This window comes from Pinus tabuliformis, chromosome 6, assembly GCF_031772625.1.
Source record: "Pinus tabuliformis cultivar Carrire ecotype Pingquan chromosome 6, CPIR1, whole genome shotgun sequence".
Taxonomy (NCBI): Eukaryota; Viridiplantae; Streptophyta; class Pinopsida; order Pinales; family Pinaceae; genus Pinus; species Pinus tabuliformis.
In genome coordinates, this window is record NC_142292.1 from 1,765,242,153 (window position 1) to 1,765,304,707 (window position 62,555).

The window sequence follows — 62,555 nt, forward strand, 5'->3', positions numbered from 1 at the left end:
AACACAATTTTGAGGCAACTGTAAATGAGAAAATGAGAAAAATATCAAATGCACTCAACATTTACATTTGTTTGGCGATGTGGATGAACGCTATGAGATGGTTCCTCTTCACTTCTAACATCAGTGGATGTAACATCTACGAAGTTAATTTGTATTGCTCTATTGAAATTTCTTCTATCCTATTCAAAGAAAATAAAATATGCCATAAAATTCAATGTTTAAGAAATTAGAAATTTAAAAAATGAAAAGAAAATCAACATTGAAAATTTACATTAGTCTGGAATGTAGTAGAACAACCACTATTACAGTGAAAGCCAAAATAGAATTGTGTTACCTCAATTGTGCCACGCGAAATGTTATCAGGGATGACTGATTCTCTTGGTGGGACCACATTACTTTGAGAAGAGAGATTTGAAGGTCTTTTGTTTTGAGCAGTTGGATCCAAATTATCAAACAAATTGCCAAGTAAACTACCATCGAAATCATCACACAAAATTTCATCGTTACCTCCACCATGGATGTTTCGTAACCTTTGGCCATCAGAACATGCAATTGGACACACGTAAGGGTTAGGGTGGACATTTGCATGCACAATATTGATATGGCATTCTTCCCAATTGCAAGATGTTTCCCCAATGTTATGAACATTTTCAGAAGAGCATCGAACAACAAGATTATGCTGAGGAGGAGGAGCATATCCTAATATTGAACTATCAACACAAAATGTTCTTTCCATTATATCGTCCATACTACGATACTTACAAGGAACTAAAAAATCATTTTGAAGAGTGGCTTCACTCGTTTTTCTCTTATATGTAGCTCTCCTATGCTCATTTATGGCATCCTTATTTTGTTGATACCGTAAACGACGACTTTCATTAGACCTCTCACATGATTGTGATGACAAAGTTCTTTTTCTTGTACGCATGCTTGTGCCTTCAGATGACATGTCTACAATGAATAATAATTATTCATTATGGAATCATAAACATGGAACATAAAAAGTGTATATGTTATTTTTTTTCCAACCATATAAACTTATCAAAATGTATAACGCTTTTTCCAAATGCCTAAAAACAAAAACAAAAAATTTCAAAATGGCAAAAAAAAGAAATGAATTCTTCCAAATGGCTTAAACAAAAAAAGAAGTCTAAATTTCCATGTATCATATTATAATCAAAATGGAACCCATACTATTGCGACAGATCAATCTAAAAATCTGAAACTATATATACTATCAAAATATAAATATAAATATTAAAATGAACATAAACATATAACACTGTTTGAGAATCAATGACAAAAACCAATACAAATATAATGTATAACATAAATCATAGAAATTATAATTATACAAACAAAGAAAAAAATCATAACATTGAGAAACATATACATGTAAATAAGAAAACTTTAGTGGAAACAATATTAAATATTTTACATCACAAAGATCGATACAAACATAATTTTAAAGTATTACCATAAAGACACATAGTATGTATAGAGGCAAAAATGGAAATATTTTCCACAACCACAGAGAGTATATAAAATGGAAATATTTATAAGAACTCCTAAGAATACTAATATCCTAAGAATCCATCACCATATCCAATGGTGGAATCTCATCAACAGAATCCATATGGGCAGCAATTGCAAAAACATATCCATACTCAATCAGATCATTGCAGTCCTCTTGTGCTGGGTACCAAAACCGAGACATTTGCTCATTAGTTGAATTATCAATATCTATTGGAAAACAGATGCGAGTTACCATGTCATATAATAGGAAAGGAACTTCATTGCAGTTGCACATAAGAACCAGACCATGGACTGTTCGGAATGGAAGATAGCCAGGACATTTGCTATTTATATCTGCAGAAATTTCTTCCAACAACTTCCATCTGAAACCCCAATCATCTTCAAAGTAGTCAATTCTTCGTTCAACACACGGTTGACCAAATTGGAAATGATCTAATTATTCAATTGACCATACAAAAGTGGACCCATCATTGACAAGGCATATCAACTGATTCATGTATATTGCTAACGATATACAACGTATGTCACTGATTGGAACAAATGAAAAACCCCACTCATTTTTTATTATGTCAAACTAGTAGATTGTATACCCATACCGAGGATAATCTTCATACTCCTTGTCGAGATACAGCCAAAACAATTTACTTTTATAAAACACTACATTCTTGGGGGGTGAAGTGCCACCAAATGGAACAGCAGCCCTTTTCCATACCCTATGAAGACTACTACAAACATAAAATTCAGAATGCATTCCGTCATAGATATGTTTTAGAACAACCTAGTCATATTTTATGCTGCTTACATTTTCCAATAATGAAAAGAACCCCAAGTCTCCAATTTGTATTGGCCCTATGTTTTTAAATGACTTGTAAATGGATTCGTTACAAAATAGTTGTGTGTTTGGGAGCATTTTGTTGGTAAGGATAAAACCACCATTGGTCCAAAAATACACTCTACTATGTATCTTGAATCTATGAATCCCAAATGAAATTGATATATGTGGCCATTCTGATTAAGGTATTGGGCAACAAAACAATTGTCTTCACTATTGAGGAAACGAACAAGAAATCCAAATTGGTTCTTGGATACATTCATGCAACATGAAAAGAAAGAAGGGTTCTACAAAGAATTCTTCCATTTTTTACATACAATTCCAAAATTTATCACAACCGATAAAGGGAGCCACAACAAGACAAGTTCAAGAACTTAGAATGGAAGAGAACTCCAAATAGCAAAACAGTGAAATCACCTAACAGTAAAAAAAAAGGCATTTGATATCAACGAAACAATTTAATGTTGAATCAAATTAAAAGTAACATAAATACATAATTTACCACACATAATTTTCCATTTTGTTGAGACTATGTTAACTGAAAACATAGTAAAGGATCATGAATCCACCATGATGATAGACACAGTGGAAATAGCCATGGAAGTTGTTGAGACAGTCACTAAGAAGGAAGGACATCTACTGAAAGATGTTAAGAAGGAAGAAACCTATGCAGAGGATTTAACCTTGGGAGAAGGAACACTAACAGAGGAGTGTTTTACAGAGGATGACCAATCTTTTGAAGTTGTCAGAAGTATGGAGAAGTATCTTTCAGAAGATAAAAACTTTCAAGTAAAGGAGGATGGAGAATGTCTCTTAAATGAGAGAAGCAGTGATTTATTGCAGCAAAAAGAATTTGATAATACATTGATATTTGAAACTGTGACAACACAGGAACAAGTTCTTGTGCAAGAAGGAGATGAAGTTTAGTTTGAAGAGTTGATATGTGAAGCAACAGTTGAGACTGTTGAACCTTATGATTTCCAAACTAATAATTTGTGTATAAATGCAGGAAACATAAGTAATGATGAAATACTTATAAAGTGTCACAGAGAAATTGCATTTCTTACACTTACTTTGTAATTATGTATTGATTTATATATATGTCCAGAGATTTAATCCCAAATTGAATAAGTGTAAGCATCAAATGGTGGAAGATGAGCGAACTATATCATTCTATATATATATATATATCTATTTGTATATGTATATGTATATGTATGTATATATATGTGTGTGTGTGTGTGTAGGTGAAGTGCAGCGATCACACAGAGAATACATAAAGAGGAGGATCGAGATGGGGTGTTGAATCCATTAGAAGGACCAATCAAAGCTCAGGAGGAAGAGTGCGCGACAAAATAACAGCGGGACGAAACCTTTAAAGAAGAGCAAAAATGAAGACTTAGCATAAATTCTAAGTAAAAGGAATGAGTGGAGGAGCGAAGATTGATGCTCAGGAACTGTTAGATCTGGGAAGATCAATGGTTGAGATCGAATCAGGAAGGCGAAATATTGCATCGGCGGGGTCATTATACAGTTTAATTCCCGCAAGCGGAAAACCCAATTACACTAAGAAACGGTGAAAAACACAGTTAGAATCAAGTGCCGAACTTGAAATATTATAGGGAATGGTTTATATCCCTATCGGGTCCGTAAAGATATCGGATCGATGTATGGAAGTGGAAGGAGTCTGGCATTGAGGTTGAGTGATATGCGATCGCGTGACTTAATCTAAACCGTTGGATTGTAGATTGGATCGACGGTCAAGATCTGATCGCAAATTGCAATCGGAGGAAGCAGAGATTGGAGTGTGTAATGGAAAGGCTTGGAGAGCTAGAACCAATGAGCATATAGTGGAGAATGTATAAAATTTGAGATCCGCTATATATGATTCAGAGCAGGTTCTTGTGTAATCCATATAATTGCGTTAAAGTGGTTTAATGCTAAAACATACGTTAACATTCTGATATCGCATATAGGAGTGGAAGGGGCGATGAAGATATATATATCTATATATATATATATATATATATACAGATGACCATGGAAGGAGTGATGGCCGATTGTGATGAGGTTAAACCTCGAGAAACATGACAAGGCTGTACAGAAGGGCGGAAAGGTATGTTTATGTGGGAATTTTCCTTTGTAAATGGTTTATAAGGAAATATGCGCTGATAAGAGATTTATGTGTTAAAAACATATGTAACCAAAGGTTTTGTAAAGGTTGTGAAGTGGTTTTAAGTCCTGATAGAGGAGAAATAATGGAAGGCTTTAGGAAAAGGGTGTATAAAGGTAAACGAAGGATTATGAGAGTTTAAAAGTCCCGATAGGAAGGATTTGGCCTAAGGGTTAGGCTATGTGGGTATAAAGTTCTGATAGAAGGTTTTAAAGCGGGGTGATTGAGTTTTGATTCAAAGGAACTGTAGGTAATAGGGCCTTAACCATTCATGTCTAAAAATTTGACTCCTTAGAGAGTTAAATCCCCGGGTCAATGTATTTATGCATCTGTATGCATACTGTGGGTATTTGCAGGGGTAACCCTGCGTCATATGTTTTAATTATGTAGTTATTTTAGTGAATTAATTATGTAGTTATTTTAGTTATTATGTTTTAATTATGAATGTAATGTTTTAATCCAAAATTGAAAAGATTTGTCTCAGGGATTACGAATCATTATGAATCCAAAAATATCATTATTCTCTTATATAATTATATTATTCTATTTCTTTCAAAAAAAAATGTTTAAACCATTCTCAATAGTGAACAATTATAGTGAACAATTAATTAGGTTAATTATGAGTAATTTAAATATATTTACAAATAATATAGACTTATTCATAAAGTAATATGAATACAAAGACAATATTGATATGCAAATAATAGTCATAATAACTTGCGAATTATGACTGAGTAATGTACTCTGCATATCATAGATGCAGGCGGAGTGCACAATAATTAACCGAAGGAGCAGAACCTGAAGAAAACCCCAAAAACATGTCGGAGTGGTTTTAAACAGTGTAAGCGGATTATTGGGCGGAGGAAGAATGGTAAGTGGTATCGGAGGGTGAGCACCTAATTCCACTTAGTGTTTGACACGTAGCAGTGAGCGGAGTGGGGAAACCACTTTATCGAGCTGTTAAACCCTGTGTGTGTTGGCAACCCAAAACCAATGTAAAGCGTTGGATCTGTGGGAGCAGATCAACAGCGGAGGATAATGTGAAGGCCCATGAGTGGACCCGACCATATTTAACCTGAAACCAATGTAAAGCGTTGGATCTGCGGGAGTAGATCAACAGTAGAGGATAATGTGAAGGGTGGTTTTTAAACAGTGTAAGCGGATTATCGGGTGGATGAAGAATGGTAAGTGGTATCGGAGGGAGAGCACCCGATTCCACTCAGTGTTTGACACGTAGCATGGAGCGGAGTGGGGAAACCACTTTATCGGGTGGTTAAACTCTGCGCGTGTTGGCAACTCGAAACCAATGTAAAGTGTTGGATCTACGGAAGCAAATCAATGGTGGAGGATAATGTGAAGGCCCATGAGTGGACCCGACCATATTTAACCCAAAACTAATGTAAAGCGTTGGATCTGCAGGAGCATATCAATGGCGGAGGATAATGCGAAGGGTGTTTTTTAAACAGTGTAAGCGGATTATCAAGTGGATGAAGAATGGTAAGTGGTATCGGAGGGCGAGCACCCAATTCCACTTAGTGTTTGACACGTAGTAGTGAGCGGAGTGGGGAAACGGCTTTATCGGGCAGTTAAACCCCGTGCGTGTTGGCAACCCGAAACTAATGTAAAACATTGGATCTGCGGGAGTAAATCAACGACGGAGGATAATGTGAAGGCCCATGAGTGGACCAGATGATATTTATAAATGCGAATGTATAAATTTTGAGATCCGCTTATATGGTTCGGAGCAGAAATTTAATGTATTTCCTTTGTATTTCTATAAAGTGTTGTGCCGAGGCCTTTTATGCAAAAGTGTTATTGAAACGTTCGCTAATTTATAACCTCGAGCAGTATTTCGGGCGACAAAGTAGTGGTAAGTGGTATTGAGAGTTTTGGCTTCGATTCCACAAATCGGAGGACACGTAGCAGCGGAGGAGTGTGGGGAAACCACTCTATCGGGCGGTTAACCCCCGTGTGCCTTGTCAACCCGAAATCTACCATGAACCACTGGATCTTTCGGGAGAAGATCAATGGTAGAGAAGTAATAAATTTTGGGAGAGCGTTTAAAAAAAAGACCAGAACCTTCTTTTTTCTATGGGCTAGTGATATCATGGAGATTTTATACACAATCGATTCCCTTCTTTTTTTCTACGGGCTAGTCATCTCATTTGAATTAAAGTGGAAAAATATCACAAAAGGAAAATCTGTACATACCTGTAAGATCGATTTCTGAATGCCTTTGAAACCTGAAAAAATAGTAAGGAATAATTGAATCACACACAAACTACACCAAATTATCAGAGATAGCCGCGAGAGCATGGAAACAATTAAAAACACAATCATTGAGAAAGCGTTTCTCCAATGCTGAAACCTGAAAAAATAGTAGGGAATAATTCAATCAGACACAAACTACACCAAATTATCAGAGACAACCACGAGAGCTTGGAAACAATTAAGGAATTTAGACTTCTGTGATCCATAACATTGTTTAGAAAATCTTCGGCAAAATCACATAACCAATCTTTTGTCGACGCGTTTCGAACCAACCAGTGTAGTTCAAATTAGTCGTTGGCATTATAGCTGTTGGAGTCTCTGCACACTCTATTTAATCAAGCTAGGCCGGATTGGTTCTTCAACTTGTCCTGACGATGAACCACACTGGTTGGTTCGAAACGCGTCGACAAAAGATTGGTTATGTGATTTTGCCGAAGATTTTCTAAGCTTGGAAACAATTAAAAACGCAATCACAGAGAAAGCATTTCTCCAATGCTGAAACCTAAAAAATAGTAGGTAGAGAAAAGGAAGGCTATGAAATATTTGTCACCTTTTTTACCAGATAGAAGCCGAGAGAAGCCAACATTCCAGTTATCCTTCAACAATTCCAACAACCTTAAGTGCTAACAAAAAAATGCATGCATCCACGGAGCGTTTGATTATAATATATGGAATGGGCTTAATGACAATTTGAAACGCTCAAGATCGAGTGGCATTGTTATTATATCGAGCATGGAGTGGGAGAGTTATTTCCATTGCGGATTAATGGAATAATGGGTGGAATGGTGAAATTGATGGACACCTATTCTTTGGAAAAAATAGTTGGAAAATGGTTGAAGATGCTTAAGTTTAAGAATATGAATAGACATACGTTTCAGAATTGGGTTTGAATATATGTTTTATAATTTGTTTTAAATATATTTCCCAGAGCTGAAAAAACACTTGGCAAATGGTTGAAGATGCATAAGTTAAATAATGTAAACAGACATACGTTTTAGAATCAATGCCGCTTGGAATATATATTTTATAATTTTTTTTATATACATTTCTCACTAATCAATATACATGGTTATCAACAAGAGGCACAATAAATTTTTAATCATGCTTTGTAAAAAATTAATTTAAGTATGGTTTAAACATGTGATCTAAACATGCAAGAAAGTTACTGTTGCGAATTTCATTCATTGATTTAGTGATGACTACGAGAATATACTAGCATCTTTCAATTCATGCCATCCAATCAAAAAGATTAATTAAGAAAATGATTAAGGTGTTGATTCCGATAGGGGGATGCCTATCGGTGTAAATATTAAAATATACCATGGTTTTAATTTGACATGCTCTTCATTTTTTTTGTTTTGCTATCCCTATCACACTCTCTCACTCCAAAAATCACAGACCACAACCTCTTGATTTTGCTTTCTTTTACATATGTGAAATATTCCTTCAATGATTGGCGCAACTGCTCTAATACTCTTCCCGCTCCATTACAGTCTGGGACAGTACCATACACTAAGTCTTTCCACACCTCGCAGCTCTTCTATCTCATGGCATTCTGCGACATATAATTCTAGAAGCTTTTTGAGCTTCTCCAACTCTTGCACGCACTTGAACTTGGGACATTGAAGAACCGCCAACAACCATAAAGTTTCCAAAGCTGGCAACTCTTCTATCTCAGCGAGATCAACAACATATAGAAAATTTTCCAAAGCTGGCAACTCTTCTATCTTCAGTTTACTACATCCATCAACTATCAACGACCACAAATATGTCTAATGTTCCAGAGATGGAAACAGTTATATCTCATCACAATTACTAACATTTAGTGTTCTAAGCTTTGGGAGGTGTTCCAACGCTTGTATGCTCTTGAGTTTGCTACATCCATTGACATGCAACCCCTACAAATATGTCCATGTTTCAAGACTGGTAAGCTCATCTACTTTTTCACCATCATAGATACAACAAAGCCTTCCTACTTGCCTCAATTCCTTACAGCCACACAAGTAAAGTTCCTGAAGGTTTTGGCAAACTCGTTCAAGAAAGGTTACCTGCCTTATCTGTACTCTACACAGATATAGTATCTAGAGCCTATCGAAGCCAAATATAGGTTCGTCATTGCAGTCGTCCAATTCCTTCAATGTTGCTACTATTTCTCTTTCTCGTTCGAGTGTTTTAAATGGAAGTTCGCCCAATGGACAATCTTCTATGAGAAAGTATTCGAGATTGTTTAGCAAGAGAACATCCTGTCGTAACTTTTGTATCCCACAGGAAATCAACCTCAACTCTATGAGTTGAGTCAGTCGTCCAAAAGTATCCAGTAAACATTTCAATCCCGGGCAATTTCTCACCCACAAATACTTCAGGCTATTGAGGTAACCAAGGGAAGATGGTAGCACTTCCAACAAATGGTCCCCTAACTCCAGAACCTCCAACTTGCATAGATCTCCAATATCTCTTGGCAGTTCTTTTAACTCGGCATCGAACAAATATAATTTTTCCAGGAATCATTGATGTGCGACCTGGGGAGGCAATTCTTTCGCCTTGGAACAACATGAAAGATCCAAGAATTCTAGCGTGGTAATATTTCCAAGTGTCTCTTTGGAAATGGTCACATTCCTACGTTCATTCAAAGAGAGACATTTTAGTCGAGTCAAATTCCCAAAAGAATTTGGCAGCATCGCCAAGCAGGAACAATAAGACAAATCGATGGACTAGAGGTTTGGTAGCTTTCCGATGGAATCGGGCAGCATCTTCAAACTGGTAGCATAAGACAAATTGATGTACTGAAGATTTGTTAGCTTTCCCAGGCAATTAGGCAACGATCTCATTCTTGTGAAATTTATTAAGACCAAGTATGTCAAAGAGCGCATATAACAAAATTCCTCTCGCAAAGTTTTGAGTTGGATAGTCTTGTAATAATCCACAACAATCTTTTCAAGGTACTTTAGTTGTCCTATGGACTTTGGAAAATCTAAAACGAGAGAGTAGATGTTTAACTCTCACAACTGGAGAGGCGGCTCCAATGTACACATTTCCACTGTAAGAAAGATTTCAAGATGATTTTCATCTACAAACTGAGATTGAAATAAAAGAAGTATAAACACCCAAAATTGCGTACCTGAGATTCCTGTTGCCACAAGGTTATCAATCTGCTTCCTCTCACTTCTAAAACACTTAAATTTTCATGGGAACCCTAGAATGCAGGGAAGAATAGGGGCATTTATACCAGCAGAGCCATATGAGATGTGGTGACCGCACCCTCCTCAATATAGATTATACATAATAATCTGATTTTCGTTGTCCAGTTCCAGAAGAAACTTTCTCTCTAAATTTGAAAAACCCACCGCTCCCCATATTCTTTTTGTTGTATCCATTGTTGGAGGTACTACACACCTAGGACCTTCATTACTAGTGGTGAGCACCAGTGTTGCAGCAATAATGTTGCAACTCCTGGGGCTTCCTACTTTACTTTTATCAACCCGGTAGTTCGTAACAAACTTGGAAGCGACGGTGCTGTATGCACAAGTACTTGCTCTTACTGCAGCCTGTCACTTGGTTAGCTGGCACAAGATCACTAGGAGCTCAAGCCAGCTTCTATGAATTTCCAAAAGAAGATTTTAACTGTGATGAAAGAAATCTAACACTACAAAGGCTATTCTACTTGTAGAACGAGAAGGAAGATTGAAATGTAACGAAAACCCTAGCAAACCCTAACTTTTTCAACCAACCCTACTTTTGCAGGAAAAAAGATGAAAACTGATGAAATGAGTGCCATTGACTACTGAAAATGTAAATTACATCTATTCAAGCTACTTCTGAAAGGAAATAAGAAGAAAACATATTTTTGTGCTTTTGAGTGTTTTTATGTGAAATTATTATGCTTGTAATTTATCTGATTGTGATTGTGCAAAGGTTTGGTGGCGAAGGAAGATGGATTTGGTTTTTGTAGAGGTGGAGGAAGGTGTGGAGAGGTCCTAAGAAGCCCCTAGTACCCTTTTGAAGACTTCCCTTGCAATCAAACTTCGAAAAATCACTCACAGGAAATTCTACAGGAGGCTGCAGGGGATCTACAGGAGGAGGTCAAGACCTATTTTTGGAGGTTTTGAAGGTGGAAAAATGATGGGAAAGGGTAACTGAAGGCTAGATGAAGGTGTTGAGGTGTCTAGAGCTTGTCAAGGAAGATCAAGAGGGAACATGATGGTTGGATTTGTTCAAATGGCAAGAGGGAAGCTTATGGAGAAAAATGCAGAAATTAGGGCAGATTGGTGAAATGTTGCGAATGACTTGGGAAATCTATGAGAAGTGAGCTGATGCTGGCTACTTTATGGATGTATGGTGAGTTGAGGTGCCCTGCAAGATATCTGCACATCTACTTATGAAAACTGATCAAAGAAAGGACTAACTATACCATGAAAACAAAACTTTTTCTAGCTTGACCTAATTTCTGACCTACAAACAGAAAATGTTGAATAGTAACCTTTGAATAGAAAAGAATGCAGAGAGATCTATTGTAAAAGAACAGGAAATGATCTAGGCAACTGAATCTGAATCAATACATTAATCTTTCCAAATCAAGTCATCACACTAGAAATTGCATGGGAGAGCAAAATTGTGCTTTTGGTGGCAGCAATAGTGCCTTGACCTCGAATCATAGTCCCAGAAAGAGAGAAGGAGATTAGGGCCTGTTGTTGGCTGTTTTGAATCTTATCCTATTAATGCTTTAACCTATTTGAGCAACTGAAACAAAAACAGCTATGCAAACCATCAAAAGCAACCTATTCTAAACAAGGTAAAATGAATCTATGTAACAGAAATTAACTCATGAACTAAAGCAAAAAACATATAAGTACAAAGCTAGAGGTGTTGGGCAGCTTGGGTTGAGCCCTAACCCAAGAGCTTCAACCCTCCGAGAGAGATCAGTGCTGGCTCAAAAGCTATTTCATCTCCATTATCAAAAATAAAAGTCACATTACATACACTGTTCTCAAAAAGGAAGCTCGAAAAGAAGTTGAACAAGTGCTGCACAAAAGTACGAAAATTCTACTAATGACTAGCTAAAATCCAACTAAAAAAACTAGCATCTAAGCCCTGCTATTTGTACAACTCAAGCCTCCAACAGATCTCCTAAAATCAAGGAGCTCAGCTTCCCAAAATTGCAGATAAACAACAGTCCTTCTTTACTTGTTCGGTTTCCCCTTGGATGCACTAATGTGGTTGCTTGTGCTCTGAGTTTCTGATGGAGAATTTGAGGTAAGGGTTCATAAATGAAGGGGATACCCCCCTACAAATGCTCTTCCCTATTTTCCTCGAATATTGGCAGCCAAATGCTCGTAAATTCTTTGACTTTGTCCAAAATTGACCAAAAAATCTGCATAAAGCACACATTAGACTTCATAGCATAATGACTAACCCAATTCACTCTATTAGCATAAATATAATAAAAAAAACATGCAATAAACTAATGAGAATGGTGGATTAAATCAAATTAAGAGGCAAAATGAGCCCATATAATTACCCATTTCTGGGGCTCATCGACTAACACATGCGAACACTTAGTTAGAGCATGGGACTACATGCAAGATCCTTTCTACATGATTTACTCCCTGATTTGCTCCTCCTTTCACTCTGCAACTGGCTAGTTCTCTCTGGAATTTTTTGTAGGTGTTGAGTCCTTTCATTGATCACCACTATGGCACATTACCTTGGGATCTTCACCCAGTAATGCTATATCATGAGCATTGTAACCTATTTTCTGAATCAATCATTCTTTTTTGTTCTTTCGATTCTTTTAGTGTTTTTTCTTTGCAAAGCTGTGTGTTCAACCTTTACTAGCTAGATTCATCTATGCAAGTTTTCTAACACATTTACATGGTATCAGAGCCCACATGTTGTTAGATAAAAGGTGCACCAGTACTTTATTTTGCAGGTATTATAGCTTGGAGATCGAAGATTGACAGAAAAATGGAGTTTCCCAAGCATCAATCCTAACACTGTACAACTATCACGAACGGAAGGATGAAATGGCTCGATACCTTCGTCAAAAAGGATTGTACAGGATTACCATGGCTACAAAAGTGGAACCCACTTTAGCCATAGAGAAATCCAAGTACCTCAACCGCATGGATGAGGCCCACAGATCCATATACATGTGCATCTCCCTAGAGTTGCAGTTTCATCTATCTGCCTACAGTACTCCCAGTGAGATTTGGAAAAAGGTTGAAGAACTCTATGGGAAATAGGATGAGATGAAAGGACATCTTCTTGAAGTGGAGCTGCTCTCATTGGATCCACAGAACTATGACAAAATTCAAGACTTCTTCACCAAATATAATGATCTTTTGCTGCAACTCAAGGGTTGTGGAATTGACAAATCCAAGGAGGAGAGTCGCCAAGTTCTCTCTATTATGTCAAAGCTTAGATGAGAATACTTTGTCTTTGTGTCAACAATTCATTAATTAAGGCTCGCAACAGGTAAATCCTACACTATGCCTTCTCTAAAAGAGTTCATGGAGTCCCTCACTTTTGAGCAAGATAAACTCATTGGCATGGGGAAAATCAAACCTCCAAAAGCACATGCACTTTCTGTGCATGATGGCAGCCATAATAAAAATCACAGATCTTATTCAAATCAGAAAAATCAGCAGCAAAAATACAAGGGAAATTGCATTCCCATCCAAAGAAGGAAAGGTACATCAAGCCCTTCAATGACTCCTCCGGCTCCAGAAATGAGAAAGGGAAGAAAGGAGACAAATGCACCTATTGTCACCAAGGATTCCATCTGGAATCCTCCAGGATGAAGAAAAAAATTGGCCAAATGGAAAAAATCCTTCAGAAGCACAACCTTGGGGACCACATCACTCAGGGCGCTAAGAAGAAAACTAAGGAACCGCCACACGAGAAAGGTAACAATTTTCATGCTTTAGTTGCAATTAACTCTTCCCCTGATGCATGGATTATAGATTATGGTGCATCACATCATATGGCTGCTGCAAAGGAAGTCTATTCCTCTTTGGATACATGCAAAGGACCTCCCATCCTCATGGGAGATGACTCGCCTATTGAGGTCGCTAAAAAGGTAGAGTGGAACTTTTTCATGGAAGCTTTGAAGATGTGCTTCATGATCCAAAAATTTCAGTAAACCTGCTTTCAGTTTATCAAATCACTCATTCTGGCACCGGAAAGAGAGTGGAATTCATTCTCGATGCAGTGAACATATATGACCTACATAGCAACTCCAAAATTGCAACCGGTGAGGCAAACAATGGAGCTAGATTGTATACATTTTCTGAATTTATTGAATCTGAATCCTCCTTATCTCTTACACATGTTGATGATAGTGGTAGGCTTTGGCACGAGAGGTTTGGTCACTTAAATTACAAGTATATGCAGCAGCTAAGCAAGCATGAGATGGTGGAAGGCTTGCCAAATATCAGTTTCTCCAAAGGAGTTTGTGAAGGGTGTGTCCTTGGCAAACATCCTAGAGAAAAGTTGGACACCGACAAAACTCACAGAGCATCCTCTCCTCTAGATCTGATCCATAGTGATCTCATAGGGCCTTTTCCTCATCCTTTCATCAACAAAGCAAGGTATGCGCTTACATTTATTGATGATTTATCATGGTATACTTGGGTGTATCTTCTCAGGGCCAAATCTGAAGTTTTTGCGCACTTTGAAGATTTCAAAGCACTAGTTGAGACACAGTCAGAGAGAAAGATCAAAGCCCTCCTTACAAACAATGACGGGGGGAATATGTTAACACAACACTTCAAAACCTTTGCCTTGAGTCTGCATACAGTTGCAACACACAGTTCCATACACTCCGTAGTAGAACAAAGTTGTTGAGAGAAAGAACTGATCTCTCAAAGAGATGGCTTCCTGCATGCTGCATGCTACGTCACTACCTCATAAGATATGGGCTAAAGCACTTAATTTTGCTAACTACATCCAAAACAAATCTCCTCGTAGACATGTCAAGGATCAGACCCCCTTTGAGGTTTGGAGCAGCACTAAACTAGAGGTCACCCACTTCCTTGTTTTTAGCTCCTGAGCATGGGCTAGGAGCCCCTATGAAAAGAGGAAAGCTCTTGATCCATAAACCATTGAGTGCATATTTGTTGGATACCTTGATGGTGTGAAGGGATATCGACTCCTAATTTTCTCTATGGACAAGCTCATCATTGAGTGAAGTGTCAAACTTGAGGAAAGTCTCTCGCATGCACCTCAATTGCCACATGCAGATATCTTTTATCTACCTCATGTCCGAGATGATGACTCAGTACACTTAGATGTAGATACAAAGCATGCAGATGCCGAGGTAGAGCATGCATATGGAGAGACAGAGTCTTCAGATACAAATCCAGTGCATGCATATGATGATCCACGTCCAAGCCCAGATCGGGCTTCCAACAATGAATCAACTTCCCCTATCATAAATGAGAGAACAAGGAGCTTAAGTAATATATATGCACAAGACCACCCAGCTGCTAGAAATGGTCTTGTGGGGGATAATTCTGATCCGCAGTGGACTAGCTTAAAGTTTATTGAGCCTCTTCTTCCCCTCACTACCACTGAACCAACACAATCCCGACATTTTCATTTGGTTCAGTCTTCTGATCTGTAGTCTTATGTTGAGGCTTATGGGCATCCCTCTTGGGAGTCCGTCATGGAGGAGGAGTAAAACTCCCTCCTCGAGAACCAGACCTGGGATCTGGTCCCCCTTCCTTCAGGAAGGAAACTTGTCTGATGCAAATGGGTTTACAGGACCAAGAGTGCTGCAGATGGGAAAATCACCAGACAAAAATCCAGGCTAGTAGCCAAAGGCTTCTAGCAAGTGCATGGCATTGATTATGATGAGACCTTTGCTCCAGTAGCAAAGATGGATTCCATACGCCTTGAACTTGCCATTGCGGCTGCCCAGTGGTGGGAAGTACATCAGATGGATGTGAAGAATGCCTTTCTTCACGGAGACCTATCTGAGGAGATCTACATGGAGCAGCCACATGTTTTCATTCAGGATTCATCTTTGGTCTGCAGAATGAAGAAGTCTCTCTACAGCCTTAAACAGACCCCGAGAGCTTGGTATGCAAAGATGGATTCTTTTCTCTTATCACAAAACTTCAAAAGATGTAATTCTGATCAGAATGTTTACATGCTCACGACACATGATTCTCTTCTTATCTTATTTTTGTATGTGGATGATCTCCTGATCACCGGCAGCTCGGCTTCAGCCATTGATGTAGTCAAGAGGACCTTGCATGATAAGTTCTTGATGACAGACATGGGTCCATTACACTTCTTTCATGGTCTTGAGATCAGCCAAGATGCCACAGGCATCAAACTATCTTAGGCTAAGTATGCACGGGATCTCCTCGAGAGATTTCACATGACTAACTGCAAGCCAGCACTGACTCCTTTTCTGTCTAGGGTCCGCCTTGAGCATGGAGGTGACACTCCATTAGTTAACAGTACTCTCTACCGACAACTAGTTGGGAGCTTACTGTACCTCACCCACTCCAAACCAGATCTCTCATATGCAATAGGGGTAGTTTCCAGATACATGCAAGAGCTGTATGAGCTACACTGGAATGCTTCCAAGCACATCCTCTGATATGTGCAGGGAACCATCACCTTCAGGATTCACTATGCAGCAAGCACTGCATTGAATCTCCTTGCCTTCACAAATTCTGATTGGGTGGGTGACAACATTGATCGCAAGTCCACTTCTAGATATTCACTCAGTCTAGGGTTTGGCCCTATCTATTGGTCGAGCAAGAAGTAGGCTGCTATTGCTCTCTCTTCAGCTGAGGCCAAGTACAGAGGAGTAGTCAACATCACCATTCAGGCTCTGTGGCTACAACACTTCCTCATTGAGTTGGGCGTCCAGTTCCACCAGCCCACTGTCATCTGGTGTGATAACCAGAGCACTCTCAAATTTTGCAGGGATACAGTACAACGGCAGCGGACGAAGCACATAGAGATCCATATGCACTACATCAGATAGTTAGTACATGATCAGGTCATTGATTTGCAGTTTTGTTCTTCAGCAGAACGGACTACAGACATCTTCACCAAGACATTCACTGAGTAGAAGTTTCACTCTCTGCATGATTGTCTTAGAGTGAAGGACATAGTTGCTTAGAAACTATCTTTTCTTCCTCTTTTCTTTTGATTACATTACATTTTGAGGCGGGGTTTTTACAAAGAGGTTTTCCCTCTTTCCTCAATTTTAGTACAAGTTGCATTGTATTTTTGGTGACCTTTGGCCTTAGTTTCGAGGACCCATTTTCTATTTTTTTCCATAGCGGTGTTCAGGGGGGGTGTTGGAGGTACTACACACCTAGGACCTTCATTACTGGCACATGCGGACACTTAGTTAGAGCATGGGACTACATGCAAGATCATTTTTGCATGATTTACTCCTTGATTTTCTCCTCCTTTCACTCTGCAACTAGCTAGTTCTTCCGCATGATTTACTCCATGATTTTCTCCTCCTTTCACTCCGCAACTGGATAGTTCTTCTGCATGATTTACTCCCTAATTTGATCCTCCTTTCACTCCGCAACTGACTAGTTCTCTCTAAAACTTGTTGTAGGTGTTAAGTCCTCTCATTTACCACCACTATGGTGCATTGCCTTAGGATATTCACCCAGTAATGCTATATCATGAGCATTTTTACCTATTTTCTGAATCAATCATTCTTGTTTGTTCTTTCGATTCTTTTAGTGTTTTTTCTCTGCAAAGTTGTGTGTTCAACCTTTACTAGCTAGACTCCTCTGTGTAGGTTTTCTAACACATTTACATCCATATCTTCTCCTATAGAAAAGCAAACCATATCTAAGAATATTTTCTGGTAATCTTGGTCGAGTGAATTATAACTATTTTTCAGCATTTCTCGTATGCCCATGGGTGGTATCTTGTGAAATTCATTCAATAGCTCTTTCCAATATGTGTAATCTCTTCCATAAAGAAGAGCCCCAGTAACTTTCAAAGGCAACGACAATCCATCATAGGCCCTTACAAACCGTTCCACCAGATCTATAAATCCTGGTGGTGGATGCGGCTGATTGAAGGCATATGAGCAGAACAACTCTTGGGGGTGTGCTATATTCATCCCGGTGAGCTTATAAATTCATGAATCTGCTATTTCTAAACATAGGAGAGCATGCTTATCCCGAGAGGTAACTAGTATCAAGCTATTGGAAGTAAGAACATCCCTAATTGGTAGGAATGCATCTAATTGATCATCATTCTCTACATTATCTAAAACTATCATTGCATTACAACAAGCTAGGTAACATTTAAGGATTATCACACCTTGGTCCACAATCTCAATTTTAATATTCCTGTGTGTCAAGTCCTTAATGAGCTTCATTTTCAAATCAACCAGATATTTTCTAGCTTCAGTTTCACTAACATCAGATAAAAAGAGTATCCATCATACTTAGAGCACCTGCGGTTGAAGATTTGTTTCACCAAAGTGGTTTTCCCAATATCACCAACACCTACAATTCCCATAACCCTAGCCTGGACGTCACTCTCCTGCCCTTGCTATGAAAGCACTATACTTTTAAAGTCTTGTAGTTTATCATCCAAACCAGTTGGATATTTAGCCACAAAAAGCAGTGTTTTTTTACCATTTTTCAATATGCTTCGCACAACTTCATCCAGGAGCTCCTGCTCATTCCTGGATGAATAAAGAATTAGAAATGCCTGGGTAAATATGAAGTGTTGGTAGAGGAATAAGGATAACAATCACACATCTAACAACAACACATATGCATTATGATTTATTCTGAAAACCACATGGTGGAAACATCAGAACATCCCCAAAACTTGTGACATGGAAAATCCCCAAATTTGGTCACATGTAACAGGATATACTCAATACCACAGGTCTGTCATTGATTCAAAGTACCCGAAACTACAACTGTTAACCTAATAACTTTAGCTTCTTCACTTAATAAAATTTAATTAATATCAAATACCGGTCGAGGAACTAAAACAGACATGAAATAGTTAAAAATGTTTACCCATTAAAGCCCTTCAGTTCACAACCCTTCAGATTTGCGACATGAGAAAGAGCAGATCTCCAAAATTGAATGGTAGTGGAGGCGTGGCGTGGCTTCTCTCCATTAGTTTGAGGGTTGCTACTTGTCTTCTGCTGGAGTTTTTTTAGGGCTTCAACGTATGCTCCTTTTTTATTGTTCCACCTGATCTTAGAAGGCTCGGCATTGAAAAATACTGGAACAATGGGAGCCTCGAACTTGAGGATAAGGACTAGTTCCTCATAAGTCTGAGAAAAAAACACAATGTGTAGAGAAGCCACTCGAATAGTAGCTTCTATTTGAGACTTGATGTTGTGTCTAACCTCCAGTTCAGGCCTCTTAAGAAACGACCACAATGCATGTTCACGAAGGCAGTTGTCGAGATGGCTAATGAAGGTGTTTTTAACATCTAGGACACGATGATTGATGAAAACATCATATCGGGTATAAGAGGTGGAGGAAGAAGAGGATAAAGAATCGTCCTTCTATTGTTGTGCGGTGGGTAGGTTTTCCATTGATGAATGGATGGACTGAAGAAAATAAGATGAAGAGGTGGGACAATGAATAAGATGAATAGCTGAGGCGGTTATTCAAAACTAGAAGAAAGAAGCTACAACTAAACCCTCGCCCCTTTTGGCCAAACCAGTATTGTATCTCACTATGGGTGGAAAGGATGTGGCCCAAAAAAACTACTAAGGTGGGGATTAGCACTTGTAATCAAAACATGTAACAACAAGTTTCTTGCTTGGAATATTCTCGGAGGTTTCTTGATTGAAATATTCCAAATAATTAAAAGTTCCACCATCAAAAGTCTTTTTCCTGCTTCGAATATTCCCAGAGGTTTCTTGCTTGGAAATATTCCAAACAATTAAAAGTTTCACTATGACAACTCTTTATCTAAACCTACCTTTCACTTTTGTCACGGGAAATGATGGAATGTGCATATGTTTAGAGGTATTATTTCACTTTTGTCATGTGAAATGACCGAATGTGCATATGTTTAGAGGTATTATTTCACTTTTGTCATGGGAAACGACGGAATGTGCATACATGTTAGAGGTATTATTATAAACAAATTTATTGTTGATTTTTCTTGGTTCATAATGGAAAGTTTTTATCTTTTGGTTTCTACGTATATCTTTTAGTATGTAATATCTTATTATACCAGGATATATTATATCTATCATGATATAATAATTTTTTATTCATTTGCTATTAGTTTTTCTTTGACTAAAAAAAATTAAAATCTATCCAAAGTTTAACATTATGAAACTAAATTTATTATTTTTAAATCGAATATGATTGGTTGAAATGTCTTTCTTGTTATTGTGTAATAATGACAAGAATTGACTTTTGTGTACTCTATTATTAATTGCTATGTACTATATCACTAATTACTATGTACAATAAATATAAATAGTTTGAAAAATAACATTATATATTAATTACTATGTACCATAAACACAAATGGTTTGTAATTAAATTCAAAAATTCCATTTTCTCATTGGTGGAAAGTATTTAATAGACCATTTTTATGGGTTTTATTTTTTAATTTACAAAAAAATAATTTGAAAATATATAAATTTGAAAAAATATGTAAAAATAACATGTGTACAATTTATACAACTCTCATTATATCAATCTATACTCTAATGACATGACATGTGTACTATAATATGAGCATTATATAAAAAAAAATTGTTATCATTCAATATTAAATAAATAATTATTAACTTGTTATCATTCTCATCAATGTCAATTATATATATATATATAGGGAGTGGTTGCGGGAGGATGATGGCTCTGACATGGCTGCAGGGCAGAATGAGGTGCGCGCGTTGCCGAACTAGCAAAGGACTAGCGTAAAAAAATTACTGCAGCTAACCGCAGCATTTGCTGCAAACCGTTTCAATCCTCCCGACAATAGTCGCCATCCGGCTCCTGCACTCGTGGTCAACTGTCTCTCCGGTGGTCTCGGTGGCGGTTCCTGGCATCATGGATAGTATGGATTTCGAGGAGGTAGACTACTCCCAGGACTCGTATCACGGGTAGTCTATCTTCCGTAGCCCTAACCCTAACCATTCCAACTCTGAATTGCTACTGCTCTCGGTTTCGGTTTACCCTTCCTCTACGTCGGTTGTCACTCTGCCTGGCTATTCTTCATCCACCTTACAATTTGGCTCGCTCTCCCTTGATTCTCTGGGCCTTGACTGCCCTCCGCTATCCCCCAAGACCCTAAACCTGCTCACCGTTGTATCTCCTCCATCGCCATCATTCGATCTGATCCCTTCGAGCATTCCCCCACCCCCATCTTGTCTTGATCCCCAAATTCTACCAAACCCTAGCACCCTCCCCTCAGGTAGCTTCGAAACACCTGTGATTAGGGTCAAAGCAACAGCACAACAAACTCAAGAAGGCACAGATCCGCTGCAAGGACACCCATTCGCTCCATGGACTGGGAAGAGGAAAGTAAAGTGTGTGAAATCTACCTCAAAGGACCTCACAATCACATTTGGAGAGGACATCCCGATGGGAGAGGTAGTGGACAAGGCTAATACGGTACTGGTTGGGCATGTCAAAGGAAGGGCATACTCAGTGGCAAGATTAACAAGCTGGGTCAAGGAAATTTGGGGCAGCACTCTCAAAGAGCTACTAGAGGTTTAGAATCTAGCAAGGGGATGGTTTGCACTGCATTTCTCCAAGGCGGACTACACAGAGCTAGTTCTTGTGAAATATTAGCACATGGAGATGGCATCGGTTCTACTCAAACATTGGAATCCATTATTCGACTCAGAACGGGAGCAAATAGGAGCCGGACCCATATGGGTTAGATTACTAGGGCTACCTCTACAGTATTGGTCTGAAGCAGTCTTTGTAAGGATTGGGAATGCCCTTGGTACATATCTAGATTACGACAAGACCTATGTGCAGACCAAGAATAGATCAATGGCTAGAATTTTGGTATATTTAGATACGAGGGAGGGCTTGGAAGAGAAAATTACTCTAAAATGGCGGCATTACACCAGAGTCCAGATCCTGGACTATGAGGGGGTTCCTTTTCGATGCAGGAGGTGCCACAAGGTAGGGCATATCTACAAGGATTGTCCTCTGCTCATGAAATCAGCTGACCCTCATAGCTCTCCTACTCCTCAAAAGGGAAAAGCAACAGTTAATCAAGCCAGCACCCCGGTATCGACTCACAGAGCACATGATTGAGGCGAATCCTCTAAAGTAGGGGATGTGCATCACAGAACGCCATTGCCTCCACTGACCCATGCTAGAGATGTTGCTGCTGCAGAGGCTGCAAGAAAAGCAGGTACATCTCTCTTTTCTCCCCCTATCTCAAATGTTACTTCTGTCTCATTTGCTTGCAGTGCATCATTAGATACTTCATCTACATTGTATATGTCTCCTACTATCTCTTGTGAGATCTCCTCGCCCCCTCCCTTCATCTCCACCACCTCCCCATCCTTTCCTTCTCCCCCTCCCTCCCCCCTACCATCGGTCATGGATCGACCTATGCCCCATTCATACAACCTTCGCTCCCGCTTCATCTCAGACACCATCAACCATACTGGACTAGGTCTCACCTTCCCTGGGCCGGTCATTCAAGCGACTCGGGGCCGTAAATCTAATCTCTCAAAAGCCATTCTGAAGGCCAGGGCAGAAGTAGTCTCTGGCAAACAATCCACTCTTGAAGGGGTTCTTAGAGTGATGAACACCCCCGGGAGGGTTCCACCATGAAATGCCTCTCCTTCAATTGTAGAGGCATGGCTAGTGCCTCCAAAAAACTAGCCCTGCGGAGGTTATTTGATATTGAACCTGTGGATATTATCATGCTGCAAGAAACCCTGGGAAACGCTGAGTCCATCAATCGAACCCTAGCAGCCATTAAACCTGGTTGGCAATTCCTCTCTCTGGATGTTGTGGGTAGATTAGGGGGACTAGCCATTGGATATGATCCTCACTCCATAAATGTATCAGCCTCTTGGGGAGGAGTGGGATTCATTGGATTGGACTTATTCTCGGCTGACCTAGGTATGACAATCAGAGTTATCAATGTGTATGGACCCTGTCAGCGGAGAGATGAATTTTGGTAGCATTTCCTTAATACTGAAATCACAACTGTTGATCAGTTGATTATTGGGGGTGATCTTAACTTCTCCCTAGGTTTTGGGGAATCCTGGGGATCACAAGCTCAAGTTGACCCTATGTCAGATTTCTTCAGGGACACTCTAGATCTGCACAACCTCACTGATGTCCCAATGATCAAGCCCTTGCCCACTTGGAGAAACCGAAGAGTTGGGGATGCAGCTCTGGCTAGAAGGCTTGATCGTTTCCTGATTAAAGTGCCTTTGCTTCAGCAGCTCAATAGATATAGACAATGGGTAGGGTCCAGAGGGATATCAAACCACTCACCTATTTATTTGGAAATCCTAGGACCTGAAGCCAAACCAAAGTCTCCTTTCAAATTTAATCATGTTTGGCTCCAAGACCCGGGATATATCAAGTTGGTCTCGAACTATTGGACATCCCATCCCATCTCTAGTCACAAATCTGCGGCTGAAGGATTCTATCACAACCTATCTCAGCTAAAACACTTATCCATCACCTGGGCAAAGGAGAAAAAATTGAAGGATGATCAGACCATATCAGCTATTGAAGCTGAATTGAACGAGCTTTTGGATGACAACAACAAGGGTTTTGCTTTTGCAAATGAGAAATCACATCTTATTGAGCTCGAAAAACAGAGAGATAAGATCCTGAAGGAAAGAGAAGAAACATGGAGACTGAAGAGTAGAGCAATCTGGTTACAGGCTGGCGATGATAACACAAAGTTTTTTCAGAACTTTGCAAAAGGAAGGAAGATAGCTAATACAATCTAGAAAATGCCTCTTCCAGACAGAGGTGTGGCTGACACTTTTAAAAAGCTATCTCTTTTAGGTACCTCTCACTTTCAGAATCTATACAAATCTCCACAAGAGGCCAATTTAGCTGATATCATCCAAGTGGCAGGCTATTTCCCTAGATTTGTAGGGGAGGAGGAAGCGCAAGATCTCAATTCACCTGTAACGCTTGTTGAACTTGAGGGGACTTTAAAGTGGTTCAAAAAAGACAAAAGCCTAGGACCAGATGGGTGGACTATTGAGTTCTATCTGGATTTCTACGATCTTTTGGCACATGACCTTCTCCAGGTTGTGGAGGAATGCCGGACTACAGGAAAATTGTACAATGCCATAAATTCCACTTTCATCACCCTCATCCCCAAATCAGATTCCCCATCATCCTTCAATGACTTCCATCCCATCTCACTCTGTAACTGCCTCTATAAAATTATATCCAAGATCATTGCAAATCGTATGAGACCTATTCTCTCTCATCACATCTTACCTGAACAGTTTGCCTTCCTAGAAGACCGTCAGATCCATGAAGCCATTGGCACTGCACAAGAAGCTATTCACTCAATTAGATCCAGGAAACTAAAAGGGATCATCCTCAAGATTGATCTGGCAAAAGCTTTTGATCGGGTTAGCTGGCTTTATATCAAAATGCTTCTTATCCACCTGGGATTCCCGCACCTATTCACTACCTGGATCATGGCCTGCATCTCCACGCCATCCTTCAGTATCCTTATTAATGGCTCTGCCTCTCCTTTTTTCCACGCTGAAAGGGGACTCAGACAAGGATGCCCACTATCCCCCCTCCTCTTCCTGATTATCATGGAAGGTCTCAATCGATTAATCAATCATGAAAAGCGAAGTGGCAGATTATTCGGGCTGAAAATTAATGATCAGTGCTACCTCACCCATCTCCTTTTCATGGATGATGTTCTGATATTTCTGGATGGCAGCATTCGTGACTCGATAACCTTTGATAAGATTCTAGCCATCTTCTCTAGGGCCACTAGTATGCTGGCAAATCATGTGAAATCTACAATCACTCTGGCTCACACATCCGCACACGAATATAGCTTTGCAATTCAGCATTTCCCTTATAACACCTGTCCACTTGATTAAGGCTTCAAATATTTAGGTTTCTGGATCAAGCCCCCTGAGCCAAAAAATTGCATATTGGATCTGGTTGGTAATCAAGTTAGAGAAAAGGATCGCAAACGGGTGCCACCGATTCTTGTCTAGAGCTGGAAGATTTGTGCTTATCAAATCTGTCTTGGAAGCTACCCCGATATTCTAGATGGCATTGGCATGGATTCCCAGAGGTACATTGGCTCGTCTCCAACAAATTTGTTGTAGATATCTATGGAATGGCTGTCAGGACAAAAGAGTTTTTGCATGGGTAAGCTGGAGCAAGATTGCATTGCCCAAGAAATGGGGAGGATGGGGACTCAAAGATCTAACCCTATTCGCACAAGCCTTGGCTGCAAAAATGGGCTGGACCCTCCTTACCAAACAGAATCTATGGACATCTATCTCTTATCATAAATATATATGGCCTCACCAAATAATGGACTGGATAAGGATGTCACAATGGACAAGGATAGGAATTTCTTCGATTTGGAAAGCACTTCTCCACTCTCTCCCTCTCATTCGTAATCACCTGGCATGGAGAATATATGCAGGCACAAAAGTGTACATTGGCCTGGATCCTTGGACAGGGGGTGGAGGCAGATGCCAACTCCCAAGAGAGCTCATCCTACACTTAAATCAAAGAGACATCAGGGTGATTGCACAAATCGCAGATCAGGACAATTCCACTATTTTCGCACAAGCATGGAAATCAACATCTCAACTCAACCTTCCACCTCAATGGCATCATTCTTGGAACAATTATACTTCCGCATTGATTGAGTCACATATCCGTATTAAGGAGGGTCTGGATGAACTCATGTGGTGCATGGCAGAATCCGGAATCTACTCACCAAAGGATGGTTATCAGAGTCTGCTACAAAACAAAAAACCTGAACACATGCAAAGCTGGTGGCAGATCATATGGAAATTGAAATCCCCTCCCCGAACCAGACTCTTCTTCTGGTGCATTCTCTGTAACAAAGTTCCCACAGGGGACTCTCTCACTCACAGATCCATTCATGGACCTCATTGGTGCATTCTGTGTAAACAAAACTCAGAAACGACTGAGCACCTGTTCCTTAATTGCGATACAACAAAACATATATGGAGATCTGTAGCTGCTGAGATTCGTTTCACTGGCGAATGGAAAGGGGACAACATCTTAGCAACATGGGAAGCTTGGAACAACTCACATGCGGGATTGAATCTCCCATGCCTACCCTTGATTATTTGCTGGGCTATTTGGCTGGCACGAAACAAAATGCATTTGAGGACAGTATGATCAGGTGCTAGAGAATTACAACAAAAATCATATCCTCTTATCTTGAACTTCCTGAATATACTCCGTCACGACCTCGCAGACCTCTTGCACCTGATCCAATCGACCATTCCACTCCATGGGCTTTCTTTGATGGAGCAGCCCAACAACATGGGTGTGGGGGTGGTTTCCTTCTTTACCTCACTGAACATCATTACTTCAGAGTCAAACTGGGTTTGGGTGAAGGAACGAATAATTTTGTTGAACTGATCACTCTTCGTCATCTATTACATTTTGCACTTAGCCATGATTGCAGAGATATTCAGATTTTTGGAGACTCCAAAACTATTATAAATTGGTTCAACAATATCACAAGATGCCATGCACACACACTTATAAACATTCTGGATGAAGTGAAGCTATTCAAATCACATTTTAACTCCATTATTTGTCATCATATTTATAGGGAACATAACAACAGCACTGACGGCCTTTCCAAGGAGGCCACGCTACTACCAAGAGGACAGTGGATAATTCATGAGCAGAGGGGTACTACACAGTACCAATACTATCATAGACCATACATAGATCAGATATATCATTGGGTGGATGGCACCTAATTTTTTGATGATATGTATATATCATAGTTTTATTTATGCAAATCACCCTACGAGGTGTATATATTTCAGAACACAGTTTATGAACTTATATAAATAGACCCAATCTAGTTTCACCCTGCGTGGTGAATTTTGTTTTTTGTTACAGCCATTCACAAGAATGGGTTTTGTTGATATTCTGGACATACTTCAAAAAGACAAGTGATGCATATGCTGTCAAGCATATACTATATGTAATTTTTCAATATTAATGAAAGATTACGATTTTTCCTTGGGAAAATATATATATATATATATATATATATATATATATATATATATATATATATAAAACTTTTATCTACCAAAAAAATGTTTAATTATATTAAAAAAATTAATAAAAAAAAGTTAAACAAATATTCATATAACTTATTTTACAATTTTATTATTGTTTGGAGTACATACAGCACATCATGACATTAAAATATTTTATTAAACTAAGTGGCAGGAAGGCTAGCTATGCGGCCTTGTTTACATAGTAATTTGTAAATTGATATCTATTTCGTCTTTCATCATACCATAAAAAAAATCCAAAAAACAATTGCCAAAGAAAGAATATATTCGATATTAAGCAAAAATGTTATTAATGGATATTCATTTTACTTACATTGAAACATAATTCCTAAATTTTATTTGATTTCTTAAAACAAAATTTATTTAATTTTAATTTATTTCTTAATATAATGTTAATAGCACAAAAAGTAATTATTAAAAAATAAGAAATATAATATCACATATAAATGTCATTATTGGATGTTTATTCTCACATAATTCATTGAATCTTATTTGATTTCTTAATATATAGTAAATAACACAAAAATTAGTTGCTATATTGGAATAAGAAATTTAATATTACAAAGAAATGTCATTAATGAATGTTTATTTTCTTTAATTTTATTTATTTTTGTTTTATGATAGGTGGTCCTCTTTTATGGTTATAGCCTCTTTTATTTATTGTTTCTTCTCCAATAGCTTAAGAATTCAATATTAGAAAACATATATCCAATATTACAAAGAAATGTAGTTAATGGATGTTCATTTTCTTTAATCTTATTATACATGCATGTTTACATTGATTAGCTATCGATTGTGTTTGACCAAAAAAAATTACACCTCCTTCATAGTTTAATATTACCAAATGAATTTTATTATTTTTTCACATTATTTAAATTTATTTATTTAAAATCTAATTAGTTCAATTCTTATAACTCTTATTTTGTAAATATTACTTATGTACAAATATAATTAATAAAAATGCTATTATACAACCTAGTGCCCAACCTTCATGCTATAATGAGAATACCAGTGGTCAGTTGCAGCGTTGTCCTCCGCTTTCTCAAAATAAAACAAATTAATGAAGCTCTAATCATCATCGACAACGTAATAAAAGGCTCCCTTATAATTCATCACCAACCAAAGAAGACACCACCGCCCATTGGCTTTTACAAGTACTAAACATTATATCAAAACACATCATCACTTTTCTTCCGGCATACCGGATCTCTGTTGTCTTCACCAACTGTGGGTGGTGAGAAAGTGCAAGGCCATGGGAACCAACCGTATAGAATTTAAATTAAGTAGTTCAAATATTCTGCAGTCATTAGTTTGACCGATCCTTCCTTGAGTTCCCCTTTAGTGTATATTATGCATAAAAAAATGGTTTGATGATCATTCTTTCAAATTTTCTATGACATCAATATTATGTTTAATGGTCAATGAAATCTTCCCTTGGGTCTCCCTTAATGACAATACTAAAATTGAGGAAGAGTTAGTTGAACACTCTTAGTGCACCCACATAATGAAAATATTATGGTCAAGGACCTAGGATATTGGTTAAAAAGAATATCATCCCCTAAATAACCCTTCCCTATGACCCCTTAGATTATATTATTATGCCTAACAAAGGGTTATTAGTTAATATATCCCCATTCATCATCTTCATAGAAATACTATGTGTGAGGAAGGGTCGATCAACCCATCCAGTCGATATTCTATGACATGAATACCTTCCTTGAGAAAAGTTTAGTCAACCCTTCTTTATGTTTCCCCTTCATCAAAATAATATGATGAATCTTTGTGATAAGTATAGAAACTCTAGAAGAAGAGAACATATCTCTATAATGGCTATGGAAGCTTGAAAAAGCATTAAGAGAATTTTGAGGTCAAAAAAGTGTCCGAAAACACATTTTTTACATGCATTTTCAAAAATAAAATTTTCGGTCTACTAAAAAATATGCGAAGTAGGTACTCGTAGGATGCACTTGAAATTTGAGTAAACTTATAAAGAGATAAATTGAAAATATGAATTAAAAAAAATCTCTCTTTTACTTTAAAATTTCATAACTCTTATTTTATTATTTAAATTGTTAATTTATTATTTCCTCTGGAAGACCCATTAAACCTCAAAATTCCCTTAATGGAACACAATGGTTTCCATGTAATAGCCATATAGGTTCAAAAAAAAACATATCCATATAATAAATTTGGAAACCTAAAAAATGAGAGAACATATATAGGTTCAAAAAAAGAGAGAACATATCCATATAATAAATTTGGAAACCTAAAAAATGAGAGAACATATCCCTCATGACAGCTAAGGAAGCTAGCTTTGATATCAACTAATACAAAAATAACTAGTTTAAACGGTTGAAAAACTAAAAAATTATTATTAGATTTTTAATAATTCATCAGTTTACTTATGAAATCACAATCTTTATGTCTCCTCTATTATTATTAGTCATCACTTTGATCATTACTTTGCATTAGTTATATAAATATTTACCTATTTGCTAATTTATAGTATAGAAATATTTTTTATTATTTTTGTAATATATTCAAATTTTATTTTTATATCAATTTATTGGTGGATAGAATGGTGACTACTAAATTGGAAACAATAATTAAAAAACAATCAAACTTAAAGAGGAAAAACAAGGCCTATAGAAACTTTGAATTGACAGTGAATAGATATATTGTTAAGGCACTCTATGCTCAAAAGTCACTAGTTCAAATCCCTTGGGTGTCGACTCGTTTTTCAATTGTTTTTTTCTTAAAACTAATTATTTGAAAAGTTTTTGACAATATTATATACATGCACTATTTTTTTTACAACACTATCTATTCACATGCCCTTGATTTAGAAAGGATTTAAATCTCTTTTATTTTTACAATAGACTATTTAATCCCTCTTTTTAATAATTATGAATAAATAATTACTTTTAAACAAAATATACTTAATCATATTGAGGATTCATCATACTTTTTCTAACTTAACACACACACACACACACACACACACACACACACACACACACACACACACACATATATATATAATTCTAATTCTAATTCTTTACTTCATCCTCTCTTGATTTAAAAGTTTTCATTAAAAATTAATCATTTTTAACTTATTTGATATTAAATTGTAAAATATTATTTTCTATGAGTTTTATAAGTTACCTGTCTTAAAAAGTGGCTCCACATTAATGAAACAACTTAAGTGACTAAGTAATGACAATAGTAAAACCTTTGTTTCAAACTAATCCACTTATTTGTTTTATAACATAAAAAAAAAGTATTAATGAGAAAATAATTTTCAATTAAAAACTAAATTAATTTCTTGTGATTAAACTAGTGTTTATTCACATTATCATTAATAAATAAATAATTTACAATTAAGACCTATTGTCAATACCATCAATGGGTCTACTTACCTTCTTGCTAAATTCCTTGCCTTAAAGCTTAGACCCTTGGTTGGCCGCACAGAGTCCTTCGTCAAAGACTCTGCGTCGTTTATTGATGATCTTAAGAGGGTAAAGCTTGACCCCGATGATATTCTGGTGAGTTTTGACATGGTCTCCCTTTATACTTGTATTCCCATCAATGAGGCCATGGAGGTTATCTACAGGCTCACTGACCCAGATACTGCTCGGTTAGTTGAGTTGTGCCTTACTTCTACCTTTTTCAGCTTCAAAGGAGAATTCTATGAGCAAACCTGTGGGGTGGCCATGGGCTCCCCCCTATCCCCGGTCGTCGCTAATCTTTTTATGGAGGATTTCGAGTCCAGAGCTTTGTCCTCGGCCCGTCTCTTACCGAAGCTTTGGAAGAGATTTGTAGATGACACTGGTGTCGTTTGGTCTCATGGTCATGATGAGTTGGATCTCTTCTTCAGTCATCTCAATGAACAATCCTCTGCCATTAAGTTCACTATGGAAAAGGAAGTCAACGATTGTCTTCCCTTCCTTGATGTTCTCATCTCTAAGAATAATGATGGTTCCTTCTCCCACCAGGTTTTTCGAAAAAAGACTCACACCGATCAATATCTCCACGCCAGCTCTCATCATTTCCCTGCTCAGAAGTTAGGCGTTCTCAACACGCTTGCTACTCGTGCATTAAGAATCTCTGATGAGAAAAACTTGGCAAAGGAGAAGGCTCATCTCCTAGATGTCTTTGTTAAAAATGGTTACAGTAGACACCTAGGTCAAAAAGCCTTCCTCAAGGCCCGTAAGGAGCCCTCTGTCCATAAAGATCCTAAAGACCGGATCCTGGGGGTACACCTCCCCTACATCCAAGGAACCACTGATAAGATCGCTAGGATTCTTAAGAAGCACAATATTCCCTCAACCTTTAGACCTCTTAACACCATCCGTAGCTCTCTTCGTTCTGTTAAAGATCCTGTCGACCCTAAAGACATGAAAGGTGTCTATGTCATTCCCTGTTCCTGTGGGGCCCCATACATTGGTGAAACTGGTCGTTCTATTAATCAGAGGATTAGTGAGCACTCAGCAGACTTGAAGCATGGAAGGGCCAAGTCCTCAGCCCTAGCAGAGCATGCCGAGAAAACTAAACATCATGTCTGTATCGAAGAGGCTCAAGTTATCGCAAGAGTTACGCAGTTTCACCATCGTAAATTTAGGGAAGCCCTTGAGATCGAGAAAAGACCTGTGAATCTCAATAGGGATGACGGCTGGAAGATTAGTAGTTGCTGGATCCCAGCGCTTCTATCTTAGCCTCTTCTTCTCATGACCCCTCTCTGTTTGTTTAGCTGTCCGCTGTTTTCTTAGTTTAGTAATAATAGTCTCATTCTTTTAATATCATTAGTCACTTTATTAATTAATAATCTTTAATTATTCACCCTAAACCAATATTATTAGTTTTAAGTAAAATATTATTGTTATTTAGTAATTAAGTCTCTCTAAATATAACTAGTATCATGAAACGACAAGTAAAATAGTAGCAATTGTAATATTATTCTAGTTACTCATATATTAAAAAATTTACCCTAGGCTAATGTTATTAATAATATTAATTTGAAATTAATATAATAATATTACTATGAACTTGAAGTTAATATAATAATATTATTATTTAGTTAATACAATAATATTACTATTAATAATAATTTAATATAAATTTGTATTAATATTGCTATTGATAATATTATAGAAATAAAAATAAAAACAATTAAAATAAAAATAAAATAAAATGTATGCTAGGCTAATATTATTAATAATATCAATTTGAAATTAATATAATAATATTACTATTAACATGAAGTTAATTTAATAATATTACTATTAACTTAAAGTTAATACAATAAATTAATAATAATAATCAAAAAATAAAAATTAATTAATTAATTAATATTGCTAAATTAATTAATTAATAAAATAAGATAAAATTTAGTCTATTATTAGATTAATAATATTTATTTGAGAAGTTAATAATTGTGATAATAAGATGAAAAATTGTAATATTATTTGATTATTTTAACTAACCTTGACCCTTTCCCCTAGGCCCTGATCTAATCTAGCCGTTAAGAGTCTTTTTAACCGTTGACCGGTCAAATATAGCCGTTGGAGGACCTGCATGCACTATTTAACTGATCGTTGGGATTTGTTCCTCAACTTGTAGTGAGGATGAACCACACTAGTTGGTTCTAAACGCGTCGACAAATGATTCTCTATGTGATTTTGCTGAAATTATTCTCATAATCAAAGTATGGATCACAGAAGTCAAAACTCTTTAAAAATTAAACTATTTTCATCTTATAAAAATTGAGCATGACGACAGCCTTATATAATGTCTTTTCAAAAAAATAAAATTTTAAAATAAAACTAGTTTTATGTAAATATTTTGATTATTAAAATATGTCTTTCTTCGAAATTAAACTCAACTTTTTGTAAAAATACATGTTTTTAATCATTAAACTTGCAAATTAGTCATAAATTAAATGTTTAGTAAACACAAATAGGTATCAATCCATGATAAAGATCAAAACACTTAAGCTATTATACATCACACATTGCCAATTTTAAATATATATATATATATATATATATATATATATATATATTAACTTCGTTATAGTTTTATTTTAAATTATTTATTATTAATTATAAAAATAATCAATATATGAATTAAATCTATATGTGTTTTAAAATACATGTAACAATATTCTTAACCATAGAAATTTTTAATTTGGTTTATCAATACCATGCCCAGTATGATATTTGTTAATATGATATTTTTTAATTAATTAATTTAAACTAAATCAATTAAATGAATATAACTAATTTATAGATAAAAACTTAACCCTTGATCTATGAATACTGCAGCAAATTTTACAGAAATTAAATTTCTATCATCCTCTTAACTATTACCCATAATTATAAATAATAATAACTATTATTATTTAATATTATTAAAAAAAAACCAACAACCTTAACATTAACCCGTATAAGCCACGTTCTTTAATGCTATTCACACGAATAACACCTCTCACCAAAACAGAATTTGACAACCACGGAAGTGTTCGAATGGTTTGGAGCTTCGAAGTTTTGCCATCTATCTAACCTCAACTATGTCTTCCATGCCGTAATTTAAATCTAACAACTAAATGAACCCAATACTCCCACACTTACTACCAAGGTCACCAAAACAGAGAGAAACGCAATAAGGCTTCACATAAAATATTAAAATATACCATGGTCTTAATTTGACATGCTCTTCATTTTTTTTGTTTTTCTATCCCCGTCGCACTCTCTCGCTCCACAAATAGCGGACCACAGCCTCTTCATTTTGCTTTCTTTTATATAACTGAATCCTCCCGTCAATTGTTGGCGCAACTGCTCCAGTACTCTCTCGCGCCACTGCAGTTTGGGACAGTAACTTACAAGAAGTGATTGCAAGGACATTAAATGTTCCACACCTCGCAGCTCTTCTATCTCATCGCATTCAAAAACATGTAAATGTTGAAGCTCTCTGAACTGCGCCAACCCTTGCATGCACTTGAACTTGGGACATCGATTAACTCTCAAAACCCATAAATTTTCCAAAGCTGGCAACTCTTCTATCTCAGCCAGATCAGCAACAATTAGCACTTTAAGTTTTGTGAGGTGTTCCAACCCTTGTATGGTCTTCAGTTTACTACATCCAGAGACGTCCAACCAATACAAAGATCTAAGATGTTCCTGAGATGACAACACTTCTATCTCATCACAATCATGAACAGTTAGTGTTCCAAGGTTTGGGAGGTGTTCCAAAGCTTGTATGCTCTTGAGTTTGCTACATCCATCGACATGCAAGTGTTTCAAAGACCTTTCAACACTGGTGAGCTCCTTTACATTTTCACAATCATAGATACCACAAAGCCTTTCTATTTGCCTCAATTCCTTACAATGAATCAAGGAAAGTTGTTGAAGGTTTCGGCAAACTCCTTCAGGAAAGGTTACCTCCCTTATCTGTACTCTGACCAGTTTAAATTCCCGGAGCCTCTCCAAACCAAAGATACATTTGCCATTGGAGTCGTCCAATTCATCCAACGCTGCTACTGTTTCTCTTTCTCGTTCTGCTGTTTTAAATGGAAGTTCGCCCAATGGACAATCTTCTATGAGAAAGTATTCAAGATTGTTTAGCAGGAGAACATCCTGTGGTAACTTTTGTATTCCACAGGAAACCAACTTCAACTTTGTCAGTTGAGTCAACTGTCCAAAAGTATCCAGCAAGCATTTCAATCGCGGGCAATTGCTCACCCACAATTCCTTCAAGCTATTGAGGGAACCGAGGGAAGATGGCAGCGCTTCCAACAAATGGTCCCCTAAATGGAGTACCTCCAAGTTGCATAGGTCACCGATACCGCTTGGCAATTCTTTTAACTCGGCATCCACTAAATATATTTCTTCCAAGAACCGTTGATGTGCGACCTGGGGAGGCAATTCTTTCACATTGGAACAACATGAAAGATCCAAGAATTCCAGCATCGTAATATTTTCAAGTGTGTCTTTGGAAAGGGTCACATTCCTACATTCCTTCAAAGAGAGACGTTTGAGTCGAGTCAAATTCCCAAAAGAATTTGGCAGCATCGCCAAGCGGGAACAATAAGACAAATCGATGGACTGGAGGTTTGGTAGCTTTCCGATGGAATCAGGCAGCATCTCCAAACTGGTAGCATAAGACAAATCGATGTGCTGAAGATTTGTTAGCTTTCCCAGGGAATCAGGCAACGATCTCATTCTTGTGAAATGTCTTAAGACCAAGTATGTCAAAGAGGGCATATAACAAAATTCCTCCCGCAAAGTTTTGAGTTGGACAGTCCCATCATAATCCACAACAATCTTTTCAAGGTACTTCAGTTGTCCTATGGACTTTGGAAAATCTGAAACTGGAGAGTAGATGTTTAACTCTCGCAACTGGAGAGGCCGCTGCAATGTACACATTTCCACTGTAAGAAAGATTTCGAGATGATTCTCATCTACAAACAAATTGAGATTGAAATAAAAGAAGTATAAACACGCAAAATTGCGTACCTGAGATTCCTGTTGCCACAAGGTTTTCAATCTGCTTCCTCTCACTTCTAAAACTCTTAAATTTTTCAGCGGAACCCAAGAAGGCAGGGAAGAATAGGGGCATTTATACCAGCGGAGCCACATGAGATGTGGTGACCGCACCCTCCTCAATATAGCTTCTACATAATAATCTTCACTTGCAAGAATTCGCAAACCATGATAACGATCTGTATTGAAGTACAGTGCCCGCTTACAGTTTCCCAACAGCTCCTGAATACACCTTTTGTACCATGACATTTCTGAACGGACACCGAATCCATAATGAAAACCGTCTACACGATGAACCGTCGAAATCCCGCGAACTTCGGTTGTGACCTATTCAATCATAAAAATAAAAGATAGATAGTATCCAGGGCACAGATCTTGCGTTGAACAATGCAACTTTAAAAATTTTGAACCAAAGAGGAATGTTTGAATCACTTACAGACCACGACGATTCTTCAAATAACTTATCAACATTGTTATTGTTGGTGGCGTGACACCAAAGACGATGGGGCATTGATCTTTCCGCAGCAGTATATCTTCCCATATCTCTAACCTGATCATGCATTTTTATCCGCTTTCCGCTGTCCAGTTCCAGAAGAAACTTGCTCTCTAAATTTGAAATCCCCACCGCTCCCCATATTCTTTTTGCTGTATCCATATCTTCTCCTATAGAAAAGCAGGCCATATCTAAGAATATTTGCCGGTACTCTTGGTCGAGTGAATTATAACTAATTTTGAGCGTTTCCCGTATGTCCGCGGGTGGTATGTTGTGAAAATCATTCAATAGATCTTTCCAATATGTGTCATCTCTTCCACAAAGAAGAGCCCCAGTAACTTTCAATGACAACGGCAATCCATCACAGGCCGTTACAAACCGTTCCACCAGATGTATAAATCCTGGTGGTGGATGTGGCTGATTGAAAGCATATGAGCAGAACAACTCTTGGGAGTGTGCTCCATTCATCCCGGTGAGCTTATAAATTGATGAATCTGCTATTTCTGAACATAGGAGAGCATGCTTGTCCCGAGAGGTAACTAGTATCAAGCTATTGGAAGTAAGAACATCCCTAGTTGGTAAGAATGCATCCAATTGATCGGCCTTCTCTACATTATCTAAAACTATCATTGCATTATAACAAGCTAGGTAACGTTTAAGGATTATCACACCTTGGTCCACAATTTCAATTTTAATATCCCTGTGTGTCAAGTCCTTAATGAGCTTCATTTGCAAATCAACCAGAGATTTTCTAGCTGCAGTTTCACTAATATCAGATAAAAAAGAGGATCCATCATACTCAGAGCACCTACGGTTGAAGATCTGTTTCACCAAAGTGGTTTTCCCAATACCACCAACACCTACAATTCCCACAACCCTGGCCTGGACGTCACGCTCCTGCCCCTGCTGCGACAGCACTGTACTTTCAAAGTCTTGTAGCTTATCATCCAAACCAGTTGGATATCTAGCCACAAAAAGCGGTGTTTTTGGACCTTTTTTCAATACGTTTCGCACAACTTCGTCCATGAGCTCCTGCTCGTTCCTGGATGAATAACCAATGAGAAACGCAGGAGTAAATATGAAGTGTTGGTAGAGGAATAAGGATAACAACCACACCTCTAAGAACAACACATATGCACTATGATTTATTCTGAAAAACCACATGGTGGAAACATCAGAACATCTCCAGAACTTGTGAGATGGAAAATCCCCAAATTTGGTCACATGTAATAGGATATACTCAATACCACAGGTCTGTCACTGATTCAAAGTACCCGAAACTACAACTGTTAACCTAATAACTTTAGCTCCTTCACTTAATCAAATTTAATTAATATCAAATACCAACCAAGGAACTAAAACGGACAGGAAATAGTTAAAAATGTTTACCCATTAAAGCCCTTCAGTTCGCAACCCTTCAGATTGGCGACATGAGAAAGAGCAGCTCTCCAGCCTTGAATGGTAGTGGAGTCGTGGCGTGGCTTCTCTCCATTAGTTTGAGGGTCGCTGCTTGTCTTCTGCTCGAGTTTTTTCAGGGCTTCAGCGTATGCTCCTTTTTTGTCGTTCCACCTGACCTCAGAAGGCTCGACATTGAAAAATATTGGAACAATGGGAGCCCCGGAGTTGAGCATAAGGACTAGTTCGTCGAGGCACCATGTCGATTCCGCATAAGTCGGAGAAAAAATCGCAATGTGCACAGAAGCCACTCGAATAGCGGCTTCGATTTGAGACTTGATGTCGCGTCCCGCCTGCAGTTCAGGCCTGTCAAGAAACGGCCACAATCCATGTTCACGAAGGCGCTTGTCGAGATGGCTAACGAAGGTGTTTTTAACATCGGGTCCCCGATGATTGATGAAAACATCATATCGGGGACAAGAGGTGGAGGCAGAAGACGATGAAGCATCGCCCTTCTGTTGCGGTGGGGTGGATAGGTTTGCCATTGCAGAAGGCGGAATGGGATGAATGGATGGACTGAAAATAAGAACAGCTGACACAATGAATAAGATGAATAGGCGAGGGTTATTCAAAACTGGAAGCAAGAAGCTGCAGCCGAACCCGAGCCCCTTTTGGCCAAACGAGTATTGTATCTCACTATGGATGGGTGGAAAGGATGTGCTGTATCTCAACCAGTATTGTAATGTTATTTTACAACCCCAAAAAAACGAATAAGGTAACAGGTAACAAGTTTGCCATTGCAGAAGGCCGAATGGGATGAATGGATGGATTGAAAATAAGAAGAACCGCTGACACAATGAATAAGATGAATAGGTGAGGCGGTTATTCAAAACTGGAAGCAAGAAGCTGCAGCCGAATCCGAGCCCCTTTTGGCCAAACGAGTATTGTATCTCACTATGGGTGGAAAGGATGTGCTGTATCTCAACCAGTATTGTAATGTTATTTTACAACCCAAAAAAACGAGTAAGGTAACAGGTAACAAGTTTCTTGCTTGGAACATTATGAGAACTCTGTTTCTTGCTTGGCATATTCCAGGAGGTTTCTTGATTGAAATATTCCAAACCTACCTTTCACTTTTGTCTTTTATCTTTTGGTTTCTCGGGACACCCTTTATTATCTTATTTACATAGTAATTTGTAAATTGATTTTTATTTCATCTTTCATCCTATAGTCGTCAAAAATCCAAAAAGCAATTGCCAAGGAATCAATAAATTCCATGTCATTTGAATAAAATTAATGAAGCTGAGTACATGAAATTTCGAGGATAATTCAGCGAATCAGTGGATCTTGAATTGTGTGTCACTACGGTAACAAAAAAGACTAACGTGGATGGGTAATGCTGGTTATATATAAAAGTTGTAAATTATTTTATAATTTTTTACTAACGTGCATGGGTAATGCTGGTTATATATAAAAGTTGTAAATTATTTTATAATTTTTTTAGTCATTTATGTTTGAAATTTGCGAGATATTTTGTGATACAATAAATTTAAATTTAAAATTTATATATTTTAAGAGTTTTAAAAGTTTTTTTATTAATTACAGTAACTTATTTAAATGATAGCTGAATTGATTTAAATAGTCAAAAATATATTTTAACTAATTAAAATTTTGATATCTTAATTAATTTTGAAAAAATAAATCAAAATGTAAAAAATAAATTTGTATCACTATAAAATAATTATAATAAATAATAATTCAGTATAATTAGTGTTTAATAATTTATTTAATTAATTTAACATAATTTATTTAATTAATTTAACATAATTTTTAAAAAGTTGTTTAATTATTTAATGTTTTGATTTTTTAGTCAAAATTGAAGATACAATTTTGATATAGATTATAATTTTTTATTGTTTAAAATAAATTTTTAAATAAATAAATATAACTTTAAGACATTTTTGAAGCACCATACTAGTGTAGATGATGCAATTAAAACTTAAAATTCCAACAATTACTTTGAACAAATTTAATAAAAAAATATACCAAAAAAATAAATGTATGTTGTATTTCATTCAAGGTGGCTTCTTAAGCAAGCATGTCTCCGTTTATTGTTTAACCTAACCACGCTTACGCTACAAAAGTACACAACCTTGCGATTGTAGTCTACACATTTTAATGTGTCACATCTTTTTAAGTTTTGGTAAATCATAAATCATATACAAAATTCATAAATATGTTTGATAATGTAGTTTCAATAATTAAATAATTTAAATTTTACAAAATAATTTTTAATAAATTCTAATCATCTATTTTTTAATTATAAATTATATTTTTAATAATCATAATATTATAATAATTTAATAATGATATTTTCATGAAAAAAGACTCAATAATAATAATTAATGTAATTATATAATTTTAATAACTTATTTTACTAATATATTTTCAATATAATATAATATTGTTTATTTTTATTGTGTTAAAGCTATATTAATATAGCTTTTGATATTATTAAATTTTAAATTTAATATAATTAAATTTAAAGTTTTATTAGGTTCTATTTTGCACAAAAATAAATATTTTTTCAAAATCCTAACATAATCAATTCTACTTTTATTGATGAGATTTATGTAGCGTAAATCAATGGGGTCATAACTATAATATAACATGGTTAACAAGTTCAATCATATTCAACCATGGTTATTCATGGTTCACATGAGAAACACAATCAACGATAGTCAACATGGTCAGCCATATACATCTATAGTTACATGTTGGCACCGATGGCCAAACAAGCCCAATAATGGTCAAACTATACAATGGTCAATCCACCTCAATAATGGCCAATCAAACTCAACAATGTTCAATCATTATCAACTATAGTCAATATTGTTAACCATATTTGTCTATAGTTAAACATTAACAACTATACTCAACCACATTAGCCCATAGTCACCCATGGCCAGCCATGTTCATCCATAATCAACCATGGTTGACCATAATTAACCATGGTCAAATAAACTCAATCATGGTTAATCATGGGCAACAACACAACCATATCCATCCATCCTTAAACCACCTCAACAATGGTTAACCATGGATACAATGCTCCTCTATGGTTATCATGGACAACCATATTCATATATAGTTAAATACTAACAACAATGAATAACCGAGAGACTTTTAAATCATAAATGACTAATTTACATCTATTTCTTATAAATAGTTGAAAACTTTTTAGACAAATTCTCAATACCATTATAGATGATATACATGTTATAAGTTTATCAATATGTTATATACTAAAACTGAATCTTGTATTTTACTTTATTCACCTATGTTTAAACTAAGCCGCAGGGAGTAGCTACCATGTAGAACTTGTTTATAATGAAACATGATTCACTAATTCTTTTTTTTTATTTCTTAAAACACAATTCACTATATTTTATTTTATTTCTTAATATATAGTAAATAGCACAAAAAACAATTGTTGAAGGAGTCAGAAATCCAATATCACACATAAATATCATTATTAGATGTTCATTCTAACATAATTCATTGAAACTTATTTGATTTCTTAATATATAGTTAATAACAAAAAAAAAAGTTGTCAATATTGAAGTAAGAAATCCAATATTACAAAAAAATGGCATTAATGGATGTTCATTTTCTTTAATCTTATTTATTTTTGTTTTATGATAGGTGGTCCTCTTTTATGGTTATTACCACTTCTATTTATTGTTTCTTCTCCAATAGAGTAAGAATCCAATATTATAAAACATAAATCCAATACTACAAAGAAATGTCATTAATGGATGTTCATTTTATGACAAGTCATTTAATGACAAGTGGTCCTATTCTATGGTTATGATAGATGGTCCTCTTTTAGGGTTATGGTTGTTTCTATTTATTATTTCTTGTAGTTATCATAACAATGCCATGGTGGATTAGGATCAATGGAATATTAAGAGAGAAAATAGATGAAATAAGGGATCAAGACAACATTTTAACCTATCCTACATTCAAGATATAGCACTATAATGAATATGGAAGCATCTTAGGCTTGTGACTAGATTAAGTTTCAAGTTACGTTTTATTCCAAAAATGAGGGTAGTTTAGAGAAATTTCCACCTATTGGTTTGTCATTAGAGAGAATGCATTGGAATTAGGGAGAGAAACATGCTATAGGAACATAGTCAAAAGTGACTCATATGAGAGAAGACATAAAGACATTGGGAGAAGGATCATATCAAGCCACAAACTAAGCTATAATGAAGTAACAATCCCACTAGTGAGAAAGGCACATACTAGGGTGCCATAGCCTTTTCTAGTCTTGTCATTTTTATTATCTATCCAATGTATAACTTTTAGCTTACAACCATGAACTCTTAATGTACAGTTTGTTTTTCAAACAATTGGTTTGAGAGGACAACAACACAAGGTATATTAAAAAATTGTCAACACAAAAACAATTCCCTAACTCTAGAGATAATTTTGCATATCTCCCTAGTCTACTCAACATTTACTCCAACAAGAGATAGAACAAACCTTAAGGTTGATCAATGGGCATACAAAGGATTGTGCCAAGACATGTTGATTATATTGCAAGTCAAAGTGATTTTTCCATGTAAATAATATAGTGAAATACATTATATACTCAATAATGACTAGCACTAAAGCCTCATGGTGTATCAATGTCTTTACTCATTCTTTACCAACCTCTTGAGTATCACCCTTAGTGTTACTAGTTACAATAAACTTGAAAAAAAAGGAGTAAGTGATGATAACGCAAAGTTATAAGGGAGAGTAGGCTACCTCCACATGGCAGCCTACATGGACATATCGCTGCTCCAAAGGACAAAAAAAAGATGGTATGTTAGTGTCTACTACACCAACATAGAGAATAAGCGTGCAAAGAGTTGGGAAGGTACACTAGTGTTATGGTTTGCACTTTCGAGGACACAGTGTTTCAATTATGGAAGAATATAGGCCGAACCATGATCATTATATAGGGGAATGGGGACATGGTCAAAAAATAGTGAAGAGGAAGTGTTTAAATCCATTTATAATCCATGAGCCATGGCAGGATACAATATGGCTTTGCAACTCTAGATTGTTAGCGCCATTTCATGGAGAGCATGTAGGAAGGATATAATTATCTCCATCCATCTCGATAGTTCCAGATCTTTTCACCCATGTGTGTCACTCCTCCCCATGGGACCTTCTCTCTCAGGTTCAATTTTTTCTTACTGTCACCCTCCAATTCTATTTCGAATCTACAACGTTTTATATCTACTTATTTATCCTCTGTGAGCTCTTTTGGTTTCTATACCGCCATCCCCTTCCTCGACCCTTTGTATCTGCAAGGTTACTTCTTGCCTGTATCTCTATGGTTTCCCTCCCTATCTGTTGTTTCTTCCCTATTATGTTGGTCTTATTGCTAGCTCTCCCTCTCGTTTTGGTCCAACCCTTACTATTTTCATCTCCTGTTCTTAGGCTTTCATTGCTCGATCAATCCTCCATTATTTATTACTGCTCACTCCCTTCTATTTCAACTTGTCCCTCCCACCTCAGTTTCTCTTGCCACATATCCATTCACCAACATGGTGAAGCATCATCTAGTTAGACCCTCTTGACATGGTAGAAGAGATATAATTGAGGCTCCCCCCTCTCTTGTCTATAGTCCCCCAACCCTGAAAGGCACTCATGCACAATCCTTTGCCAAGGCAAACATGGAAAGATACAAGGATAGCATCCCTAATTTTGTCCATGGAGTAATATTTGATGTAGAGGAGCAAGTCAAACAAACTCACAAGTTTATGTTAAGGACACACATGGAACCAGAGACCAAAATTTGGATCTTTTATGTAGGAAATTCCACTAGAGCCAAAGCATTTGTTTACATGCAGACTATCAACTTGTATTAGCACATGAAAATTCTTATGGGAAGAGTTCCTAGAAACATGATTGACAGTCAACAAGAAAGTATCATTGTATGGCCGAGCTCATAGAAAAAATAGACAACATTAGCATGAAGGTCACACTTTTAACTAAGCGAATCATAGGCACAAACCCCTTAACATAAGATACAAATAGTGATCCTTGGTTGCTAAATTAGGCGCACAATCCAATTCAGTGAGAGAATATATGGTTCATGCTCAACCTCATCGTTTATTTTCCAACTGTTTGGAAATGTCTTTAAGTTTGTGTAGTGTTCTTTGTGTAGACATTTTTTCTTTGCTTGTTTTTTTTATGAGCTCAATAGATCACGAATGATAGAGACAATCTTAAAATTTTGAGTTTAGGCTATTGGTCTGGTTTCTCTAGCAACAAGCCAATAAAAATTATTAACATTGTAAATATTTAATTTTCACACTAATATAAATTATTTGATGTTCCACACATATATAGATATAATTTAAAGTCAAATTATTAATAATTTCGTATTTAAAAATAAAAATAAAAAATGTAACCTTATTTTTTAATAATGTGTATTTTATTCTAAAAAATTATAAAATTAAGTTTAGAGGGATTATATATATATAATTTTAAAAGTATGATTCTTACCTGGGAAAATCACTTATCATAAAAACAAAAAACATTCACATATCAATTTAATATTTATACCTAAAATTATAATATATTAAATAATTTAGAAAAAAAATTATCATGTTGGGCATAGGGTTGTGAAGGGATCCTGAATTAATATAATATTAAATTTTAATATTGTGTGTGATATTTAATGATAAAAAATTTTATATTTTCAATAATATTTATAAAAAACAAAAAAAAAAAAATATTGTAAATTTTTTTTAAATGGAATTTTCATGAGAAATCGCAATCTAGTGGCATCTAAGTCATCAAAATCCCACAGAAATCACACGCAAATTAGGCCACATCATCCCTTAACATGGACAAATTTTTTCCCACAAAATTTCAAACCAATGACCTTCACATTACATAGTGCCTTAACAATACACTTTAAAGTGGATCTTTTAATTTGTTATGAACAAAGTCTAATTTTTGCATATTTTATTTGTTAATACATTTTTATTAATTTTATGGGGAATTGTATAAATATTCATTGGAATAATAAGTTTGTGAAAATTATAAATTTGATTTGTATAATTTAAAGCATCTTTATAATTTTTAATTTATTTGTTATTCAAAACCATAATTTAAATAATTAAAAATTACTATCCCATCAAACTTATGTTTAAATTCCCAAAACAAAAGTGCATAAAATAATTAAACTACATGCTGGTCTACCTATATTGCCTATGCTACTTAATATACTTATAAATCCAACTTTATACATGTAATATATATATAGAAATAAATATTTTTATTTTTAAAATTTTTGTTTATAGATGTAATTGTAAATAGGGAAATAGATATTTTTATTTGGCAGAGTGTATCTATTTTATGAATTGGGAATTTGGTGAATGTGATTTTTTTTCTTTTTTAGTTTATGGCAGTTCCTTGGCCTCTGAACCCCTACGCCCTTCAAATGACTCTCCTCCATCTCACTGTCACAGTACATGTATCACATACTAACATCAAACATTGAAACAATACACTTCCATAGTCGCCAAGACAGAGTCCTACATTTCAAATTTTAATTTGAATCTTGGTGCTCCATGAAGACTTTAGATCAGGGTTGAATTGAAATATTGTGTATATGAGTTGAATATCTCAATCAAGGGTTTGATGTTCATTGTAGTAGAGTTTTGAAAGTAGGCCCCCCATGAAATATTTTGTCCCTACCCTCTATGTTATTAAAGATGATTGTGAAGAAACCTTTTTAGCCCGAGCCTAATTTAAATTCTATATCTCCCTTTTCTGCTAGTATTTCCTGATCCACCTTGTGAGTATTTTATTTAAGGGCCAAATTCCCACAAATTTGTAAATTAGTGCATGGTCCTTGATATGTTATCTTTTTTTTATATGATTTCATACAACAGAGCTTTTGTTGTTAGTCAGAAGCAAGTTCTTGTATTCCTCGAGCCTTTGTTTTGTGCACGTTTTGTGGGGTCCCTTGCCTATTTCATTATTTCCTAGTTCTGCTTGGTCTTTTGATGTTGTTGAGAAATATTGATTATTCATTACTGAGTTGAGATGGTTGAATCTATGTGATATGTTCCTAGTGGCACTCCTCGCCACAATATTATTAAAGGAGGGGTTTCCCTCACCTCCCCACAAGGGAGACATGTGAATTCAAGAGTTAGGGGGTGTAGAAACTCATAAATGATGAGTAATATAGCCTTATTGTTGTGAAGGTGATAATACAAATACTAGAAGCAACCCACACTAAGAAAATCACACAACGCTAATTACTCCTCATCTAAAATGGTCATAAGGGATTCTTCTCATCAAATTTTTGGAAATAGTTCCTCCAAATTACAAAAAGCAAGACCCCTTTAGTGAGATACTCTTGGACATATATCGCTAATGAGTTTCCACTTTTATTTAATTGTCATATGTAACATTATATATTCCATCATATTTTCATAGTGCAAGGTTGTGGTTTGTTGGATTTCAAATTTTCCATGTTTAAAATAATATCGTACATCTCTTATTATCTATTTTAACAAGTAATATTATATATTTAAGCAATATTGTATAATTAATAATAATAATTTTGTTTGAAATTTGAAATAGAAATTTTGTTAATATTATTGTATAATTAATAATAATACTTTTTGTTTGGAATTTGAAATAGAAATTTTGTTAATATTATAAAAATAATAAGTGGTTTTGTTTTTTACATTTTGAAATATAGTTGCAAGTTTAATTATAAATATATTATTTAGAAAATGGCAAATGGAAGGTGGAAATGTTATTATAGAGTTTAAAGTAATTGTAAATTAATGGACTTTTGGACTCGGGATAAGGAAAATCTCATATTTAATATTTGTATTATTTTTATTAGTTTATATGGATGTGAAGCTTGGGATTTTGCAATGTGATTTTATATTGTAAACATGATGCTCAAAATATTAAAAAGTTTAATAATTTCTTATGTGTCATAGTAATGTGGTAGTGCATTGTTTAGATATTGATATAATTTATAGTGCATTAAGAACATTATGTTTGTCAATCATGTGGCGAAATAGTTGTCATTATAGTTTAACACTATTGTATTTGACATAAATGTTTACATATAACTAAATTATTATCATATTTGCATACAATTAAGATTCCTTTTTAAGAGAATTCTAGCGATGTTTTGACAAGAATATAGTTTACACAACCTAATGTGAGGAAACATAAGCATAAAACACACTACTTATAGTTGCCTTATATTTTCTTATTAAAAAATTCACAAATTTTAAAACATTATGTAGTCTCACAAACAACTAATTGAAATACAAAACTATGACCAAAACTTAATTATAATAATGATTGTCTTTGGACAAATATAAAAACACATGATAATCATATACTACATTTTGATTTACCAATACTATAAATATCAAATTCCACGAGTGAACAAACTGCAACATAATTAAAAAAAAAAAATCTTATAATACCAATTTATTTAGAAACATCATGCGACATTGATAGTGATAGTAGATTTGTATGTGAGGGTGATGAGCCTCTAAATTAGACATAAATTAAGGCCCATGCCTCTGAATTAAACTTAAATTAAGGCCTATGCCCATCTTTCAGCACATTAAACCTCTCTTTTTGCATTAGATAATGTATTTTTTAACTTTAATATGTTCATTAGGAAGGTTTATGAATAATTTCATATCTGTGCATAATATTTTTGTGGAATATTATGAGAATATTGGGCAGATTATGAAGATTTGGAGGAGGAGATAATTTAGGTACTTTCTCCCTACTATAGGAGGATCAATAATAAATAATAAATCAACAAGATATTATGGAATTATGGCACAGATTGTGGAACTCCAATGATTAAGAAAATCTAGGAATGTGTTCCCTACCATTTAATGCAGATTCCTAGTATTGGGAACTAGATCCACTAATCAAGGGATTTTGGTGGGGAAAACTTCTTCATTTCATGGGGGAAAACTTCTTCATTTCATAGAGAATGATTCCTAATCATTTTGTATAAGTACCAAGTCGAATTTTCCTCTAGGAAGAGATTTTTATTAGTCTTCTTGTGGAGAGAACACGTATTTTTGGAGCTCCATTGTATTTTCTTGCAGGGATGTAATTGTATTGATGAAAATAATGAAGATTGGTGTCACGTTCAGCTTCTGAATCTTGTTCTCCTCCATAGGTATCTGAGTTTCCTTGGGCTTGGCTATCCCAGGAGCCTCAAAGCCCTTTTGTATCATTTTATTTTCTTCTTTTCACTTATTATTCACATGCATCTCTTGTTCTTATTTCTTTTCATTTATTCATTTAGTATTAATGATTTCCTATTGTAGGATTGGGTTAAATGGTTGATGTAAGTTCTTTTGCAGGATCACAAGTATCATTTCATCCTTGGAAAAGATTTGAAATTTCATAGTAATCATTGAGCTACTTGGATTGTTCTTCTTATTCCCAAATCTAGATTTATGGAACTCCTTTTTAGCAAAGAACAATAAATTCTGCTATTTTTTAGAGCATGCTAACGAACTTCAATCGAGTTGGTTCCACTTGAATTAGATCAAAAAAACATTCTATTTAATAACAAAATTTACCCCATTGCATTTTCACTTGATTATGTTAGGCATTTGATAGATTTACTAGCTCACTAGTTCTCGAATTTCTGATTTTTAGACTAAGTAATTTTCTGTTATTTAATAAATATTTCCCATGTATAGATGAATTTGTGGATAGATGTAGACAATAATGTGTGTTGTTGCAGGAGCTTCTACATTGTAGGGATACCTCATCTCGTTCACCTCATCCACCCATGTCGCCAAAGAAAAAATTGCCATTTCCATTAAGCAAATTTACCCATCTTGAGTTTTGGGTAGTGTCCACCACCTCCATGCCTTATTCTCCCATTATCCACCTTTCCCAAGCTCCATTCCACCTTCTAGACCACTTCCTAAGATTTTAGCCTGCTTTTTGTAATAAAACAAGGGATCCTCTAGACATCTTGTAGGAACTAATACTTCTTGTAGACATCGTGTAGGAAAACCTGTAGTGGCCTATTTTGAGCTCGAATTGAGAAAAATCATCACTAGAAGATAAGATTAGGCCCCTACTTTCCCTCCAAGCCATCTGAACCATTGTACTCCTTTTCCTCCACACATGTCTCCCCCGCCAAAGAACTAAGCAAGATTAGCATTTACATTTTTCAAGCAAAAAGATAAAAAGGAAAAAGTTATTTTATATTTACTCGTGCACATAGCAATTAGCACTCTCTAGATCAGATTCCATGCTCAGTTAGTTTAAATCATCACATGTGATAAATAGGGTTAAGTTAGGTTTATTTTACATTTAGTTCATGATCTTTATGCAATTAGAATAGGATTCTTTCCTTGTACTTTATTTCTTGCAATAGGTTAAGGTTTCCATTTCAAGCATTTCATTTTCTGTAATTAGTTTAGGATTTGATTTCAGTACATGCACTCCATTACATCATGACAGCAAAGGAAGGACACATTGTATGTTGCACATATAGTGTCAATACCTCTTAAGTTTGTATGAACCTCGGGTTGATAATTAAAACTTGGTATCCTTGGGAGTTATAGCACTCTTGTTGAAATATCGAGGCTCGTCACTTTTTGGCGCTGTTGCCGGGTAGTTGTCAAAGTATGCATTGTTTTCTTCCCTAGTTGATTCATTTATTTTTACTTTTTGCAAAAAACAAACAAAATATTTGCATTAGGCATATTTCATTTCAAAAATAGAAAAGTGCATTGCATTAGTGTTTTCATTCAATCATAAAAACAAAAAATCTCCAACACCAACCCACCCCCCCATTTGATCACGTGGTGCAATAAGAGCCACATCACCATCTACTTTTGTAGGTACAAGAAGAAGAGATGACAAATAATGTAGAGGAAATGGATGGAGATGATGACAATGAGCAAGATCCTCTTGGATTTCCCATTTAAGATACTGATATTAGTGTGCGCATGAAGAACATCACTCCATATTTTCTTCCAAAATTTCATGGTCTAAGGTCAGAGGATTTGGAGACATTTCTCTTTGAATTTGAAATCCTTTGTATATCTTATGGTTACTTATTAAAAACTCAAAAATTGAGATTATTTCCGCAATGTTGAAGGATAGAGCTCTTAAATGGTTTAAGAGTTTAGGGACTAATTCAATAAGATCATGGAATGATATGAAAAAGATGTTCTTAGAAAAAATATAAAGATCATGATATTAAAGAAGAAATCTTTAGAATGGATTAAATAGAAGATGAGAATCTAGAGGATCTAATAGAGAAGTTCATGTATAATGTTAAGAGGGAAAAACTACATCATTTAGGATTTGACACACTAAAACCCCTCTTACTTAGAACAATTAGGGATGACTGGATTGATCTCCTTGATCTGATGAGTGGAGGTGATGTATACCAACTATCATTTGAAGAAATTTTTGAAACATGAAAACAGATATCAAGAGGAAGGAAAAGAGTAAGTAAATCAACATCAAGATCAGTAATTCAAGCTAAACGTGGAAATTTGCTTGATAACTTTAAAACAGAAATTCTTAGCAATCTAAGTGAATAAGTAGAAATGTTAAGAATGCAAGATGAAGAAAAAAAAGATGTTGATATTTGTGTTGTCCATGCAGAATCACATAATGTTAAATATTTTCCATCATTACTAAGGTTGAAGGAAGTTTACCAAGAGGACAATGGCACAAGTAAGTCACCAAAGCAGATATGTTATGTAGCTCCAAGAGGACCATGGCAGCCTAGTCAACATAGTAAGATGCAAGAGCCTAATTCACAATTTCAAGGTTATGCATATCCACCTAAAAGTAATTGGAACACACCCTTTCCTTGGCAACATTGGGCATCTCAACCCCAAAACCAATCTTGGAAACAAGGTTGGCAAGGAACTTATGGGAGTCATCCACAATATCCTTAGTATTTTCCTCAATATCCTCCATACTCAACTCCATGTTATCCCTACCATTCACCTCCACCACAACCACAACCCGAATTACACCAATCTCAAATATCCACTCCCTCTCAACTACCTGCACCACCATTTCCAAACCCACACATTGAAGTAGCTCATCCCACTTACAATGATGAGGCACAACACTTCTAAACATATCCTCTTGAGCTCAATGGTATTCATCATAACTCAAGAAGAGTATTGCAAAACATAGATTATCTTGATATCATTGAAGGGCCACATCTAGAAGAAGAAGATTCAAATGGCAAGACCAAATAATCATGGGCTACACTTGATGAAGAGCAGACATCAAAAACAGAGATTGAGAAAGCTCCCTCATGGTTACCATCAAATCCTAAATGTATTCAAGAGAAAAATCAACAAAAAGAGGAAGATTTGAAGGTCATGGTAGGAGAAGACATGAAGAATGATACATATAAGCAAGAAAATCAAGGGCATCAAAGTTATATTGAGGTTTGGTTCCAAATAGTCACTAAGTTGCAAAAACACTCTCTTCTTCAATTGTGCTTGATATCATCAAAGTCCAAGTATTTGATCACTCAAATCCAGATACATGTCAAAGCATACATTTCAAGCCTACACATCAGTTTGTCTGTCATCTTAATGTGCACATGGCTCCATTGGAAGTATTCTTATACTTGAAAGTGATTTTGTTTTTCCAAGTAGGGTAGGGTAGAAAAAAATGAAAAAAAAGAGGAAAAAATAAGATCTCAGGTGAAAACCTCCTTTGAGACGCCTAAGATTAGTTCATTTATTGACAACTTCCATGAGGCGTCAATGGGTTGGGAAAAAAAAAGAAAAAAAAGAAAAAAGAAAAGGTCCTAAGTGAAAACCTCCTTTGAGGCACCTAGGCAAACCTATTCGCTGAAAGCCTCATTGAGGCGGCTAATAGGCCTAGAAGAAAAAAAGAGAAAAAATATAAAAAATGTGCTCCATGTATCTCTCTGATGAATACATGTACTCTCCAACATCTGCAAGCAACAAAAACAAGTTGGTACCAAAAGAAAAAATTGGTCAAGCCTAGTCAAAAGAAGTCAAATTTTGATTTTCTCCTCCTTTGCTCAAATGATCCAACAAGGACAAGGCCATGTCAATCCATCACCCTCATATATTTCCACCATCCACCCATCATTCTCAAGCTTTTCCCATTCAGTTTGCTTGTTGTCCTAAAAAACTATAGGAATGCTCTGTTTTACTACATGAAACAAAAATACATAGAGCAGAAATTTATTTTTTCCATAACTTGAAACCATGCATCCATTTTCCAAGCTATTTCATGGGGAGATGCATATGGATGATGGTAACATTCTCAAGCAATTTCACGAAATTCCAGTACATAGTTTCCAGGAAATCGACCTCCATCACCTAAAGCCATTTTTGAATTTTCTCGATCTTTGTGCATACATTTAAAATGTTGTTTAATGGGGATATGTATATGGATGATGGTAACATGCCCAAGGAATTTCAACAGATTCTAGTGTACGGTTCCAATAAATCGGCCTCCATTACCTTCACCCGTTTTTAGTTTTTCTCGAGATGCATGCATCCATTGGCCAAGATTTTTTATGGGGAGGTGCATAATGGTGATGGAAACATGGTCAGAAAATTTCAGGTCAATCCATTCTACCGTTTGGGAGATATGGACAAAACAAGTCTGCTACAAGAGACTATCCTGAATTACTGCAGGATCTCTACAGGAAATTCTGAATTACTATAGGATCTCTACAGGAAGTCCGAGAATAAGCTACAAGAGGTAATATGATGGAGAAATGAGTCAAAAGGTCAGGTATTCTTTAGGGAAGGTTGATATAGGTCCCCCAACACCTGCACATCAACAAGAAGACAACCCATCAGCAAAATGAGATCAACAAAAAAGAAAAAGACAGTCAAGAAGATGTACTTGAGTCATTAGCAACACAATAATATCAACTCAGCAGTAGTATGCATGTCTCTCCAACAACCATCAGGTAGGTACAAGTATGCAATATTCTTGACCTCTTCTCTTGAGCATATTATAGTTATAAATTTGTTGTCAATGCATGAGAGATGAGGTTTTATAAGCTAAGGATGCGTCAACAGTCTCAGCCACCTTCAACTAGTTAATTGCAGCTCACTACTTCACTCATGCAATGTTGAAAAGTCAAATTATAAAGGGTGATGATTTCATGGAATGATGGTCACAGTAGTTAAAAGAAGAAATTTTTGCAAAGGCCAAGTCACCACAACACTCCAAGCCCTCCATCCACTTCATATTCACTATCTATCCATCATTCATCCATCAAATTTCATAGTTTCAAGAACAAGTCTCACCCTAAAAATTTCTTGAAAAAAACAACCAGATCATCCTCTCCATTTTCACAAACCTGCACTACTCCCTTTGAGCCCTAGCATCATCCTCCAAACACTCTACATCATTTGTCATCACTCCCATACAGTTAGAAGACCCTGAAATAGGAGGAATGGATGCTACAGGAAGACAGAATGTTGCTACAAGAAGGAATAAAGGAACAAATGGTGCTAAAACCAAAAAAGACAGTGCCTAAGACAAACCTAATCAAAACAAAAAACTTCAAGGCCATTAGGCATTCATCTAGGTCACAAGCTTGATATTATGGCACTTTCCAAAGCAATTTATAGTTCCTCCATTTGCAATCATCACTTGACATTCTGGTGTTGGATATAGGAAGTAATTCAATTCCTTGGCTATCTTACAATGAATAAAATTATGAGTACTACCTGAATCAATTAGCACTGTTACCTTTCTCTTCTTGATATATCCTTCTATCTTGAGCATTTGAGGAGTGGTAATTCCTGCCAATGCATTACAAGATATGGTCGGATTCATTTCTTCTTTCTTAGGGGTTGTTCCTAGTGCATATCCTCCTCTTTTGATGTTTCTTGTTCAATTTCTTCCTCCGCTTCACAATCTATGTAGAAAAATTTATTCTCTGCACACTTATGACATTTAGTATATTTCCTATCACAAATATAACAAAACCCTTTTGCTCTTTTTAACCTCCATTATTGTGGCATCAACCTTGTAGGTTGGGGAAGGCCAGGAGAAGAAAAACTTCATATTTTAGTTGTGAGTGGTAGACTTCCTTGTTGCCATAATTTTTCTTTCAACTTTTCTTGCCACCTTGAATGCCTTCTCCAATAAATCAGGTTCCCAAAGACAAACCTCATGTTGGATCTTTCCTTCAAAGTACCTATGAAGACATCAAGCCTATGCTCCTCTAGAATATCATTTACCCTGATATTCAATTTTTGGAAGTCCTCAATGTGCTCCGCGGTTGAACCCCTTTGTTTGAGATTTCTCAATTGGCTAAAGAAGGTGTTTCTCTTTGTATCCTCATAATGTTCCAAGTGACAAGTGGTTTACGAGAAAAAAACATCGATACTGTACAAACATATTTGGTTCTATATATAAAGTTGTAATGTGTGCCTTTTGTGAGTCTTGCACATCATGCAGATCAAAATATTGCTCCATCTATAATATCCATGTTACTAGATCCTTCCCATCAAACTTCCTCATATCGATCTTTGGAATGTGGTGGTTCTTAAACTCAACATTGGAGTCTCTAAAATCATAATTCATATTCTTTTGTCCTCATCATGATTTTCATGGGATTACTTGTCACCACTGGGAAGAATTTCTTCTCGCAACTTTGCCAACCCTTCCTTAAACCCCTCTATCTTGACATTCATCATTGCTTCCATGTTTGATTATAAACCATCATTCAAAACTCCATGTTCATTTTATATACCATCTATCTTAATGCTCATCATGGCTTCCGATTTATTTTTGTTACTTTTTGTGACAGTGAAATTTGTTGCACTTCGTCTCGTAATTTTTTTATATCATGCTCCATTGCTTCCTCTTCTCCATGCGTCATAGAAGAGCTTTCTGGTTGCTTACTAGGTGCATCCATTTTCTTATTTTGAAGAATTTTAGAATCAAACAATGATATATATGCTTCATTATTCCCTTTGAATCACTTCAAACTGATTTTTCAAACAAAAGTTATGCAACATTTAAGAAGAGTGCACACCTTTTTCTTGCTTTCTAAGAGCTCGATATTGAAATTGTTTACCATTGTAATTTTGGATATCTAAGATCTGAAATTTCATCCTGTGGTAGCCCTTTGCCTCTTCTTTCCAACCCCATAAGCTAAACCAAGATTATATTCTTCAAGAAGGATTTATGCCTAATCTCCTACGATGACCTGATTATAGGCTAGTTCAATAGAGTGAACTTGTACGGAGTTCCACGTGTCACTATTTCAACATCGAACCTTCGACCCTGAAATATATACCCAAAACATTAATTCCCATCCACTTTTGTGTCACTTTTTACAAAATTCAAATCCAATGCTCGGAGAGAAAGTTAGGTCACTATTATTTGAGATGACAATTTTCCCTAGGTCACCTATTTGAGATAGAATTCTGGAGCCTACAAAACTCCCAAATTCCGCGAATCATATCTCCAAAAATATAGAGAACCAAGGTATGAAATTCGTACACCAAGTTCACCAATATTTCGGCTCCATGTGGTTACAATTTTAGCTTCTTAAACTTCATAGAAAAAAAGGTATAGCGAAAATACCAAGATGACCTATTTGAAGAAGCAAAACCCTAGAATTCAAATCTCTGATACAAAATGTTATGCAACCATCTCACATAAAAGATAGATCAAAGAATTAAAAATTATCCTCTTCAAGGGGGAAACCTACTTTAAATTACATAAATGAAAAATTCTTGGATGATACAAAATGATAAGACCTCTTGGTGTATATAAGAGTCTAAGGGGTCACAATATAATTAGAGCCTACATAACAATAATAATGTAAGGGCACAACAATAACAATAATGGATTTCTATGGGGCAAAAATAAAACATGGGGGATATATGGCCACAACAATAATAGTAGGGGGCTACACTAACAATGAAAATAAGAGGAAGACACAAGTATTATAGGGACCTAACATAGTTTCGATTGACTTGATGCAATGGCATGGTAGATTAACATTTGGAGCATGATGATTAGCTCAACATAATGATATGGCAGCTTGAACACTTGGAAGAAAGTTAGAGGACATGATGTGGTTATGTGTATGCCATGTTGCGACACATAATCTGATATTTTTAGCATGATGACATGGAAAAACTATAGGTTGCCATGTTGAAGGCATATTTGGTGCACTTTGATTAGTGAAAGGGCTGAAAAAGGTTGACTTGTGGCACCCATCACATGCTTCCACATGGCTCAATGACATCATGATGATGATCATGGACCCCTGAGAACCTAATCACATTAGGTTAAATGCCAAAATCCTTGGGTTTCAACAAAGTCACTCAACACCTATAAGAACAACACATACCACCAACACCTATGATTCCCATAACCCTGACCTGGATGTCAAGCTCCTGCTCCTACTACGTTAGCACAGTAATTTCAAAGCATTGTATCTTTAATATCCAAACCAGTTGGATATTTAGCCACAAACAAGGTTGTTTTTGGAACTTTTTTCGATACGTTTCGCATAACTTCGTCCATGAGCTCCTGTTCATTCCTAGATGAATAACCAATGAGAAATGCCTAGGTAAATATGAAGTGTTGGTAGAGGAATAAGGATAACAATCACACCTATAATAACAACACATATGCACTACGATTTATTATGAAAAAACACATTGTGGAAACATCAGAAAATCCCCAAAACTTGTGACATGGAAAATTCTCAAATTTGGTCACATGTAATAGGATATACTCAGTACCGGAGGTCTGTCACTGATTCAAGGTACCTTCAAGGTCCTTCACTTAATCAAATTTACTTAGTATCAAATACCGATCAAGGAAATAAAACATACATGAAATAAGGGATATATCTCGGGGTTGTTAATGGGACGTTAATCATTTTGATCCTCAAAAAGGAGCAGCTGGAAACATTTATGGACTATAGGCCGATTTCTCTGTGTAATTTGGTAAGTTGATGTCCAAACTAATTACATGTAGAATTAAACCTATTTTGTTGAGGTTCATTTCCAAGGAACAGTTTTGGGTTTCTAGAGTGTAGACAGATTCAAGATGTTGTATACTATCAAGTCCCGGAGAATGAGAGCCTGTATGATTAAGGTAGACCTGTCTAAGGTTATGACTGTATCGTCTGGTATTTCCTGAAATGGTTCTAATAAAGTAAGGTATGTCACAAATACTCATCATTTGGATCATGGCTTGCATTCAATCTACAAACTTCACAGTCATTATTAACAGGTGCCAAGCAATTTTTAATGCTCAAAGAGGGTAAGTCAAGGATGTGCCCTCTTGCCCTTTCTCTTCATGATAGTTACTAATTGTCTTAGCTGGAAGGTGAGGGAGTCTAAAGAGAAAGGATATATTTCTGGGATTAAGGTGTCCAAAGATCAGTGGTTCACCCATATGATGTTTGTTGGCAATCTTATTTTCGGAGGAAACTTCAATGATAGAATGGCACCAAATTCACATCATCCTGTCCACGTTTAGTTCAACTACAGGTTTAAATATGCATGGTGGTAAGTCTCTATTGATATATGATAATATAGATGAGGAAGTGGAAATAAAAATCAGAATTTTATTTGGGATCTCGGTTAAACATATTGACAAAGGGTTTAATTATCTTGGTTACAAAATTAAATCAAACTGATACTTCATTCAAGATTGGGAGTGGATGCTTGATAGGTTTCAGAGAAAACTGGAAGGTTGGAACATAGGTGGTTATTCATGGGTTGGCAGATTGATCATGTTGAAAGTGGTATTGCAAAACATTGTAGTATATTGGATGCATTTATATCTCTTGCCGAAGAAAATTATTCATAGGAGGGAGGCTATTAAGAGTCGTTTTCTATGGGCTTGTTTAGCTAAAGGGAAAGTACCATTTGATAAATTTGGAGGCGATAGGAGGTCCCTAGAGGAAGGAGGGTGAATCATTATATATATATATATATATATATATATATATATATAATATATATATATATATATATATAGTTTTATATATATAGTCTGAAAGCTCTTATTAAAGAATATGTTGAGGGCTACTACAAGTGAAGGTATGTGGTCTCTCATCATGAAGGATAAATACATGTTTGATAATTGTTTTAAGTCTCGGATAACACTTGGAGCCAGGAATAAAACAAAAAAATTATATATTTGGCGACACATGATGAATTTACTTCCTTGTATGATGAGTTTTATCTGATGGAAATTTGGAGACGGTGCCACGATTATGACAGGTTTGGATGCTATGGTGGGAATGATCAAAGGTCATACTTTATTGGCTCAGCTTTTGAATTTCATTCACAGTAAGGGCATTCATACATTACACCAGATTTATATAGCACAATATGATAACATTGATGGCCATTCTTGGAGATGGGCAATAGATTTAGGCTTTTCGGTCATTTATAAACAGGAATGGGAGGAATAAGTATCTAAGCTTAGAGACTCATGTATATTTTTACAAGATCAACACCATAAAGCATGTTGGAATGGGAAATTGTATAAGGAGCTTTAAAGGTGAAAGATATTTATCTGAATTAGAATCTGAATCCGCAGGCACATGTTGCAAACAATTGGTTACAGGTCATCTGGAAATGAGACATTCCCTTAAATATTATAAGTTTTTTTTCACTCACACTAAATGATAAAATTTTTACTTGGAATAATCTCCAAGGAAGAGGGATTATTGGATCAGGTATTTGTGTATTATGTAAAAAGGGATTGGAAACACAAAACATCCACATTTCAAGGAAACATCTAAATTAAGTATCAGTATGGGACGAAACCCTACAAACATTGAAAATTAATTTGATACACTGGACATATGGACATGTATAAAGAGGTGGTTCTTTGTTAAAAAAAGAAACCTAGACCGCCCCTCTGTTTATCTTATGGACTATCTAGGCTAGTAGGAACGTCGCAAATTTTTATCAGAAGCTGGCTTGGTTCGAATGACATCAACAAGATTATATCAATATATGAGGAGATGGGTCTGAATAAGAGGAACAAAGGAGTGAGGATTATCCAACACAAAGATATATAAAATTATATCAATATATGAGGAGATGGGCCCCGCAAGAGAACAAAGTAGTGAGGATTATCAAACACAAAGATATATGGGGTAGCTATGTTGTGGGTTTCTTTGAGGTAGCATGTAAAGGGAGGAGGCGTGATTTTGGAGCTGTTATAGTCATTAATTCCATTTTTGGTGAGGAGGATAGCTAAAGAATAGTAAGGCATAGTGTACTCAAAGTGGCGAAATGGTTGTGAAGATGCAAAAAAAATATCATAGATTGGGTGAAGAGAAACACAAGTTTCAGTCCCCCTATTCTCAAAAACTGAATGTGCAACATTCTGGTCCTTGTGAGTACCTTTCAAGCTATTAACTTCAATCTAATTGAGAGAGAACAAAATAGGATAGTTGCTCTGTTGTAAAAAAAAAATGATGAAACCAACATATAAATTTTACTTTTACTGCTTATGAATAGGGACACTTGATTAATGTTGGTAGTATAAACTACTCATAGAAGCAAAAGGGAGAAATCTAGGATAGCTAGATGCATTGACAAATTATGTCGAACATTAAGACTTGTTTTTTGTTTTTGTTGTTTTTTGTGAAGTTTTATATTACCAGGAAAATGTAATAGAATAATCATAAAGGAAAATAAACTGATATCAAATAGATTGATGTAGGAAGTTTCATAAGAAGCATGAATTTGTATTATCTCTATATATTAATACGAATAAAAAATAAATAAAATGGCCACGAAATAGTAAAAAAGGCTTACCCATTAAAGGCCTTCAGTTCGCAACCTTTCAAATTTGTGACATGAGAAAGAGTAGCTCTCCAGCCTTGAATGATAGCAGAGTCATGGCATGGCTTCTCTCCATTAGTTTGATGGTTGCTCCTTGTCTCCTGCTCGAGTTTTTTCAGGGCTTCAGCTTATGCTCCTTTTTGTCATTCCACCTAACCTCTGAAGGCTTGACATTAAAAATATTGGAACAATGGGAGCCCCCAACTTGACCATAAGAACTAGTTCATCGAGGCACCATGTCGATTCCCCATAAGTCAGAGAAAAATTACAATGTGGATAGAAGCCACTCAAATAGTGGCTTTCATTTGAGACTTGATGTTATTCTGGCCTGCAGTTTAGGCCTGTCAAGAAACAACCACAATCCATGTTCACAAAGGTGCTTGTCGAGATGGCTAACGAAGGTGTTTTTAACATCGGGCCCCCGATGATTGATGAAAACATCATATCAGGGACAAGAGGGTGAGTCAAAAGACGATGAAGCATTGTGCTTCTATTGTAGTGCAGAAGGCATATTGGGATGAATAATATGTCTGCCAAATTAAAAGAGTGCCAACACCATACTTCTTATCTCATTCACAGGGAGAGTCCTTGTAGTCTACCATCTTGCTATTCATTCTGACCTTCTTCCTACAAGACATAATATGTAAAATAAACCAAATCATAACAAACTAACGTACCTTAGGATAATTTGGGGAGGTTACCTCATCTGCAAGATCTTCCAATTAGCGTGATACATGTATATACATAATCATAACAACATATAGACATATACAAATAAGTGCATCAACACATAAACATCATTCTAGTTAGAGTCTAGTCATCAATGTATGACCATATCAGCTACACATATCATGGCCTCATGCATGAAAACAACAACCATTACACCATTGTACACATAGCCACATGCAAACATCAACATGCATAAGCAATGCGTAAGAAACCACACACACGCATGAACACATGTACTCAAGCATAAGCGAACAATACTTTAGCACAAAATGATGCATGTAATGTAGAAATTCAGACTGTAGATTAACATGATAATGCAATATAACCAAAGCAAAATACTTTAACCTACTCTACAATCAATTTTCAAAGCTTAAGAGATTTGAGCAAGATGAAGTTGAACACATATAACACGAAGAAGAATCAATGCACATGAAACATAGAAGAATACTCAGGGGGAAGCCTCAAACAAAAACCCCACTATCTATATTATCATACAAGTTGGACATATCTCAAGTTTACACAAAGCCTTAGCTCTCACAGCTAGCCAGCTCTCAATACAATCCTCACGATTCTCATAAGAAAAATAGACTTCTTCTCATAAACTTTCTCCTCTGCCCTCCAAGCTCCTATTTCCTTGCGTGGTTTCTCCTGGGGTGTTCCTCTTGTTACCAATTGGAACACTGATCTGATACCCTGTATTAAAATTATGCAATCCTCAAGGAATGATCTTCCTTCCGCATGCATGAGTTTTGTTTATAGAAAACACATGCAACTGATAGTACATTGTCCCTATCTTTAACCTAGAATCTTCAGTTATCTGGAGTACACTTAGTTGAGTGCATGCATGCATATCAACTGAATGATAACTCACAATTAGTTCCTCTAACAATTTGGAACTAATTTAACTGGACTTGACTCAGTAAACTGAGCTAACTAATTACAACTCAAATATAACTCAATCTTATCTCCTTAATTAAGGGATAATCTCCTTAATTTAATGGATAACTGTTGCATGACTTCAGAATGACTTCTAACTTGAATTTCTCCCTCCAACTAATTACTCAAGATGAATTAATTAATTATTTTTCAAGCAGCTCGTGAGACTAAATTCGAATTTTAATTCACAATTTTAATTCAAGGACATATTAAAATTGGAATATTCTTATTGCCACATTTCAACACTCCCTCTCAATAAGAAAGGGATTATCTTCCACCCCGATCTTGTCTCTATGGAACTCGAATTTACACTTTGACAATGCCTTTGTCAAAATGTCAGCATCTGCTCCAAAGCCAAAATATACTGCAGAAACATGATCATCCTCGCTACACAGTCTTTGAGATGATGATACTGGATATCGATGTGCTTGGACCTATCATGAAATACTGGATTATCAGAGAGTTTGATACAACTTTGATTGTCACAATAGATCATAGTTGGATCCATACTCTAATCAAACAAACCAACTAGGATTTTCCACATTTAGATGAACTCACATGCTACTTGACTTGCAGCCATGTATTTATCCTTTGTTGAGTTGAGTGCAACTGACCTTTGTTTCCTAATGTACCAAGAAACTGCAACTAACCCAAGATTAAAAATCCCTCCTGATGTGCTCTTCCGATTTGATGGACTCCTACCTAATCTACATCAGTGAAGCACTGTAGCTTCACTCCCTCTGTCTGTCTATACCATAATCCATACTGAGATGTGCCTCTGAGGTATTTCAATACATGCTTTTCCACCTTCCAAAACATCTTGGTAGGCTGAACCATCGCTTGACTCAGCTGGTTCACAACATAGCACAAATTTGGTCGTGTGTTCACTAAGTACATCAGTGAACCCACAAGTTGCGTGTACACAGTAGCCTCTACTACTTCACCTGAAGTAGCATCCTCCTCCTCCATTACCTGCTAGAGGAGTATGCATGGGCTTGCACTTCTCCATGTGGAATCTCCTGAGTATCTCATTGGCATACTTGCCCTGAGACACAAACAACTCCCCATCCTTTTGCCACACTTCCTTGCCAATGAAGTAATGCATGAGACCCATGTCTTTCATCTCAATTATCTTGCAAGGTCCTCCTTGCAGACATGATCAACTGATCATAACCTGTCAATATGAGATCATTAACATAAAGTACAATGATCAACGGCTTAAATTTCACCATGATGTGGTATAGGTTCGCATCCCTTCACTCTTTGTGAAGCCCAACCCGGTGAAGTAGTTGTCTCTATCCTAGTGTACCAAGCATGAGGTGCTTGCTTCAGCCCATACAATCTCTCTTGAGTCGGTACACATGCGACTCACGATCGAAGGTCTCAAAAACCTTTTCTGGTTGCTCTATGTACACCTCTTCCTCAATCTTGCCATTGATAAATGTA

General features: G+C 36.1%; 1 protein-coding gene across 1 annotated transcript; it reads right to left on the reverse strand.

Annotated features, from left to right (window-relative positions):
- Positions 1-33,788: 33,788 nt before the first annotated feature.
- LOC149266008 (disease resistance protein RML1A-like) lies at positions 33,789-38,063 on the reverse strand. The gene is made up of 3 exons (XM_089406777.1): positions 37,513-38,063; positions 36,067-37,165; positions 33,789-35,957 (listed from the first exon to the last, which is right to left on the reverse strand). Exons 1-3 carry the CDS (start codon positions 38,061-38,063, stop codon positions 33,789-33,791), a joined length of 3,819 nt encoding a protein of 1,272 aa, XP_089262903.1.
- Between the last annotated feature and the right edge of the window lie 24,492 nt (positions 38,064-62,555).

Bases quoted from the DNA above. Each gene is read 5' to 3' on its own strand.
- LOC149266008 (XM_089406777.1), bottom strand. From the start codon at position 38,063: ATGGCAAACCTATCCACCCCACCGCAACAGAAGGGCGATGCTTCATCG. The intron at 37,166-37,512 runs GTAAACATTTTT...TTATTCATCCAG, and splicing joins GAACTGAAGGGCTTTAATGG to GAACGAGCAGGAGCTCATGG. The intron at 35,958-36,066 runs GTAAGTGATTCA...ATGATTGAATAG, and splicing joins TTGAAGAATCGTCGTGGTCT to GTCACAACCGAAGTTCGCGG.